Source organism: Euprymna scolopes, chromosome 15, assembly GCF_053919585.1.
Source record: "Euprymna scolopes isolate OS-2025 chromosome 15, ASM5391958v1, whole genome shotgun sequence".
NCBI classification, from domain to species: Eukaryota; Metazoa; Mollusca; class Cephalopoda; order Sepiida; family Sepiolidae; genus Euprymna; species Euprymna scolopes.
The window spans coordinates 82,722,276-82,794,364 of record NC_136496.1 but is presented as its reverse complement, the minus strand read 5'-3'; positions in this window follow the sequence as shown (position 1 = coordinate 82,794,364).

The following is a 72,089-nucleotide window of genomic DNA, read 5'->3' as shown; positions in this document are numbered from 1 at the left end:
CACAGAATACAATTGCGAATTACTGATGATTTCTGTCTAGTCAGGGCTGACAGAACGAGAGCATATTTCCGCGTAGATTAATAAAAAAAAGTTCCGATCGAAATTTCATGCAGATTCTCGAGTTCGAAGAAAAATTCCCGACAAATGCCTGACGAAGGTTGGAAGTTAAATAAGCCTAAACGCTGTGAAATTAATATTCAAGATTAGAACAGTAGTCTGAGTAATCCTAACACTACGAATTCTCAATTCTTATCTCAGAAGTTCAGAAACACAGTATATATATTTGGTCAAAACACTGTTAATTCACTGCCCGCATAGCAGCAGCCGTATAGCGCAATGGTTAGAAGCTCCGACTGTCATTTGGATCAGGTATCGATCCTGGTTTGAGGTAGTCGCTTGTCTAGCCGCACTGATGAGTTGTGAAACAGCGAAACAATGCTGTATATGGATGACTCTCTCTCTCTCTCTCTCTTTATATATATATATATATATATATATATATATATATATTTATATATATATATATATATATAATATTTGCATAGATTAATTTCCTAGTTGTAAATCCGATGAAATCCGTGTGATTATTAATGAGTACTCAATTGAGGGTAGGGCTGGTATATCGCCCCTTCTTTGGTCTGATAGAGTGGTCTCTTTGAATTAGGATTCCACTGAAACATGTATGCACATATGTAACCAATAATGGCTGTATAATAAACAGACTATATATATATATATATATATATATATATATATGATGAAAATAATGGAAATAGTATTCCGACAAAATAGAGAAATAAAAAGGAACAAACCCTATTATGTGTTCATCAACGTTTCGTCTTTATTTCATCCAGAGGAAGTTTCGAAATAAAGACGAAACGTTGATGAACACATAATACGGGTTGTTCCTTTTTATTTCTCTCTCTCTCTCTCTCTCTCTCTCTCTCTATATATATATATATATATATATATATATATATATATATATATATCAACAGAAATGTGTATTTTTATCGTCTTTTTTATCTCGTTTGTCTTATCTCATTCATTATTCATTGCAAAACCATATCTGTGTTTTGGCTTTCGCTAATATGAAACAAAAGCATATTTGTCTTTCGCTAAACTGAAAAAGACATGCATCTTACCCAACCGTCATATGAAGTGAATAAATTCTATTTCACATGAAAAGATTTTTAGTTCTTATTTATATGTGAATCACAGTATTTCCTCTCTGTTTAACTCACTATATTAAATATCTTAGAGAGTTGACATGCCGTATAACAAACACATCAAATTATGTAAGTGAAATTAGCATTTCCATTTTGAGTGTTTATTTGTGTACTTCTTGCTGTATTCATTTTCCCCCCCTATTTTTCTTTCGTTTTTTTTTTTTATGTCCGCGTACTTTGGCTATTACTTCTTTCTTTTTATTTATTTTCATTCTCTCCTTTTTATATTCTTTCATTTCTTTTTTTTTATTATTGTATTGAGACAACACTCTGTTTTTCATTATATTCATTTTCTTCTTTCTTTTTGTTTTTCAAATCCTGTATTTTTCATATTGGATGCTGTCTTTCATTTTTATACGACGGCGTTTCTTTTTTTCTTTTTTATTTGTATGTGTCTGTTCGTGTGTGTGTAAATCTGTGTGCGTAACTTGTGTGTTTGTAGTATACAAGTGTATTTATGTGTGTGTGTGTGTGTGTGTGTGTGTGTGTGTGTGTGTGTGTTAGAACACGTAGTAGAAGCAACAAAGGAAACATACGTTAAGCCAAGAAAGATAATAAAAAAATGCGTCTATAGATTTGACGAGCAACGTAATTCTTTATAGGTTAATGTCTACAAAGTCCGCCGAAAACATGAAACACACGACCGAAAGGAAACTCCTGTTTGAAAAAGAAACTTTGCAAAAAAAAAAAAAATCTCTGCATGTCTCAAGTGGAACAACAATATAGAATCACTTTTTCTTTTCTATTTCATCTTTTTCTATTTGATGTCTTTTGTTTGCTGAAGAGCCGTTTTTACGTCGGGTTTTACAAATCAGTTTATTCTGTAAAAAATATGCATGCTTATTAATTCTCTATTTTCATTATATCGTGTGACAAGTTCCTGTATATCTCTGTGTGTATTTCTCCTCTCCACGTGACTTACTTCATCATCATCATCATCATCATCATCATCATCATCATCATCATCATCATCATCATTGTTATATATTAAGGGCCCCGCGAAGTAGTTGCTTAGACCTAAAGGTTAGATTTCTAGTGTTTCTATGAAACTGCAAGAATCGATGGACGATCGAAGCGATATTGAAGTAACAAATATTTTCATAAGGGGAAAGAATGTTAGAAACAAGCTTGTGAAAATAAATATTTGAAACAATAACAGAAAAGAAGTTACAATAACAAACGACTTGGAAATGTACGTTAATCAAAATAAAATTATTACAATACAAATAGTTTTACGTTCAGTTAAAATAATATTTACAGAACAATGACAAAACCGCGACGTAAATAGAAACGAAGGATTTGTTATATCTGGAGTTTTGTAGATCGGAGAGGTCGTGAGGCAAGCAGCTGAATCCAAGCTACCAAAGATATTGGCTCGGAAAAAAGGTTTATCCTGCCTTCTTGAGAGTTTGGAAGAGACGCGTTTATAGAAAGATGTAGAAATCTATAGACGTTGCAAACCTCCGTGGGAAGCATGGCACATGAAAAATAAAATTATATAAAATGTAACCTGTTTTCATATTGTTTTCATGGAAGGAAGTATCTTCCTTCACAACGTTCCAACAACCAGAAGAGAAGGAAACGATAAAGGAATCTATATCGTCCGTTGTCTGCAGTAACATGTCTAATGTGTAATAAAGCACACACGCATCCACACAGTTCCAAACAACTTTGGTCTTAATAGTGCAGAACAGGAAAAGATAACTAAATATCAGGACCTAAAAAATGATCTGAAAACGACATGGTCTCTGAAAGAAATAAACATTATACCAGTTGTGACGGGAGCAACTGGCTTAATAAAAAAGAACCTTCAGAAATACTTAGAAGCAATCCGTGGAAGACCAAGCTGTAAGGAAATACAGATAGCGGCCATAAAGGGAACAGTGTCTATTCTTAAAAGAGCCCTCGCATATGAATTTAAATTGTAATAGAATCAAGTGTTAGCCCCAGGAAGGAGCCTCGTGATCTCTTCAAACTAACAAAAGTAAAATAAAAAAAGACGAACAGAAGTATGTATTTTATACAAACAGCTACAAAAAGTATATATTTTATACATACAGTAACGAGTAGATTATAAAAGACACGTATTCATGTCCATATATACACTCAGTAAACGATACTGCCGTTACATACAGACATGCCACACCAGTGGCATATCGTATAGATACACGTTACATAGAGCGCTGTACTCCATATACGTTTGGACCAAGATGTAGGTATACACACACTGTTATACTACATCACCATGACGATGGTTCAGTGGTTTACGACACGGACTGGCAACCCGGTGTGTCAGGTTCGAATCCAATGTATTCTACAGTAGCATTTTCACGGAATGATGTTGGCAATCTTCACGTAATCCGTCCCCTAAATAACTGTTGTAATTCTAGACAGAAATTTTTAATAGACACATCTCGGGGCAAAAAATACCAACAAAATGAATGATGCTCAATAACAATAAAAATCATCATTATCATTTAATGCTTGCATTGATTTTCACTCTTTCTGTTTTTCTCCCTCTCTTTATCTCTCGCTCCATCACCATTTTCCTATTTGTCCTATTGGTAGTTAATACCACGCACTGCATTCGCAACAATTCTGAGTTTTCTATATGATACTTATAAATAAATGTTCGAGCAGCACAGTCAATGGTACACACAAACACACACACACACACACACACACACACACACACACACACACATATATATATATATATATATATATATATATATATATACATATATATATATAATGTGTAACAGTTTGGGGCCCTACAGTAATGCCAATCGAGTAGGTTAATTAGTTTAATATGCAATTTACACAGCTAAGCTTGAGGTATTCTAGAATATAGTTTTAAAACAAATAAATACAAAATACATATTTGGAACAAAAGAAAGTTACAAACATCTACGGGCGATAAACAATAACAAACGTCAAAAATGACGCAATTGTCCAATATCAGAAAGAGTCAAATTTTAGGAAACTAAGAAAACAGCTTAACGGCAAATGGAAAAAGTCACCGAAAAAGTCACAGGAGTGAACGACAGATGTTCAAGCACATACCTACCAGATAATCAGAAGTGTCGGTTCTGGAAAGCGAGATATGACATCTAAATTAAAACTCCAGGAAGAGAGGATCCGGAAATGCAACTTAATCTGGCCTGTGGATAATGTTTGGACACTTTCTCAATGCTTCATGCTTTTTAAGACGGAACTAAAACTGGAACCAAAGAAATTATCTCAGTATTACTTTGCATGTATCGATATTGGAAAGGTCTTTTGGTCCAAACGAGAAGCAATTAATAAGAAGCGGCGACGGCAGCAACATGTCTAAAGGAATATGGACTGCAGTTAGCTGCTCGATTTCAAAAACTGCCTCATATTATATGCTATTGTAAATAAATATTGTATGCGTTAGACATAAAATGTTTACAGTATATGTTAAATACACACCCACACACACAACGCATTGATTATCTGGCCAGCAGCATATATGTACGTTGGCGCCATAAAAGGAAATGTGCATACGTTATACATACGTGATAAAACATACATTGATACACCGTAGACACACCGTATGTAACGTGTCATCATTTGCTGCTATCAAAATAAGAACTAGGCAATATATTACACATATATGATAGCACATACATTGATGACTACGAACCACGTACATTTATACATATATGCATAACAGAAAACTGTTGTACCTAACGCACCGGATTTTCGTAAATGTCTGCTACAGCAGGACTAAAAACTGACGTAAACCGCCGGAATATGCAGAGCGCCGATGAAAAAAAAAACGTTAGAAAACAGAAAATAACAACATTCGTCGGATACTAATTACAATTTTCAAAAAGTGGGAAAAACCAATAAAATATTACAACAACCTACAGTAAGTTTCATGAATTTATATATTTTTGTAAAATTTTGGGTAAACAAGTACAAACATTTGTTTTTACGAGATGATATTATTGCATTATACGAACCGGATAGTTTTGGTGGGGTTAGGGCTAGGGTTACGATTTAGGATTAATGTTAGGGTTAGAGTTTGGGCTACGGTTACGAGTTAGGGTTACGATTAAGGGTTAGGGTTAGGGCTAGGGTCACGATTCAGGGTTAGGGTAAGAGTAGAGTTAGGGTTACGATTTAGGGTTATGGTTAGGGTTAGGGCTAGGGTTACGATTTAGGGTTAGGTTTAGGGTTACGATTTAAAGTTAGGGTTAGGGTAAGGGTTATGATTTAAGGTTAGGCTTAGGATTACGATTTAAAGTTAGGGTTAGGATTTAGGGTTAGGGTTAGGGTTAGGGAAATGGTTATGTTTTGGATATAAAAGGCAATTTTTCCTTCGAGAATATTTTATACTAACGGTTGCGCAATCGTAGGTGGAGATATTAATGTTTTTAGCCAATTTTTCGATATTTGTCGTCTGAAAGGTCGAACTTCAAAACGATACTAGTCTTGGTAAAATGTGTCACCTCTGTCGAAAGTTTTAGGCAGACATGCAAACATGATGATGATTGCAACGTCTTGTCAGACGAGTGCCACTCCCTCAGACACTTAAAGTCCATGAGCTCAAAAATGACTTCTCTCGCCACCGGACCATTTTTATAGACAAATCCCTGAGAGAGTATCTATACACAGATGATGTTACAGAGTCTTAGCTTTGTACGACAGCTAAGTCTCTCTCTCTCGGTTCAAAATGTTGAGATCCAGCAACAAGCAAGAGCAAGATAGCCAGCAACAAGTTAAACTGCAGACCAGCTTAATGTGGGTACTGGTCTCCCGTTTTACGTATTTTTTTTTAAATCGGAGATTTGCTTCTCCTAGAAAGGTTGCCTTCACCACGGGCTTACAGGAGCCATCTCCACCCCAACACACACATACATACACACAAACACATACTAGCAGGTCATCTGACGTGACCCGATTCTAAAATACGCTTAAATGTTCATTTAGGCAATTCTCTATTGATTAATATATTGAACCTAATATATGGTAGTGAGATCAAAATCAAAAATATATATACGACTTGGGTGCCATCAGCTAGAATCAAAACCAAAACGTACAATTATCTACCCTCATTGCTTATGCTTAGCTTTTTTGAGCCATACCCATATATATATATATATATATATATATATATATATATATATATATATATATATATATATATATATATATATATATACTATAGGCATTAAAAAAAAGGAAGACTAAGTTTTTCTTTTTGGTATCCATGGATAAAAGAAGGACCAAGGGAAAACATTTAATGGAGGTTGAAAAAATTAATTAATTAACCAAAGCAAACATACATACATACATACATACATACATACATACATACATACATACATTTATATATTGGTAACTAAAACTTTTCGACCCAGACCGATTAAAAAGTTTGCCCTATCTCTGAACATTCTTTATGTAAAATTTCAAATGTTTAGACCGGAAATTGTCTGAGTAATTTTGTAGAGACCGTATAGGTCAATTTTTTTTAACTTTGACCCCTATTATGACCCTTTAACATTTATTGTTTGGGGCTCGAATCAATTTAATAAGTTAGATCCATGTCCAATGATCCTATATCTAAAATTTCAAGTGTTTAGACCCACAATTGTCGGAGGAGTTTGATAGAGTTCTCAAAGCTCAAAACGTTGAACTTTGACCCCTTAGCCAAATTTCTGACCGAAAACCGATCAGATACATTTTCCCAAAACTCAGTACCCTGTATATCAAATTTCAAGTCTGTATACTTAAAATTGACAGAATTATTGCGTAGTGAAATGTATACAAATACACACAGACACACAGGCACACAGATATACAAACACGCTCACTTTTATAGATATAGTAGCATTTCGGTCCGGTGTTGCCCGGGTGTTTGGATGTGTATGCTGAGACAAAAAAAAGCGGTCAATTTTTTTTAACTTTGACCCCTATTGTGACCCCTTAATATTTTTTCTTTTGAGCTCAAATTAAGTTATTAAGTTAGATCCATGTCCAATGAACCTATATCTATAATTTCAAGTGTTTAGACCCATAATTGGCGGAGGAGTTTGGCAGAGTTCTCAAAGGTCAAGTCGTTGAACTTTGACCTTTTAACAGCCAAATTTCTCGCCGAAAACAGAGCACATCGATTTTCCCAAATCTCAGTACCCTGTATATCAAATTTCGAGTCTGTAGACTAAAAATTGACAGAGTTATTGCGTAGGGAAATGTACACACGCAGACACGCAGATGCACAGACACACGCATAGACAGACACTTTCACCTTTATAGATATACTAGCATGGGTAACCGGCGTTGCCCGGGTATTTGGAGATGTATGTTGCGAAAAAAAAGAATTGTCAATTTTTTAAAACTCACACACTTTCACTTTTATAGATATATAGATTGATTGATAGATAGAGAGATAGATAGATGGATAGATAGATTGGGTGCAATATATAGTAATGATTTAAAAAGTATTAAAAGAAAGACTCATGCACCACTGCCCCGAATCGAAACCAAAACGTTCAGCTCACGATTTATTTTGCCTCTGCCGTCAATGTCTGGGCTAAAAATTAAAATATGAACTAATAGCTACTACGTCATGCATTCGTAATGCAGGCGTTCGACCTTCACCTGGGGAATTTTATTTTATTTTATTTTTAATTTTCACACTTTGCACCTATTTTTCCCGGCTTAAACCCAAATATAAAGTTTTGCATTGATTCAAATACCTTATATATGAAGTTTCATGTCGGTAGTCCAAAACCTCTAAGAGGAGTTTGGTAGGGAGAATTTGTTAAACAAAAATATATACGTATGCATAAATATATATGGAAACAATTATGTGTTTACTATAAACTTTTTACGCAAATATTATGCAAGTATAAATCATGTAAAATACTTGCATAAATATAATTACACGTAATAGTTAACTAAAGATGATTATCCCATTAGAAAACCAAAGCAACTAATAAGGAATTAATTAAATTGAATGTTTAAAAGAATATGTAAATTAGCTAGATCTTTTGCCAGAGAATGCAATTCCATAACCCATATATAACAAAATTGTATCTTCTTTTCAAATAAGAAGAAAACCGACTTTATATTTATACACATATATATATATAAAAACGAATTTATAGGTGTATATATATATATATATATATATATATATATATATATATAATTAGTTCTATTTTTGGAAAAATGGATTTTTAGCAGAGTGCTCTATTATAAGGAAAAATCCGAAAAGAAGAGCGTAATATTTGTGCTTTATTTACAAAAAGTTTAGATTAGATAAGTCATCCGTACTGTCGGTTTCACACCTGATAATTAGGGACCGTTTTAGATACCCATATCCAGCTCTCTTCAGCCGGTACTCATCTGTTTTATAACCGGAAATCGACTGAAGAGAGCTTGATATGAGTATCTAGAACGGTCCCTGAGTATCAGGTTTGAAACCGATGGTACCAATTACTTATCTCACGTAAACTTTCAGTAAATAATATATATATATATATATATATATATATATATATATATATATATATATATATACTGGAGTTTTATTTGTTTTGTTAGGTTTTAGGTTTTACGGCATGTAACCCCTTTGGGTTATTTTATGCCGAGTGTCTATGGGTTCAGGGGGCCTTTGTCCCCTTCTCTACCTGTTGTATGAGTGAGATCTTTTTAATTTTTTTTTTTTTTTTTTTTTTTTGATAAAGACTACTTTTTTTTAGGTATGAAAGTATGATGTGAGTATGGTATATACTGGGGGTACATCTTTCCCAGTGAATTTATACGACCCCAAATGCTAACCCGGAAATTTCTACGACTCGACGCGGTATATCCAACACATAGTTTTCCCAAATTGTCACCCATCTGTTCACTCCAGTCTTCGTGAAGACATGCAAAATGCATCTAAGAGAAGGAAAACTCTAATGTAAAATCTGCGGTCTACTCTTTATGCTCTGTCTTGGGGCAGTTATCTGCCCCGATAAAGATTAGCAGTAATACCAAAAAGTGTAGCCTTCTATGACTATAAATTAATCATCCTCTAGATTTCCGAACAACTTAGAAATATAATACATATATATGTATATATATATATATATATATATATATATGATTGTTGAGCTGGATTAAATCCGACGATATGAAATAAAATGGAGGTGGAAGGACCTGGATACTCAACGTTTCGCCCGATTTATGCGGGCTTCTTCAAGAGGGATGGTCATTGACGAGAGAGTCGGAGGATTGGGGCTATATATAATGATGGGGGAGAGCAGCGTGTTTTCCTTATGTAAATTAGATGTCATATATACATGTATATACATTTTATGAGAGAAGAACTAATTAGAGTAAACTAGTGTAGTGGATTACGTCTAAAAGATAAAATATCGTAGAGATTAAAAATTGTGTTTGGAAATATAGCGGTGATAGATTAAATAAATAAAATGACACGAGATTACGAAAGAATCGTTTTTTTTTTTTTTTTTTTTTTTTTTTTTTTTTTTTTTTTTTTTTTTTTTAAATTAGAAATAATGGAATTGGGATAAAATAGCGCAGTAACTTAAAAGATGGTATCTAAAAATAAGAATAGGAGGTGATAAAATGGAGTCTAAAAATAGATAATGATAAAATACAGTAAATAAGTAAAATAAAAATAAAATTAAGTGAAATTACGAAATTTTTTTTTTTTTTTTTTTTTTTTTCGCGTTTAACCGGTGTCTAAGTTGTTTTCTTTGATAATTATTTTCGACAGAAAGGGAGCAACGTGGAAAAAACCTTTTCTTTGCTTAATTATTTTGCTGGAATGGGAGATTATAGCTGACTCAATTAAACGTCGTGTGATCACGAGCGATCACAAAACTCCTAACGCCATTATTGGGCACAATTAGCAATTCCCATATAAGAAACTCTGGCGACCTTCTTAATAAGATAAAAAACATAGATATGAAAAATAAAACCATGAATAGTCTCGATATAGAATCTTTATACACCAATATCCCTACCAAGAAATGTCTCAACCTTCTTTCAAAACACTTAAATAAAATAAAAATTAAATTACCTTTGCCGATAGATAATATAATTAAAATTATAAGTATATGCATTGACATGACATATTTCACATTCGATGGACTCTGCTATAAACAAAAATTTGGACTGCCCATGGGTAACCCTCTAAGTGGGGTTTTGGCATGTCTATTTTTAGAATTCATCGAAACCGGACCCATGAAATATAAATTGCCCAAGGGTACCTCCTACTATAGATATATTGATGATATTTTAATTTTTCTCCCTATATCTTCCAAAATAGAGAATATCACTGATAAATTAAACAAGATTGAACCCACTATTAATTATACGTATGAAAGAGAAAATAACAACTCCATACCTTTTCTGGACATCAACATCATAAATAACAATGATCATCTAAGTTTTAAAGTCCATCGGAAAGTCACGAATAAAAATGATTACATACACTTTTACTCTCATCACGATGATAAAGTAAAAAGAGGTATTCTAATAGGATTTTTTCTTAGGGCCCTGAGAATATGTAGTGAAGAATACATCGTGGAAGAATTTGAGTATATCGAACGTACATTCATGAACTTGCAATACCCTCAACATTTTTTGGCAAATACAAAAAGAAAAGCACTAAAAATTTACCGAAACCGAGAACATTCCTTAAATAGCCAGATACACAACAGACAATTAACATTACCAACTAATAAAAACAACGACACAATATATAAGAACCTAAATAAGACAGGCATTCAAATAACAAAACTAAACTCTTTAACAATTAGGGATCTAACACGTAAAATTATAACTAACACCAACATTAACACCAAAGCCGGAATATATTCCATACCCTGCCTTGATTGTGGAAAAATATACGTAGGAGAAACTCAACGTAATTTAAATAAAAGAATATATGAACACAAAAGAGATGTAAAAAACAACAATACACTCAACGCCATATTTTGTCACATCATGGAAAACGACCACCATTTTGATTTTAACAAAGCAACTTTCCTTAAACACATACATAACAGATCCACACGACGTTTAATTGAGTCAGCTATAATCTCCCATTCCAGCAAAATAATTAAGCAAAGAAAAGGTTTTTTCCACGTTGCTCCCTTTCTGTCGAAAATAATTATCAAAGAAAACAACTTAGACACCGGTTAAACGCGAAAAAAAAAAAAAAAAAAAAAAAAAAAAATTTCGTAATTTCACTTAATTTTATTTTTATTTTACTTATTTACTGTATTTTATCATTATCTATTTTTAGACTCCATTTTATCACCTCCTATTCTTATTTTTAGATACCATCTTTTAAGTTACTGCGCTATTTTATCCCAATTCCATTATTTCTAATTTAAAAAAAAAAAAAAAAAAAAAAAAAAAAAAAAAAAAAAAAAAAAACGATTCTTTCGTAATCTCGTGTCATTTTATTTATTTAATCTATCACCGCTATATTTCCAAACACAATTTTTAATCTCTACGATATTTTATCTTTTAGACGTAATCCACTACACTAGTTTACTCTAATTAGTTCTTCTCTCATAAAATGTATATACATGTATATATGACATCTAATTTACATAAGGAAAACACGCTGCTCTCCCCCATCATTATATATAGCCCCAATCCTCCGACTCTCTCGTCAATGACCATCCCTCTTGAAGAAGCCCGCATAAATCGGGCGAAACGTTGAGTATCCAGGTCCTTCCACCTCCATTTTATTTCATATATATATATATATATATATATATATATATATATATGTGTGTGTGTGTGTGTGCGTGTGTGTGTGTGTGTCTGTGCGCACGCGCGCGCGTTTTTAAATCTTTGAATAATTAGTGCGAGAAAACACTAGTACAATTTTTCATTGTTAAAAAAGATTTTTTTAAGCGCGTGATATTTATTTAGATATGTTTACAAAGGTACCCTCAATTTCGAACAACATGTGACCTCCTTTTCATAGAGTTTCCTCAGCCTCCATTTTAGTATGAAAAATAGACATTTTTTTCTTTTTAAACAAGAGTTAACAAAGGAGGCTTGGCGGAATCCAAAAAAGACGGTTAATCCTTACTGGGTGTGAAACTGACGGTATCGAGGGTGTTCTATTTTTTTTCTAATACATGTATAAATATTTTTTTTTTCTAATACATGTATAAATATTAACGAACGGACAATACAAGTGCATACGAAATATGTGTGTCTGTGCGTGCGTCTTAATCTGTTTCCATTGCTGATTCGTCTGTAATCGAACTTGGTAAAACATTATCCGCGTGTACATATTATTCTCGAGCATGTAATATAGCTGTACTCTTAAGAGTTTACCATGGATTATTTCCCTTGCACCTTGAACTCCTAGGTACCGCTGAGTGGTGATGATTATTTTCCTCTCTTCCACATTTTTCCGCAATCTCTCTCTCTCTCTCTCTCTCTCTCTCTCTCTCTTTCTCTCTCTCTCTTTCTCTCTTTCTCTCTCTCTCTCTCCTGCAGAAGAAAACATCTTATATCAGAATACGGTGACTGCAAGTTGATTATATTTTTTTTAGTTGTACATATTTGCGACTTAGTTTTCTTTTCATGGAATAAGTTCGGTATCATTTGCATTATTTTTATATGGGAAATTCTTTATTTATTTTTCTTTTTTTTTTCACTCAGTGTCGGGAAGTATACAAGGAGCCTTCAATAAGTTTCCAGATTTTTTTGAACAAGGATTAAAAATCGTCGTAGACTCTTGAAGATTCAGTATGTTATTGCTATACATCTTATAAGATGTCTGAACAATTTTTATGATCTCAGGTTCAAATGAACAGCTACAGCAGGAATTGGAATACACTCTACAAAAGCCTGATTGTCACAGCTGATGAATTTCAAAAATGCAATCTGGACTTGAGGATACTATAAGAAGAATGATATAAATTTGGAAAAAAAATGTCACAAAAACGTATGTAATTCTTCAGACTATTTTTGGACCATCTTGCATGAATCGAACATCACTTTTTGAGTGGCATAGGAGATGCAAGAAAGCAGGGAGTCTTTAAGGGATGATGAGCGATGTGAGAGGAGTAATATGTCAGAATACCAGAGCTGATTGGACAAATAAAGAATTTCATGAATAAGGGCCGTCGTGTGTCTATAGAGATAATAAGTGCACAGTTTAATGTTAGTGTGGGAACTGTACACACACTTATTCGAGAGTAAGTGAAGATACGAAAGATTTGCGGGAAGTTTATCCCAAAGGTCCTCAGAGAAGATCAGCCTATTTGAACAAAATGGGCATCAAGATAGTTCCTCAGCCTCCCTATCGTCCAGACTTTGCTCCCTGTGACTTTTGGATATTCCCTAAACTCAAGGTAGACCTTATGAGGCAATTGAGGAAATGAAAGAGGCTTTGATGAGGATCATTAACACGCTCACAGGAGATCTATGGAGCCTTCCAGACGTTGTTGGAACGGTACAAGTGCATTACAGCCGGAGGGGATTACTTCAAAGATGACAAGAGTTTAATGTGTGTACTACCAAGAAAAGTGTCCATAGGAAAAAAAATCTGGAAACTTATTGAAAGCACCTCGTATCTACAATTTTTTTTTTAACCCTGATATATTAAAGGTTGTATGTACTGGTGGAACAGATATAAAACTATTGAATGCGACATCTTCTTAGCGCACACACACACACACACACACACAAACACACACACATATACATATATATATATATATATACACTAAAATAAATATTTTTCCTAAGATTAATATATGCTTATTTATATTTACAGATAAAAATAATGCTGAAATAGAGTATCTCATTAAAATTGCATCTAACAACACTGAGACATGCCACTAATAAATGAAGCATCAGAACTATCAGAATTTTTGCGAGGACGAATCGTGGGTCAAGATAGTCTTAGTCAATGCCAAATAGCAGGAAATCTTTCAAAACTCCTTTCTACTGTTACTAAAGTGATTGTACAATTCACAGATCTCACCCAGATCGTCCTGCGCCATCTGAAAGAACCTCGCGTCTTGTGAAAGGAAATGTTTTAAAAGGATCCTCAATGCAAAGCCTCTGACATTGCAACACAAGCTGGTTTCAGTCCTAAAACAGCCGCCAGGTATCTTCACAAGCTATTATGGTAGAGCTGCGAGAAGTAAACCTCTTCTTAGTCCTACCAATATAAAGCGCAGAAAAGATTGAGCTCGTGAGACGGTGGAGAGACATTTTTGGACCAATGTCATTTTCTCTGATGAGTCACGATTTGCATTATTTCCCGACAGTGGAAGGGTATACGTATGGAGGCTCCCTCAACAACAGTTTAACTTGAAAAGACTGCAACCAACGCTGAAACATGGAGGGTTCTCGGTTATCGTATCGGGTGCAATTTGGAGTGCTGGTGACTCACATTTGGTGGAGTGCGAAGGAAACATCAGTTCTGCTAAATATGTTTCAATATGTACCAATATTCTCAAATGGTAAAATGAATCAAGTTAACTCCCTATTTATAGACGACTGAGCTCCTTGTTACTCTGCTTGGGCGACACAACGTTGCTTGAGCCAAAATGTAATTAATAAACTTCCATGACTAAGTCAGTCCCCGGAGATGAACCCAATTGAAAATCCTTAAGGTGTATTATATCGGAACCTTCGCAAAAGAAAAAGAAGCCATCTCCTAAACCTGAACTTTAAGCATTATTGCGTCAGACATGGCAAGAAATTCCTCAAGATGATATTTGTCAACTAATCAATGCAACACCTAAATGTTTCCGTGCATTAAAAACAGCAAACAGCAAATGGAATGTCAACCAAGTGTTAGTTATTAAATTTGTGATCATTTATTTTTGATTTTGTTCTATAATTTTTTTTTAATCAACTGTTTCTATGGTGTCTATTCTTTTCTGTCATGTCTGTCTGTTATTATATAGGTTTTGTATCGTAATGTCTTCGATAAATATCGATAATCGATATAATCCAATGGAAGAAAGCACAGGGGATTTGGATCAAAGCATACCATACACAGCCTAAAATCACAAGTGAATTTGAGAAGTTTTATTACCACACAAGCGGAAAGGCTGGACACATAAAATTAACAGTAGGTTCTTTTATATGACTGAGGGCGTTCAAAATAAATGCTTCTGTTTAAAGTATAATTGTGCCGTGATACTTGAATTTTTCATTTTAAACTTAAATTTAAGTCATTATCATATATATATATATATATATATGTATATATAACTTGAGTTCTTTCAACCTTAATAGAAACCGAAACCAAAACTTATGAAGAATTCTTGATAAAATTATTTATAAAAAATATAGATTACTTAAGTGCCATCAACTATAATCGAAATTGAAACCAAAACTTATGAAGAATTCTTGGTAAAATAATTTATGACAAGAAATGGAAGTACATAACAATTAAACGACGTGGATGCAAACGTGACACAGAAAATAGCACACGCTATCATATTAATAATGGGTGACCCAAAATAAACGGACCCGAGCTCTAATTAGGCCCCGTTTCTTAGTGTTTTGTCCGAATAAAATGAAACTTTGGTCATAACTATTTTATTATATTCAAAACATCACATCAAAACACTAGGGTCTTTGGCCTTTTTTTCTCTGTTCTACAGCATATGTTCTAGATGACCTCTATTTAGCTTTTGTTTTCTTTGAGGGGGGGGTCACCCTGTATATATATTATAGCATATTACTTTATAATATTATATGTACATCTAGATATGGAATAATTTTTTTTTCAAGTTTTTGAATAATTTTGTTCGATCTGGGGATGATAATGATACTACCCGGAGTGGTAGTACCTGTTAGGATCCCAACTATGGGTTAAATAGAAACCGACTTGAAAACAACAAATATATTCTATTAAAAAATTGTTCTTCAAAATCTTTGGATTCGGCATTAAATAATCTGAAAAGGGTTGATATGCCGTAAAACAAAAACAACCAACCAACCAACCTAGTTTCTTTTCATGTTGCATATAAAACTTTGGTACTTTGTTATCCTTTCCATCTCAGCTCTGTTAAACCCAGCATCATTGGGAACACTAACTTCTACTATGTCATATGTGTATGTATCATATAAATCAGGAGTTGGCAACCTTCGGCCTGCGGGCCACAACCTGTTTGTGAGTAATTTTGTCTAGCCCGCCACCTTACTCAGGGCACGATAAAATTATAAAATATGTTTGATTTTTAAATTTTTTTTTTATATTACTGTAGTTAAATAGATGATATATAAGGTTTACTCCTCTAAAATAATCAATAATCCTATTGTATTTAATAATTGTTTCCTTCAAACCCGCGAAAATTTTATTTACATATTTGATAAAAAATTTTGTTCTCCATGGCATGGTAGTCAAAGATGTTGGACTTTCCTCTTATAATCAGCATGGCGTTTTAGCCGTCACGTTCCAAAAGGTTTCCGACCCTTGATATAAATGTATACTTAGACTTCTACACGTACGTACATGTTCGTAAAATAACCCTGTTATGTTTATTATCTGCTCGGCAAAAAAGCAAACATTTATATCTATCGATCTATCGGAAATCGAATGTGATCGATCTCCCCTAATCCGCTGATGATTGGAGGGTCTTGTTCAAGAGTAGATGCAAAGCAAAAGGTAATAGTGCCCAGGAAATTGCTACGATCAGCTGATATGCGCACACATGGTGATATTTTTTTCTATTAATATACTAATAATATAGTAGATGACACGAAAAGAGGGGGGGGAGAGTGGTTTATAGATAAAGTCAGTTCTTAGGGACACGCAAACATAGATGTGAAAGGAAAAGAAGAATAAGTGGAAAAGGAAAAAATGAATAAGAAAAAAAAATAATAAATTGAAAAAAAAGACAAAGAAGAAGAAGAAAGGGAAAAATAATGAGAAATAGCGAGAAGAATAAGGAGAAAAGAGAAAAAAAATACATAGTGGAAAAAGAAGTAAAGAAAAAAGCAGAAGCGAAATAAATGTTAAAAAAGATGTAGGTGTTGATGAAAATGGCGAAATAGTTGAAATAGAAAAGAGAAAAAGAGAAGAAATTGAAGGAAACAAGAAGAAAAAGGATATGAAGAGGAAAAAGCGGCAGAAGAAATAATGCGGAACAGAGAATGCGTAACAGAAGAAGAAAAAGAACTGGAAAATACAGAAAAGAAAAAGACGAAACAAACTGAGAGAAGAAGAAGAAGAAGAAGAAGAAGAAGAAGAAGAAGAAGAAGAAGAAGAAGAAGAAGAACTAGCAGGACCTGTACAAATTCCACAGTGAACTCATTCATATGTTATATATTGATGTTGGTATTCTATAGATGTTACGCGTAAATGGAGCCGCCCTGATATTATCGTAGCTCTTTTGCTAAAACTGCAAAAGGATTTATCTAAGCTAGCAGGGACGCCCGGCGTAACCCGGTCGTAAAGTACACTGGAATATGATATTTTTATTCTGCAGATTTCATAGATATTTTATAGAGTTAATGTTCTATCGATTTTTATATAGTATAAAGTTGCGATTTCAAAACTAAAAAAAATATATATCCATATGACATGTGTTCATCAGCTTGGATCGAAACCGAAACCAAAACTTATGAAGAAGTCTTGGTAAAATTATTTATTACAAGAAATGGACGTTCATCATCTTTAAAAGAAATCTCACCTGTCTGTTTAAATGTATGTATGTATGTATGTATGTATGTATGTATGTATGTATGTATGTTTGAATATTTTCCTAAAGTTTTTGAGAGAGGCGACAGATTTTCACGGGATTGGTATAGTTTTGAAGCTGGACCCTTCGCACTACAATTATCGAAATATTGGCTAAAAACATAAATTCCTTCACTCTCAACCGGGACTTTTCTACAGGATGGAGTCGCTTTTTTCGCCCATATTTTCGAAAGTCATGCTCGCTTTTCTGATTGACTAGCCTTAATTCAAACCTACGTCACTTCCGGTTTGGCGATGAACGCACGCAAAAGCGAAGACGTCATGTTTATTCTTTTTTTTATTTTCAACCCACACCTCCAAACACTCGGGCACCCAGGGTAGTAACAATTAAACGACAGGCATACAAGATAAATAACACACACGTTATCATATTAATATATATATATATGTGTATATATAGATGATGATGATGATGATGATGATGATGATGATGATGATGATGATGATGATGATGATGATGAAGAAGAAGAAGAAGAAGAAGAAAGAAAGAAAGAAAGAAAGAAAGAAAGAAAAAGAGAAAGTGAAGAAAAAGGTATGGAAAAAGACGAAGAAATATAAAGTATAATACAAATAAAACGAAAAAGGAGGAAAGGGGAGCAGAGGAAATCAAGAAGTTGAAACAAGAAACGAAAGAGATGTCGAAGATGGAGAAGGAAAAGTAAAAGTAGACCAAAACGAACGACCAATTTGGAAAGAAAAGAAAGAAAATGCAACAGAAGAAAAAAATTGAAAAAAAGAAGAAAAAGAATATATATATATATATATATATATATATATATATATATATATATATATATATATATTGACAAGATGTAGGCATTTTTAGAGCTCTTTAAAAAAAAACATGCCTAAATCTCGTCAATACATTTAGTTTTTTTTTTGTTGTTCTGCAATTACACGTAGATATGATGTCCCCTGCCGTTTCCTCTTGTAATATTGGCGGCAGTGTTCTATTTCTTTTTTCCGCGTTATTTTAGACATTTTTTCTTTACCCATTCGATTGTATTTGAACATTATTCGCCGATGTTCTATTTTAAACGTTATTCGCTGACGATTTAATTCTTGAAAATGAGTCAGTCGAAAGGTACTTCGAATGTCATTTTTTTTTATTCGAATAGTTTATTTACTATAAAGTGTAATAGCGTTTTATAAACTCTCTCTACTTTCCCCCATTCTTTTCTTTGTATTTGCTGTCCCCGACTTGATATAACTCCATTTATATTTTTAAAACACTAGCATATATATATATATATGTATATATATATATATATATATATCTATATATATGTATATATATATATGTATATGTATATATATATATATATATATGCACACCAATCATAGAAAACGAATAAAGAAAAGTTATAAGCGTGTATGCATTTCGTATTCTATTTTTATACATTTTCATATATATCTATATATATATATATATATATATATATATATATATATATATATATATATATAATTTGAGCTTGCTATTTTTCAAAGGTAGGTTAATCAGTGAAAAATAACGAGGTTAGTACAAGAGTGCTCAATACTAAAGTAGTGCAAGTTACGTTTTCAATTTGTTATTAGATAAGAAGTAAGTGGTTGCTACACAGTCATGGGCATGTTTCGCTACTCTAGTACTTAGTAACTAGAGACCTCTCCAGGCAACAATACTTATTTTCAAAACAAGAGAATTCCGCTTTTGAAAATAAGCGCTGTTGCCTGAAAAGGTCTCTAGTTACTAAATACTAGAAGACCGAAACATGCTCATGACGGTGTAACAATAAATTACTGCTAATATAAAGACAAACTGAATATATATATATATATATATATATATATATATATATATATATATATATATATATATATATATATATATATACCAGGTCAGCCTATTACACGTATCGTTTCTGTCGAACATGTATTGTTTTTATTTGTGTATTAATTATTTTTATTTATGTATTAAGGATTTTTTATTTATGTATTAATTATTTTTTATTCATGTATTACTTATTTTTTATTTATGTATTAATTATTTTTTTATTTATGTATTAATTATTTTTTATTTATGTATTAATTATTTTTTTTTATGTATTGATTATATTTTATTTATGTATTACTTATTTTGTAATTATTTAATAATTATTTATATTTATGTATTAATTATTTTTTATTTATGTATTAATTATTTTTTATTTATGTATTATTTTTTGTTATTTATGTATTAATTATTTTTTATTTATGTATTAATTATTTTTTAATTATGTATTAATATTTTTATTTATGTATTAATTATATTTGATTTATGTATTAATTATTTTTATTTTTGTATTAATTATTTTTTTATGTATTAATTATTTTATTTATGTATTAATTATTCTTTATTTATGTATAAATTATTTTTATTTATGTATTATTTTTGAATTTATGTATAATGTATTTTTATTTATGTATTAACTATTTTTATTTATGTATTAATTAATTTTAATTTATGTATTAACTATTTTTATTTATGTATTAATTATTTTTATTTATGTATTAATTATTTTGTATTTATTTATTAATTATTTTTATTAATGTATCAATTTTTTATTTATGTATTAATTATTTTTATTTATGTATTAATTATGTTTTATTTATTTAATAACTATTTTATTTTTTATGCAGAAATGATTTTTTATTTATGTATTAATTATTTTTTATTTATGTATTATTTATTTGTATTTATGTATCAATTATTTTTATTTATGTATTAATTATTTGTATTTATGTATCAATTATTTTTTATTTATGTAATTATTATTTTTATTTATGTATTAATTATTTTTATTTATGTATCAAGTATTATTTCTTTATGCATTAATTATTTTTATTTATGTAATATTTATTTATATTTATGTATTATTTATTTGTATTTATGTATTAATTATTTGTATTTATGTATCAATTATTTTTTTAATTATGTATTAATTATTTGTATTTATGTATAATTATTTTTATTTATGTATCAATTATTGTTTAATTATGTATTAATTATTTGTATTTATGTATTAATTATTTTTATTTATGTATTAATTATTTGTTATTAATGTATTAATTATTTTTATTTATGTATTAATTATTTTTGTTTATGTATTATTTATTTTTATTTATGTATTAATTATTTTTTATTTATGTATTAACTATTTTTATTTAAGTATGTATTATTTGTATTTTTGTATTTATAATTTTGTATTTATTTATTACTTATTTTTATTAATGTATCAATTTTTTATGTATTAATTATTTTTCATTTATGTATTAATTATTTTTTATTTATGTATTAATTATTTTTTATTTATGTATTAATTATTTTTTATTTATGTATTAATTATTTTTTTGTTTATGTATTAATTATTTTTTAATTATGTATTAATTATTTTGTATTTATGTATTAATTATTTTTTTATTTATGTATTAATTATTTTTTATTTATGTATTAATTATTTTTTATTTATGTATTAATTATTTTTATTTATGTATTTATTATTTTTATTTATGTCTTAATTACTTTTATTTATGTATTAATTATTTTTTGTTTATGTATAATTATTTTTTATTTATGTATTAATTATTTATATTTATGTATTTATTATTTTTTATTTATGTATTAATTATTTTTATTTATGTATTAATTATTTTTATTTATGTATTAATTGTTTTTTATTCATGTATTAATTAATTTTATTTAAGCAATTATTATTTGTTGTTTATATATTAATTAATGTTTATTTATGTATTAATTTTTTTTATTTGTGTATTTTTTATCTTTATTTATGTATTAATTATTTTTATTTATGTATTAATTGTTTTTATTAATGTATTAAGTATTTTTATTTATGTATTAATTATTTTTTATTTATATCTTAATTTTTTTTTATTTATGTCTTAATTATGTTTATTTATGTATTAATTTACTTTTATTTATGTATGAATTATATTTATTTATATTTTTTTTGTTCATGTATTAATTAGTTTTAATTATGTATTAATTATTGTGTATTTACGTATTAATTATTTTTTTATTTATGTATTAATTATTTATGTTTATGTATTAATGATTTTTATTTATGTATTAATGTTTTTTTATTTATGTATTAATTATTTTCATTCATGTATTAATTACTTGTTATTTATGTATTAATTAATTTTTATTTATATATTAATTATTTTTATTTTATGTATTCTTTATCTTTATTTATGTATTATTTATTTTTATTTATGTATTAATTATTTTTATTTATGTATTAATTATTTTTGATTTATTTATTAATTATTTTTATTTATGTATAAATTATTTTTATTTATGCATTAATTATTTTTATTTATGTACTAATGATGTTTTATTTATGTATGAATTATTTTTATTTACGTATAGAATATGTTTTATTTGTGTATTAAGTATTTTTATTTATGTATTAAATATTTTTATTTATCTATTAATTATTTTTATTCATATATTTATTACTGTTTATTTATGTATTAATCATTTTTAATTTTTTTATTAATTATTTTTATTTATTTAATTATGTATTAATATTTTTATTTATGTAATTATAATTTTTTTATTTAAGTATTACTTATTTTTATTTTTGTATTAATTATCTTTTTATGTATTAATCATTCTTAATTTATGTATAATTATTTTTATTTATGTATTATTTTTCTATTTATGTATTAATTATTTTTTATTTATGGATTAATATTTTTATATATGTATTAATTATTTTTTATTTATGTATTAATTATTTTTTATTTATGTATTAACTATTTTTATTTATGTATTAATATTTTGTATTTATGTATTAATTATTTTGTATTTATTTATTGATTATTTTTATTAATGTATCATTTTTTTATTTATGTATTAATTATTTTTATTCATGTTTTTATTTTGTTTTATTTATTTAATAATTGTTTTATTATTTATGCATAAATATTTTTTTTACGTATTAATTGTTTTTATTTATCTATTAATTATTTTTTATTTATGTATTAATTATTTTTTATTTATGCATTTATTATTTTTATTTATGTATTATTTATTTTCATTTATGTATTAATTATTTTTTTATTTATGTATAAATTATTTTTTATTTATGTATTAATTATTTTTATTTATGTATTAATTATTTTTTTATTTATGTATTAATTATTTGTATGTATGTATCAATTATTTTTTTTTATTTATTAATTATTTGTTATTTATGTATTAATTATTTTTATTTATGTATTAATTATTATTTATGTATTAATTATTTGTATTTATGTATTAATTATTTTTATTTATGTATTGATTATTTTTTTTTATATATTATTTTTTATGTATGTATTAATAATTTTAATTATGTATTAATTATTTTTTATTTATGTATTAATTATTTTTATTTATCTATTAATTATTTGTTATTCATGTATTAATTAATTTTTATATATATATTATTTTTTTTATTTATATATTTTTTATCTTTATTTATTTATTAATTATTTTTATTTATGTATTAATTGTTTTTATTCATGTATTAATTATTTAGTATCTATGTATTAATTATTTTTATTTATGTATTAATTATTTTTTATTTATGTAATAATTATGTTTTATTTATGTATTAATTGTTTTTATTACTGTATTAATATTTTTTATGTATTAATTATTTTTTATTTGTGTAATAATTATTTTTATTTATGTATTAATTGTTTTTATTCATGTATTAAGTATTCTTTATGTATTAATTATTTTTTATTTATGTATTAATTGTTATTATTTATGTATTAATAATTTTTTATTTAGGTTATAATTTTTTTTTATTTATGTATTAATTATATTTTATTTATGTATAATTTATGTTCATTTATGTATTAATTATTTGTATTTATGCATTAATTATGTTTTATTTATGTATTTATTATTTTTTTTATGTATTAGTAATCTTTTATTTATGTATTAATTATTTTTATTTATGTATTATTAATTTGTTATTTATGTAATAATTTTTTTAATTCATTTATTAATTATTTTTTATTTATGTATAATTTATGATCATTTATGTATTAATTATTTGTATTTATGCATTAATTATGTTTTATTTATGTATTTATTATTTTTGTTTACGTATGAAATATGTTTTATTTGTATATTCAGTATTTTTATTTATGTATTAAATATTTTTATTTATCTAATTATTATTTTTATTCATGTATTAATTATATTTATTTATGTATTAATTATTTTTTATTTATTCATTAATTATTTTTTATTTATGTAAAAAATATTTTTATAGATGTATTAATTATTTTTATTCATGTATTAATTATTTTTTATTTATGTATTAATGTTTTTTTTTTATTTATTAATTATTTTATATATGTATTACTTATTTATTTATGTATTAATTATTTTTAGTTATGTATTAATTATTTTTATTTATGTATTAATTTTTTTTTATTTATGTATTAATTAGTTTTATTCATGTATCATTGATTTTTATTTATGTATTAATTATTTTTATTTATGTATTAATCATTTTTTATTTATGTCTTAATTATTTTTATTTATGTATTAATTATTTTTTATTTATGTATTAATTATTTTTATTTATGTATTAATTGTTTTTTATTTCTGTATCAATTATTTTTTCTTTATGTATTAGTTAATTTTATCTATGTATTAATTATTTTTATTTATGTATTAATTATTTTTTTATTTATGTATTAATTATTTTTGTTTATGTATTAATTGTTTTTTTGTTTACGTATTTATTATTGTTATTTATGTATTAATTATTTTGTATTTATGTATTAATTATTTTATATTTATGTAATAATTATTTTTGTATTCATATATTATTTCTTTTTTTATTTATGTATTAATTATTTTATATTTGTGTATTAATTGTTTTTATTTATGTATTAATTGTTTTTATTTATTTTTTATTTATTTTATCATTAAGTATTAATATTTTTTTATGTATTAAGTTTTTTTATTTATGTATTAATGATTTTTTATTTATGTATTAATTATTTTTTACGTATTAATTATTTTATTTCTCTATTAATTATTCTTTATTTTTGTATTAATTATTTTTATTTATGTATTATTTTTGTATTTATGTATTAATTATTTTTATGTATGTATTAACTATTTTTATTTATGTATTAATTATGTTTTATTTATGTATTAACTATTTTTATTTATGTATTAATTATTTGTATTTATGTAATAATTAAGAGGTATACGCTGAGCAAAGAAAACCCGTATTTTTTTAAACTTTGACCCCTATTATTATCCCTTAACATTTATTTCTTAAGCTCAAATTAAGTTATTAAGTTAGATCCATGTCCAAAGAACCAATATTAAAATGTCAAGTGCTTATACCCAAAATTGTTGGACGAGATTGGTAGAGTTCTCAAAGGTCAAATCGTTGAACTTTGACATCTTAACAGCGAAATTTCTCGCCGGAAACTGATCACATCGATTTTCCCAAATGTCAGTACCCTGCATATCAAATTTCGAGTATGTAGACAAAAAATTGACAGAGTTATTGCGTAGGGAAATGTACACAGACATAGAGACACGTTCACTTTTATATATATATAGATTAATTTATTAATGGCGTGGTGAAAATTATTTCATCAGCAGAAGAAGTAAGATGCATCGTTCCCTCCGCCAGCGCGTAGGGTATCCTTGGGCAATGTTGATTACCCATTTTCGCCCCCTGATCAGGGTTACCTGTAGGCGTGTGGTAAAAAAAAACTATTTCGCTAATCGGGGTTCTGGCTATGGGCGAGCGATCAGCGGCCTAGAAAGTAACTTAAACTCAACTGCCTTCGGTCTAAGTTCTTTTCTTGAGCTAAAGGCTAAGAGTAAGGTCCCTGAGAGAAACCAGCACTGCATAGTACCAGCATAGCTCACCACCATGTGGACATGCCCTGGTGATGATGAAATGCCGACCCAGCTATGGGCTAAATAGTAACCACCCGTTACCGGCGTAGGCGGACTTTCACACACACACACACACACACACACACACACACACACACACACACACACACATATATATATATATATGTATATATATATATATATAGAGAGAGAGAGAGAGAGAGAGAGAGAGAGAGAGAAGGAGAAAGAAAGAGAGAGAGAGGTAGAGGATTGCATTTTCAGTAAGTATATTTATGTGTTTTAGTGATTATTCAATGATAATTACTTCGAATATATAAATGTTACCCGAGCTGGGTATATATTGGCAAATATGGTGTAACCGTTTTATGTAAACACCACTTACCAGGAAGGGGACTTGACTTAAATGAACAGCGAAATTGAAATATCTTCATCGATTGCGTATCTCTTTTCACGTTAGATTCTATGGGAAGTAAACATAATCTATTTAAAAAAATAAAAAAGCAATGATTGTTCAACAGAAACGATACGGATAATGGGCAGACATCGGTCGTGATCTTCTGTTAAATAGTTCATATAGGAAAACCGTTTTAAAGACGCCAGGTCTCTTTGATCTTTATGACGATGGTAATGATGGATTTCATGCAAGACGCTGAAGCCAACCAACGAGCCAGTCGTCGGGGCTCTCATCCGTGCCACTGGAACCCTTTGAGGGCAGTCAAGATAGTTGACTGGGGCTTGTGCATTCCCCTTATACTTACAATTTCTTTTTGCACATTTATCTTCTTCATCATTCACATCCAAGACCTGCATCGATGGGATAACGGGTGAGAGGGGCAGCTCATATCCTGCACGCTAGGCAGCCCTACCAAGATGGTCGCTGAGAGTTTTGGACCGGAACAATATCTTTCTTCGATCCTACCAGGGTGACTGAACAGTCTTATTTAGGAACGGTACTGCTCACCTCCAAATGGAAGAGGGGCCAGAAAAAGGTGGTTTCAACATTGCCTGTCCAATATTTTCTGGGTGGGTAATCGCATCCACCGTGATTGGTGGCACAAACCTCTCTGTCCTACTCTAACCAAGTCTGTCGACCTGTTCCACAAATCCCAAAACCTCAACATGAAATATCCCCAGAAAAAAAACACGAATAAACCTAGAACCCCTTCTTCCAACGTAGACTCCTACTACCATATCTCCTTCTCCAACATCAGGGGTCTACGTTCCAACCTTCCAGAGGTTGAAACACAATTACAGGAGACGAAACCGGACATATTCTTTCTAAGTGAAACTGGCATAGGGCCGACCACTTCCCTGGATGAGTTCATAATTAAAGGATACTCTAACTTAATATCTAATCTGACCCCCAATATCGCCATGGGAATGGAATCTTTGCCTACATTAAAGATGGCCTTCCGTATGGTAGGGATATCTCCAGAGAAGATCTTAATTTACCCAATATGTGATTCCGGGTTGCACTTGCTCACACCACCGCATTTATATTTTCCCTCTAGCGCCCCAACAACAGCGGAGTTATCTTTAAGAGTATATCTGAGAAAATTGACCACATCCTGTCTGCTCATACTTCGACTAACATTCACATTTGTGGTGACTTCAGTGTCCACAATGTGGAATGGCTGATCCACTCAAACAAGACAGATCATGAGGGAAGGTTCTGTCATGATTTCGCCATTACCTATGACCTCACTCAGATTGTTCACAAACCCACCCGTGTGCCCGATACTACCGATCAGTATGCAAGCCTTCTAAACCTTTTTCTCACAGCTTCCACTGAGCTATGTTCCTGTTCTGTTCTGTCTGCTGTGAGATCTTCCGAGCACTCGGTTATATTAGTTAAGATAAAATTGAAATGTAATAAGTCTTCAGACGTATCGCTCCACCGTGCTGTATATCGATACTCTATGGCTGACTGGGATAACTTCCTTACATTTATATCTGATCTACCTCTGCCTTCCATCTTTAAAAAGAATGTGTCCTCTAAAGTATCAGACCTGATCGAATGGTTAATTGTAGGCATAAACCGATTCATACCTTCCAAAACATTTCAACAAAGACCTAACCGCCAGCCATGGTTCTCCCCTGAATGTGCTGCTGCTATCGCGCACAGAAATCACTTTTTCCATAGCTACCAACGTAATAGATGTACTGAGACTAAAGCTGATTTCAGAACTGTCACCAACCACTGTAAAAGAGTAATAAAAAATGCAAGACAGCTATATGATCAATCCGTTAAATCAATAGTAGCTGAGTAGCGGCTTGGTTCCCACCAGTTTGGGCAAATAGCCAACAGAATCCTGAGGTCATCTCGTCAGCATCAGACAAGGCCAAACTATTTGCTAAGAACTTTGAAGCTAGTTTTACCCTATGCGATGAAGGCCATCAACTCCCCGTATTTCTCCCTATAACAGACAACATGCTATGCAACATACAAATATCTATGCGTGAGGTCGCCAAGCTAATCAAGAACCTAGATTTCAGTAAAGCAACTGGCCCTGACGGCATTCTAATTATAGTGTTGAAAAAGATTCAACCAGAACTTGCCCCCATACTTACAAAACTGTTTAAGCGTTGTCTTAAGGAGAAGTGCTTCCCAACATCCTGGAAAACTTAATCAGTGTCCTTGTATTTAATAATTCAGGTGATAAGTCATCTCTCTCTCAGTACGGACCAATAAGTCTCCTGTGTGTCATGAGTAAGTTGTTGGAATCCATATTAAATAAAGAAGTAGTCAACCACCTCAGAAGAAATAACTTTAGTGGCATGCAATATGGTTTCCGTTCTGCCATATCTACAGCAGATGTGCTAACGGTTATATCTCATAGGATTAGTGAATCTCTCGACAAAGGCTTCCTCTCTAGGCCAATTGTCTTGACATATCAAAGGCCTTCTATAAGGTATGGCATTAAGGGCTACTTAACAAGATTTCCAGCTACGGTATAACTGGAAATTTTTTCTCAATCATTAAATCATTTCTCTCTGATGGGCTCATAAGAGTAGTGGTTGATGGGCAGAAATCAGAGGCCCACACTATTAATGCTGGAGTTCCTCAGGGGTCGATCCTGGGACCAACTCTCTTCCTGATCTACATCAATGATCTCCCAAAACACATACTTAAATCATTCGTTGACATCTATGCTAATGACACGACCATCTATGGCAACACATCAAAGGCCGTAAATGACAAAGTTCTCTCTGATTCTCTCTCCTCCGATCTTGAGCGCGTGATACAGTAGGGAGAACAGGTGTCTGGTTACTTTTAATGCATCTAAAACCAAGCTCCTATCTTTACATCATCAACGCTCTGATCCCCATCTGGCATCAATTGAAATGTTTGGCTCTCGTCTTGGGGAGGCTCCATGTTTTGATGAGCTTCTGGGATTGACCTTTACTCCTAATCTGAAATGGAGCACGTACATCAAGTCTGTTGCCAAGGTTTCTGGAAAAATGGTAAGATCCTTCTACCGTCCCAGAAGATATCTCACTACTGATGCAATTCTCTATCTGTATAAAAGCCAAGTACGTCCAAGGATGGAGTACTCTTGCCACATCTGGGCAGGAGCTGCTAAAAACAGCCTATCCTGCCTTAACAGAGTACAAAATAGACTTCGTGGCTTAGTGGGGGATGCCCTTTTCTCTTCCCTGCAACTTCTCTCCTACAGAAGAGACGTTGCGAGCCTGTCTTTGTTTTATCGTTATTTCCATGACAGGTGCTCGTCTGAGCTCTTATCTCTGGTGCCCCCCTCGCCAATCTTTCACGAAAAACACCCGTTTAGCTGAAGCCACTGTCAATACTTTTCCCCATTCTTTATATGTGCCTGAATCAAAACGTAGATTCCATGAGCAAAGCTTCTTTCTTAGAAGTACACGCCTGTGGAACCGTTTCCCTGTTTCCCACCTGACTACAACTTGGACGTCTTTAAGTCTAACATAAACAAATTCCTGATGAACCACCCCCTTAAGTAAGACACTTCATCAAATTTGCATTAATAACGATTAATACGATATTATCCACATGATTACTGTACACGCAATAACCCTTATCCCCGAGTGGCTTCCTTGATAAGTGGTGACTACAAAAAAAATTGGCAGGACAGCTGAAGTTGCCCTTCTAGAGTCCCTCCTTATCTCTCGTCAGCTTCAATGGTTGGATCACGTCATCAGGATGCCCTCAAATAGACTAACTCGAAGAGATTAATTTAGTCAGCTCACTCACGGCCGACGAAAGGTCGGCTGCCCAAAGAAACGCTCCCTAAACTGCATCAAGCTCACCCTCAAGCGCTGCAATATCCTTTTAAATCTTTTGAAGATTTGGCAGCGAATAGAGACACTTGGCGCTCCACGAGTGAAGCGGGCTGCCCTTCATCAACAACGATCATGAGCAGCTACGGGACGTCGCACACTGAGACACCGACGAGCGGCGGCCACTCACCAACAAAACTCAAATAATGTCTTCCTTCTTCCAGTGCTCTATCCGTGCAGAGCAGTGTAAATCACGCATTAGACTTCAGTCATCAACGGAATCACTGTCAATTAAAGAAAATGGTAGAGAAGACGTTGTCATCCACATAGCTGGACTACCATAATTTTTTTTCTTTTAGTAATATAGGATAAATATACGGAACGCTAGGCGTTGTATGTACCGTGATAAGTTGTAGAAATTTCCAGATTACTATCTACGGCCGCGTATAACTCATGGGGAAGATACTCCCTCGAATCAAGATGGAAAGCAATGGGAAACAACCGTCTTTACTTGTCTTTCCAATATTACCATGAGTCTACAATTTAGAGAGCTTGGTCGCCGACAATGTTAATGGGTGTATATCAGGCCAAAAAGAGGAACATACCTTCTCCGTTGGTTGGTCTTCACTAACGGTGTGAAGTTGCCCGCTTGCTTGGTTTCAACATCCTTGCTATAATGCGTCCAACGGATCGTAAGAGACAATAATCTTTCGAACCAACTCTCGTTCGATGTCTAACTCGACCCATGTCTCACTAGATAACCGCGCCTGATTATCTCCCACTCTGCCATAAGGACTCAGACAGACAGCATGGGCTTGAAGTCTACATTCGTAACACTCTCCCCCTGACTAGAGAAACAAAATTAGAATCAGACGACCAGGCCTTTATGTGCTTCAAACTAAACATGCAACATAACATTAGCTGCTTGTATTTTCTCTACCACTCCCCCTCAACCGAGGACTATACTCTAATAAACTCTCTAATGGCATAGATATAGCACTCTTCCACGATACTAGCGCACCAGTACATATATCTGGTGACTTCAATGTCCACTACAGTAACTGGCTTGGGCGTAGCTGCTAACACAACATATAGCTTCTCTATATCTCATTCCCTATCATGGACGGTTACATTTCCGACACGTTTCCCAGACAAGCAAGATCAGCATGCCTCACTTCTAGAGCTATTTCTGACCACACTTCTCGATGATTGTATAACGAATGCCCACAACCCACTCGGGAATGCTGATCACGCTGTGATAATGGTAGAAATCGCCCGCAATTCTCGACCCAAAACTGAAAACCCACAGCTCAAAACAACGAAGTATTACAAAAAGGCTGACTGGAAGCCATGTGGGATCTTAATAAAAGTTTTTTTTTTATTGGGGGTTCATAAATTTTATTTTTTATTTTTATGGCGGAGGGTATCTTATATATAATTTTATTTAAGGTAGTAATGTCTACCTATCGTGAATTCTTATGCGTGCGTTATAAGCACGTGTGCTAATGCGAGGCAAGACAAAAAGAAAGAGTGGGCATTTTCTCGTGATTCTCTTATTTACCGATCGCAACGGCATCTACCATCGCGAAAAGTGAGACAATCAGACGTGAAACGCTTTCGGCTGAATGCATGTTTAAATGTGTGTAGAAAAACACGACGGTTGGAAGGAAGCGAGCAATTCAAAAACTCTCCAAGGCATCTGTGAAGCTTAAGTTTGAATTGGAAAAATAATTTGAAATAGCAAACACACTAAACGCGCAGACTGAATGGCTTCTTTTTTAGAATAATCGAACTTGTTTTATTTTGTATTCTTATTCATCTATGGAGGAATGTTTCTAAAGTGAACAGTATCATCGTTATATTACAATAAAAATATTCGTTGATGTTTACTTGTTTGTTTTGTTTGTTTTTTTGTGAAGGCGGAGCTAACAGAGATTAAAGATGTGGATATATTGAAAAAAAAACGCTTATTTAATTTGTGCATTTTCTGTGAAGATTGTAACTTTCTGTTCTTTCATAAATGAATTTAACAAGTATGTCATACGACAGATTAGATCGATCACAAACGACAATACACCTTCATAATTCGATCCTAGTTCGAAAGTAATCAGAACAATTTCCATTACTATCTTTTCGTTTGGTTTCTTCATCTCTTCCTCTTATACACACACACACACAAACACACACACACACAAACACACACGCACACACACACACACACACACACACACACACATATATATATATATATATATATATATATATATATATATATATATATATATATATATATTGTATTGAATTTAAATGATAGTGGCTGAAAGGGATATGTCAATATTCACCGATACCTAGTATCACAGTCGTGGTGTGAGCATAAATAAGTATCTTCCAACCCTTAACAAAATAAATAAATAAATAAAAGGTGTTAGTAATTAGCAATATGAAGACCGGTTTCAACATTAATATAGAAATTTATTGAAGAAGACATCACGTTTTTATGTGTGCATTTGTGCTCTGTCATCGTACTGGTGAAAATATGTTAGAGTTTGATTTTGATTTTGGAATTAAATGTCAGAGTTGTTGTTTTTTCTGGACGGAGGGAATAATGTCCTTTAAAGAAATAAGAGCAAAAATGAATTTTATTTCTTCTTAGAATATTAGGATCCAATACGGGGTAAATCCTTTCCATGCAAATATGTCCGAGTCGATTGTCCAAGTAGTAATTCTGCTCGGCTCGAAAGACGAGTAATGTTGAGCGGCAAAAACATATTGTTCCTTTTAGACGAGTCGTGTGTTTTTTGCGCCAAGTTGCTGGAACGACAGACAAAAAGAGAAAGAGGCAAAGAGGAAAAGACGTGCGAAGTCATGTTGGTGATTTTATGTCGACAAAACGGAGTCTAGTAACGGGTTGCTTACTCGTGGTACTGCATCCTGAACTGAACTGAACAGAACTCTGACTCAGCTTATCTGGATTTCGCGCGGGTCTTTTATACGCTTCTGTGTGGCTCCCAGTTAGAAAAAGATTTTTGAAAAGAGTTTTTTTCGGACGTTGATTGGATCGACAGTCGACACCCTGTCACGTAGTATTGCTTTGTAATACGTCCGGACCAAGAGACACAGTTTTACTGTTTACTTCTACAGAATTTGCATGGGTGGATATGACAAATGTACGTGTAACTGAAATGTTATTTATCCATCCATTTTAAGGTCTCTGGCGTATTGCTACAGTGGCCGTTAACGACTTGCAAGAAAGGGAGCATATATGTCTCTACTACTATATAGTATATATGGGTGTGTGTATGTGTGATTCGTTCTTTATAGACTCGATAACAGCTGGGTTGGTTTTTATGAAATTTCACACGAAGTACTTTAAGTGCATGGCAATGTTCTTAGATAGGTTTTGTATCGGAATGTCTTCGATAAGTATCAATAACCGATTACCGAAAAAATCTGATGAAAGAAGGGGCAAGAGATTTTGTCTTAATTTTAGACCTTACACAGCCTATCATCACAAGTGTATTTGGGAGGTTTTATTACAGCACAAGCCGAAAGGCTTGACATATATTTCGAACACGTCCCTGTCATATTAAAGAACCTTATGCTCATTTGATATGCTGGACTTTTCTGTTTGTGTGGTAATAAAACTGCTCAAATGTACTTGCGATATTAGGCTGTATGAGGTGTTAAGTTTAGTCATAATCGCCTTTTTATTCTTTCAAAGACATTTCGATAAAAAAAAACTTATTTACGAACACTGCCAGACACATAAAATATATATGTGTGAAATTTCAATATGGGGGGTTATATATATATATATATATATATATATATATATATATATATATATATATATAATGTTTATATACAAACTAATTTACGTTTCAAATAAATTATATATATAAATATATAATGTTTATATACCAACTAATTTGCTTTTCAAATAAATTATATATATAAATATATAATGTTTATATACCAACTAATTTGCTTTTCAAATAAATTATATAAGACGTATAGTCATGAGAATAAAATAACTATATGGAGAAAACATGATTATCACCCTCATTCGCTGACGTATTTGGAAGAAGCAGATATCTTATAATAAATATAATATTATTTGTAAGTTTTAAAAAATGGAAGAATATTTTTATGAAACACGCTTTAAGAAATGTTGTCGGTGGCGAGTTTAAAAGATTTGCAAAGAAATTAATTGGTTATTTTCCAATAATGATTAAGTTTCACATGTAAAATCGAAATTATTTTACTGCATACAATATTATGTTGATGCGAGTTAATCTACTTCACCGGGATAGGCATAAACAAAGTGAGAAATGAGACTTGTACAATATTCGAACGCGTACTTAAGAATAAGGTCTGCCTCACGCAGACGACGACTTAGATCACTTGACCAACAAGCTAATGTCATTTAGAGAAAGCTGAAAATGCACAGATAATTTTCTAGACGTACAAGCTTGTTTATCAAGTGCGTTAAGACGATGTATGTGTGTGATGTATACGTTCGATTACTACACGATTAGCGACGTGGATCGAGGCTTTTTGTCAGATATCGTTTGTCACGCACACATCTGCAATTCCAAATAACGTATTTGTTTTTTAAAGGGCAGTCTCTCTTGGAGTACACTAACCATCGACAAGTATCTACGAGTCACACATCCCAAACACAAGAAGAGTGGTGTAGGATTAAAAATGGCCTTGACTATAGGGCCGTTTGCCTGGATCATGTAGAGTAATTAATTTTGTTATGAGAAACACAAATCGCCACTTGTATGTCACACTCCCTCAATCTTGTGTTAATAATTTCTAAAATAAAAAAACATTAAAAATAAACCGTTCATGTTTTGTATTATCTCTAGTTTTCGTTTTTTTTTCCTAGATATGGAGATTTCGGTTGAAATCTAGCTAGTAAATTTGGAACTAGCAGATAGCGAATTATAATGTGGAGATGTCGTGTGACAGCCACATAAACCGTATTATATATATATAACTTCCCTCCCCATTTTTTCTCAATAAAGAACTGTCCACATATATATAAAATTGATAAAGTCCAAGCTCAATGAATTTCTTTTCAGAGCATATATAGTGTAATATAAAAGGCTTCGAAAATCGAAAGTCAAATTTCAGTTGACCTATTTTCCGTATTTTTTTCTACCTAGTCATCACATGTGACTACTTCTTCAGTTATCTTTCGCATATAATTAATGCAGGATAGTAGATGTTGTAAATTTCAATAAAAAAAATATATATTATTTTAATTCCGGAATCCACAGACCATATAAATCGTAATCAACTCACCTTTATAAATCTTTAGTTAAACATTTTAAACATTTTTCTATTAGACACATACACAACTCGTTCATAAATTACGCCCCTTTTTTGTTTATGGATTTTTTTTTTTTTAATTAAATACAAATGGCGCAGTTGATAGAGACGTTAAATTTCTACGGTTCCAGGTGAGAATTGTCTGAAGATAGCGGTTTCAATCCTACCCAAAGTCGGTCAGAGGCTTACTTGGCCAAAATGTGGTGCGACGACAACAACTACAGAAGGCAGTAATTGCAGTGAATGCAGTCAGGAGATTCAGAGTTTCTATCTCGTCGCGGTTACCACCTGACGAAGGCCAGAGCAATAGTTGACCGGAACGTCGTGGAACAACTAAGAAAAGATTAGTATAATAGTCCGCAATAAATAAAAATTAATAAATAATACTCATCTCAATGAATTCCAATTCGATAAAATATTAAAGTGGTAAAAACTATTACAAATAACATTACAATAAAAAACTGTATAGAAAAGACTATATATTATGTATCTTTGCAATATTTTCATGCTTAGTCAAATAAATATAAAAATATAAATACGGTAGTATTTCGGAGGTTTGGTGGGTTTTAAAAATCACAGTTGGCAACACTGTCCAAAAGAAATCCGAGTCAGTAATCTTCTCTTGAGCTTTGTTTAAAGAACGAATGTGCCACGTGTTATCTCTTTTGATGTAATTCTATAATCATGTTCACTAAAACCTCGTTAAGCTAGACTCTTTGTGTCCTTTTCATAGAGTAATGATCTTTATTAATAAAAACTAGTTTGGCTAGAAGGTCAGTTCTTACCAAAAGTAATTGTCATAATTACGCTAACCTTAATCCAATGCTAAACAGAAGTGTTTCTGTGAGATCAAACAGCAAACAGATAAGTTAATAAACAGACCGACACAGACCTATAATTGCAGCACTTCTTTATTTAAGGTAACTTTGTTGGGCGAGAATATTACTGCATTTACTTTTCGCTTTAGTTTTCTCGCCATGATTTTTATCAAAGCAATATAATTTGGTTATGAAAAAGAAAATGGAGCCAGCCCGACCGAACTTGTAATTAGATTTTCGGGGTTGGTCTTATCAAGATGTCGCCACTTGTCTACTGTATCGCCGCTTTTTTTTTTCGTCCTCCATTGAAAGAGATCTAACTGATACTTCTTACGTTCCGTCTGTTGGAAGTATAATTCATGCTTCGGTTTGTGTTATAAGAGTTGCTTCTCGCCAGAATATTACCGATGTTTATCATGGAGTAGATATGCGAGTATTCTGTGTTTTTGTTCTTTCAAAGTGAACCCTTCCGCCCCCATTCACACCCTCCAAACTCCCATTTTCGGGTATTTTTAATCATGAAGGCATGAAAAGGGCGTTGTTTGAAATTTAAAAGATAACACCAAGTGTAACAAGGGAAGGGGAGATAACTGTAGCTACATAAACAAACCAACGTTAATATTTTCAAAGTACATTTTGTGAATTTATGTTTTAGCTGTTATCTTGGTTATAATACATAAAGCTGCCCTCCCCACATAAAATACCTTAAATCACAATCGTGACTTCAGATACAGTATATATATATATATATATATATATATATATATATATATATATATATATATACTATAAAGTTGAATGCCTGTGTGTGTGTGTGTATGTGTGTGTGTGTGTGTGAGAAAGAGTCTGGTCACAAATAGGCGCCTATATGGTTGACTATTTTTAAAAACTGATTACATATAAAGATAGAAGATGTATCGAGACACAGGAATGGGTATGTTTGATCTGGCAGAACGGTGGTTCATTAAAATTGTGGAGTCTGCGTTCGCGCCTGGTTCACAAAGTATGGAAATAAAAAATTGAAAAATTGAAAAAAATAGTTTACAAGTGTTTTTGATATAGATGTATGTATGTTTTAACTTAAATAGGGATGGTATAATAAAATTGTTGGGTCTGCGTTCGCGCCTGCCCTCCATAGAATGGAAATAGGCACAAACTTTAATAAAGACTTTTCATATCTATCTGCGTAAGTATACTATGATAATTAATTTTCAGTTTGAAGAAATATGGTATAATACAATTATGGGGTGTTCGTTCGCACCTGACCTCCATAGAATGGAAATATGTCACAAAGTTTAACAAGGTTTTTTTAATATAGATCCACAGTATATTGTGATAAGTTTTTCAGTCTGAACTGGTATGGGATTAAAAATTATGGGGATTCTCTATTTATTTTTACTTTCATCATATTTTGCTTTGGTTTTGATACCCCTAAATTCAACCCAAATTTACAAACCTTCCTTTTCATAAGCTATCATACTGTAATAAATCAGTACATTTTCTGTAGGTTGTTTTTGAGCCCAGTCAACGACGGGTACTTTTGCTAATATATATATATATATATATATATATATATATATATATATATATATATAGATATATAGATATAGATATATATATAGATATATATTGATGTCCCTTGCGTGATTCACGCAGCGTACCTTAGGCAAGAATAATCTGGCAGCGCCCATCTCTTTCCAGGCTACGAACACATACAACACCTGGTATTTCCAAATGGTCACCTATTTTAGTAATGGCCAAGTCCAACCACACTTAACTTCAGTGACCAAAGGGGAAGTTTTGTGTAAACATGATTATGTCGTATGTATATATGTATATATATATATATATGTAGATAGATAGATAGATAGATATGTATGAATTTATCTTTATATGCATATGAAAGTATATATATTAATCTATATATATGAACATATATGCATATATATATAAAATTACAATTAAATTTACCAAAATGATCCAAGATGGTAAAACTAAAGTATATTATATATATCAAATAATTACTATTTATACAGTAATCTCAACCAGATGTAAAAGCTCGATAAAACCAAATAGAATATAGAACTTTTAATAAGAGCAAACAATTAATAAAACATGTTAAAAACACTTTGAAAAAGAGTTAAAAACATATTTAATCTGAAAAGTAAACACTTGATAAGTGGATAGTCCTTAACCCGTAATTAAATCCAAAACTAACTGTAATTGTAATAACAATCATCCTTGCCCACTCAATAATGATTGCATCCATAAAGATAATATATATTCATGCACAATTACTGAGCTCCCACGCAATCTTCCCATAACAGACACTAACATTTCGTCTTCAAGTTATCCTTCTTCCCATCCCTATAGTTACTAATCCAATATACCACTAGAGCAGCCCCTCCATCCACAATCATATAACTAGCAATTATAATAATAATAATAATAATAATAATAATAATAATAATAATAATGAGAATAATAACATTTCTCCTAACAGCCATCCTAACACTAACAACACTAATTTTCCGATCCAAAATAGTTCTCACGCAATCATTGTCCCACAATTTGCTGAACACTATGAACATAATTCAAACTATTTAACTCATACAAATCAGCAAATCAATATTAATATCAGACCTCGAGCTTTTAATAAAGTACATACATATATCGGCGCTACTTCAACATTAATTAAGAAAAGAATATCAAACCACATTTCTTCTTTTAACAACCATAATTCTAATAATAACCAAGGAACTTCTCTAACCACTTTAATTAAAACACTTAACTCTAATAATACCCCCTTCTCGATCAAATGGACTATCATAAAAAAGTTAAGTCTTATACTCCAGGCTCTAAGTCATGTCGCCTCTGCACAACCGAAGCTATAACTATAATTACTTCCCCTCAAAGTAACAATATAATAAATTCTAAAAACGAACTGATCTCTTTCTGTAAACATAAGTCCAAATTTAATTATAGTAATTTTGAAATTACATAGTTATTATTTAACCTTTCAGATAGATATATAATTTTCTTTAACTTTATCGTTTTTTTTTTACATACTTTCTTAATACTTTATAACTTATTAATCCTTTATTTTACTTCTGTATGTCTTCTTTGTTTGGCCGGTTTTTTATCTGCAATTTCCATCTTAGTCTTTAAATATTCCTATCTATTTTTATTTTTTTTATTTTTATATTTTATTATTTATTTATTATTTATTTTTTAGTTATTTATTAATTTATTTCTTTTTTCTGAAGTAATAACCTGTACATTTCAGTTGGCCTATTTTTTTGCCCTATATTCTTTCGCGCCTTTTAACATCCTTTTTGTCTGGGTCATTTTGACATTTGCTTTTCTATCTTATCACCATTTAATTTTTTTTCCTCCTCTTCTTCCCTGATCTTTCTTATTATGCCTCGGCAGTCGTGTGAAAAGCATATCGTATTTTTCTTCTATTAATATTATTGGAATTTTCCCCTTTTCTTTTCTTTGTACATATTTGTGAATTATTCCATGGATTTCGTCCTTTTGGATTATTTTGGACCATCTTCCAATTACGTGATTTCCTTGGATTTTACTTGTGCAAATGGAAACTCAATTAACTTTCTTGGAGTTATATTTTTGGATTTTACCGTCATTGGATTATTTACCTTTCACCAGTCTATCCATTCATGTGTAATCACATGTTTCTTCACCATATTGCCTCTGCTTCACTTTTTGTTATCAAGTAAGATCTTTGACTTACTTGTAGTTCCATCAAATACTTTTGTATGCAAAATCCGATCCCGCATTTTGCTAATTCCTACCCTTTGATGAGAAGGAAAGTATTTCTTCGAAACTCCGCGGATTAAGGTCTATCCACTTATCAAGTGTTTCCTTTTCAGATTAAATATGCTTTTAACTCTTTTTCAAAGTGTGTTTAATATGTTTTATTAATTGTTTGCTCTTATATATATATATATATATATATATATATATATATATATATATATATATATATATATATATAGCTTGTATTGAAACGCCTGTTCACGTTGGATTTTAAAATGTTCGGGGAGCAGTTTCGTGCTATTGCTTTCAAAAGACGGACAGTTCTATATATAAAAAAAACTCTGCTCATAAAAAAATCGCTTAGATTTAGGCATAGATAGAACAGAGAATTACTGATAGTGGCTGTAGCTAGTCAGGTGTTTGCCGTGAATGACTTATATGGGAGGATTATAGAATGAAGCTCAGTAGAGCACCTGGCATGAAAATAGCGATAGAGAAGAGAGAGAGAGAGAGAGAGAGAGAGAGAGAGAGAGAGACTCGCAACGTCTGTTCTATGAAAACGAGGCAGCAGAGATGAGAAAAGGACATTACCCACCAGATTTCGTAGTCTGTTTTGTATTCTTCCAACACAAGAAAGGGTGCGCTGGGCAGCTCCTCTCCAGATATGGTAACAATACTCCATCATAGGACATATTTGATTCTTGTACTGTTAGAAGATTTCATTAATATATCTACAGGAACAGTAGAATGATCAAACCATCTTTTCGTCGACATTGGCAACGGATTTTAAGTAGGTGTTCCATTTCATATAAGGAGTGAAGGTCAGTGGCAGAAGTTTGTCAAAACATGGTGTCTCCCCAAAACAAGAGCAATTCATTTTAATTTGGGCCAGGTTGGAATTAAAGCTATTATTAAAGATAAAAGCTTAGTTTTAGATTTATTAAAATTAACCAACCACCCTTTTCCCTGTTGCACCAAATACTCACGAAAACTCTTCGTGTGGCAGAGCGCTTCTGGGTTTGACCTTTACTCCTGATCTGAAATGGAACACGTACATCAAGTCTGTTGCTAAGGTCGCTGGAAAGATGGTGGGATCCTTCTACCGCTCAAGAAGATATCTCACTACTGATGCAATTCTCGATCTATATAAAAGCCAAGTACGTCCAAGGATGGAATACTGTTGCCATATCTGGGCAGGAGCTGCCAAAAACAGCCTATCATGCCTTGACAGAGTACAAAATAGACTTCGTGGCTTAGTGGGGGATGCCCTTTTCTCTACCCTGCAACCCCTCTCCCACAGAAGAGACGTTGCGAGCCTATCCTTGTTTTATCGTTATTTTCATGGCAGGTGCTCGTCTGAACTCCAATCCCTGGTCCCCCCCTCGCCAATCTTTCATGAAAAACACCCGTCTAGCTGAATCCACTGTGGGAAATTTCCCCCACTCTATATCTGTGCCTAAATCAGAACGCGGATTCCATGAACAAAGCTTCTTTCTTAGAACTGCACGCCTGTGGAACTCTGTTCCGTCTGCCTGCTTCCCTCCGGTCTACAACTTGGATGTCTTCAAGTCTAATGTTAACAAATTCCTAATGAACCGCCCCCTTAAGTAAACACTCCATCAAATCTCCACACTAACGTAATGTACTTGCAATAACCCTTATCCCTGAGTGGCTTCCGGGCCTTGATAAGTGGTGATCACTGTGTAAAAAAAAAAAAAGAGCGCGTATGTGTACGGTGGAAAATATCAACAGTGGCTGTATAAAAACAAAAAAGACATATGCGGATTAGGACGTGTGCGCGAGCTGGCGTCTTAAGTAAAAAGAAAAAAGGACAACAGGTGCTTGGCGGAGAAAGAAAAACAGCGTCGAAAAAAATGGACCTGTAAATACCGAAGACGAGAGTGGGCCCGCTGTGACTGGCATGCGGCCGGAGGAAAGAGAAACGCTTCCTCGTAAAATAAACATATGGCAGAGAGAGACAATTTTTTAAAGTGGCGTTGAAAGTATCGGTAATAAATTCTTTTGTTAAAAAAGAGAAAAATGCTGAGTCGGATTTTCTTTATTTGTTTCCAGTTTTATTTTTATGAATTACTAAAGTAAAAGGGTAACGGCCAGGTTACATTTATAGCACCATGTCTGTTCCGATCTTTATGTGTGACTTTACTTATTATCGTTATGTGTAATGTAACCAATGCCTTTGTTGAAGGGACTTCAACCGTGACCAGTGCCACGGTTGCTAACACACTCTTCAGCACGGCCGGGTGGGGATTTTGCCGTGGGCGTAGACATACACAGAAGTGCAATGCCAGAATTCCCTTTCTTGATCGATCTCTCTTTCTGTTCGGACAACATGGGGTGAGCACGCGTGTTTCAGTCTCTCCGTGAACGAGAGGGCGCGGCCTCTCAGCACTAGTCAAGCATAGTTAGTTTAATAATTGTAGGATATGTAAATCGTATATTGTATTGTAATATATATTTTCATAAAATAAATAGTTAATTATGTTTCATAAATATTACGATTGTGTCGTGTTGTGTGTTTTATTGAGTCTGCCATGAATGCTTCCATCAAACAACAAAGCGGTCCGGATGACGAAGAAAGAAAATTCCTATCAGAATGCCACCAGGGTGAAGCGGTCATCTTGAGAGAATAAAGGAGCCACACCCACATCTAACATCTCAGGTATGATTTTATTCTTGATGCACAGACCCTAATGACTGGCCATCTTCACATCTTCCCGAGACCGTTCCTAAGACAATTAGTGTAACACGTGAAGCCAGTCACATGTCAGTGACCGGCTGATAGTGTTATAGACTCACTTGTAACTCGTAGCAAAAAGATTAGAAATATAAATTTTCTTGTTTTCGTTTCCAGGGTCAATCGTCGAGTGATTTTCGGGAGCATTTTTCACTAGCAGATTAGTATTGCGTTTAACTTTGTGTCATACTTGGAAGTTCATAATCCTACATTGTTAACTGCAGGTGCTGTTACGAGTCATTTCTTTGGTATTTCCAGACTGATAGAATGCTACACACAAATAATTCTTTCATACGTCGAAAAGAGACAAAATCCAAAAAAAAATGTTGCGAGACAGTAAATAGCGAGTATTAACACAGGCGAAATGTAATTTTTCTGTTGGAATAACCATCTGAAAACATACAAATATCTTATTAAAAAGTTCACAGAGATGAGCCATATATAGAAGACTTTTTACTTGACTTTTCTCGCTAGAAACAAAGTGTGGTGTCAAATCTGAGATTATATTGCATCTTTTATGTCCTCGGTTAGCCGTGTGGTCGTGAATACGCTTAAATATGATATTTTAATTCATGCGAATTTGGCATTTTTATTATAGAGCCAATCCCTATAGATTATTATATTGTACCTAATATATAGATGTGATTTCAAAAGTTTGTTTAAAAATATATAACTTTAGTATCATCCGCTAGGATCGAAATCAAAAGACATAGCTCTCCAGTCTTATTCGTTACCGTCTGAAGTAAATTCATACACATACAAACTCTTCAATAAAATAACGTTCTTAAAGATATAAATGCATATTTGCGCATGCGTAATAAATAACATGCTTGGTCAACTTACAACTGCCAAGTACCAGCTTTTGTTTTTCATTTTTGACCTCTTAGTAGCTATTCTTACCGGCTAAAAACCAAACCGAATCTTTTACTATATTTTCTTATAGATCAGAACTATTTTCATTCCGGAGCATCTGTTAATGTATATAAAATGAGAAAGATAGAAAAGAAAGAGATAAAGAAAACAGATTGATACACCAAAACAGATCACGCATAGGTATGGATAAATAGATATATGGTGGCTTCCTTCTGTCTTGACAGACTATGGATAGCCACTGTAAGAGTGACTGTGCGTGGAACGTTTGTAACAAGAATTGCACTATCTCCAAGCACACCTCTCCTGAGTCGACATTGGAACTTCCACTTGTCACTGGCAAGTGGAGGTGTTGCATATTATTGCGAATTATTGCTGGTTGTACACACACCTATATTGAACTGGGTGCACACACGCAAATATTGTTGACAAGTCTTCGAAACAATAAATGTCATCAGAAATCATAACATTTAAAAGAATGTAAAACACTTAGAATTCAACTTTCTTCAGCTGACGAAATGTTCAATAATGTAAACAATAACCTGGAATGTGACTTTGATTTGACAATTTTGAAGATGTGCCAATACAAACAAATGAATGCGGGTTAAACCGTGATCATCGTCATAGATGGACTGTCAGCTGAAAATGATGTCAATGCCATAGGTTCTAGCAAGCAAGATAAGTGGAACACAGACTGTCGATAATGAACAGACATTTTTTACAGAAAGCGTTAGAAAACTTCAAAATTGGATTAAAAAAGATAAACATGATAATTTGTACTGAAACTCATCCAATATAATAATAAAAATATTAATAATAAAAACGAATTGAAAGAGAGAAAAGTTGTTAAAAATTTTAAAAAGAACAGGAATACTATTTGATTTGTATGGAACTGAACTTTATTCAATAGAAATAAATAAAAATAAACAATAAATATTTTTAAAATCAAAAAAACAATATTTTAAAAATCAAAACTGAAAAACAAACGATAAATTAGTTTAACTGAAATACGAACAATAAATTAGTTAAACTGAAATACGAACAATAAGTTAAACTGAAAAACGAACAATAAATTAGTTTAACTGAAATACGAACAATAAATTAGTTTAACTGAAAAACGAACAATAAATTGGTTTAACTGAATAACGAACAATAAATTAGTTTAACTGAATAGCGAACAATTGGTTTAACTGAATAACAAACAAAAAGTTAAAAATTAAATTCAACAAATGTTAGTATAAACAAAGTTACTACGGTAGAAATATTTCAAACATTGAATATTAAAACTTTTCAAAAATCCGCTGTAGAATTTAATTAAAAGTTTGAATAATTTTTTTCTGATATTTTTTTTACTAATATTGTCATTCTCTTTGCGACAAAAATTGTTTATAAGAGAATTCGATGAACTCCATATCACCATGTTTTTAATTTGCTGAATAGTGTGACCCTCATCACAAGAGTCGACATGAAATAATCGATTTTGATCAGCCAAAATATTTAAAGTTATGTACATGGCTAATTTTCTCTGATGAATCGAATGTAAAAAAGAATCGCATTTTGAAAGTTTGTTTTACTATATAATTATATAAGACAAAATTATTAGTTATATCATTTGGGTATAGCAGAGAACCTCTGTTAATATCCTGAAAGTAGCTGTTTAATTCTTCAACAGCCTCTCTTCCGGATATTAAATTTTTGCAGCTATTGTATTTCAGTTTTTTGAAAACTGCATGACAGCAATAACCTGCTAAGTATAATATAACAGGAAGTAATTCCTTGCATTGATTAACATCATCTTCTTTACATCTATGTTAAATTTATAAACATGTAACTCTTGCTCCCTTGCCATTTCATCCCAGTTAGTTTCTTTTAAATTTTTCAATTCAATAGTTCGAGTATTAATTGGTAAGCTCAATTTTAAAACTGACAACATTCTGAGTTTTTTTCACATTCATACACCTGACGTATCGATAAAGTATACTGATCTCCACTAAGTTGTCGATACTAGCCAAACCTTGCCTCAAGGTTATCTGTCTGAAACTTTCCTGATAATATATACATCATGTTCAGTACATTTATACAATATTTAGTCAATTCTAAAATTGCGTAAGTAGTATGGTGCAAAGCAGTATATGTTTCCTGTGTTAACCCTCCAGTTCTTCCAGGTATGTTATTCCAAGTTTCTAACCAGTCATAGAAAACATTTAGGAAACTATAATTATCACTATTTAATGTAAGTGGATTAGCATATTTATTACGAAATCGACAACCTTTATATGGTGTTTTAGCATTCACTATTGTCCACCAAATATAAAATATTTGAATGTAGTCTGCGATTTCTGCATAATTTGGCAAGCATTCCTGTTTTCCTAAGGTAAGCAAACCTTGAATAGTATATTCGTTGAAAATTTGGAAAACCAAATTAACATTTTGCCTTTCAAAGTAGTTGGAGAAAGAGCTTTTGAAGTCAACTTATAGCAATATTTCACAAGTGATTAAGATTCTAGGGCATAAAGTTTATGTTATCTAATTCATGATTTCCATCATAACAAAACTTTGGGAACATCATGCATTTACGTTCATAATTCTGGCCAAGCCAATTATTTCTAATGCATTTTAATATACGCACGGAGTCGAATAAGAGGAAAAGAGGGCTAGACGTTCTAACTGGATGGGGATATACAATTGGAAGCTTTGATGGGTTACAAAAGAAAGACATAGCTTTTTTTTATTTATTGCATTATTATCTGTCATAACAGATAATACCTTAAACCGTATATATTCTAAGTCAATTATTACACGTTTAATTATGTCAAATAAGTTCTCAGCTAGAAGACATTTAGTTGGCATAACATGTACAACATTCTTCTATTGTGAGAATACACTGCTAAGCATAAAAGCAAATGCACTTGTGGCAGGTTCATTGCTGTTGTTAGCTAAGCCAACAATATTACCACCTTTATAATCAAGATAAGGTTTGAGATGTATTTCATCAACAAGTAAAGATACTGTGATATCATTCTGCATTAGTAACTTGAACTCACTTTTAATATACATGAGAAAATTGTTATCGTGTTTTTCAATGACAGGATTCATAGAAGTTAATAAGGTTAAGCTTCGAATGGTTGAATAGCATGTTAAAATTACATTTTTAGTGTCTCTTAACAGTCTGTACCCTCTAGGGAATCAGTTATATAATAAGGAAGAAAATACCTTCATTTCACTCGAATAATTAACCTTATTCATTGTCATTATGTTAATTTGTTCATATATGAACTTAATGGCATTAAAATATTTAAATGATTCATCTTTCACTAATAGCAAAAATGATAAGATTATTTTTAATAAAGAACTTATATTAGAAGTTTTAATTTCCTGTTCTTCGATGTCCATTTTTTTTCATGTTTTCCATCAAAATCTGCAGAGTAGTTTCCTCTGTTACATGTTTAGGAATTCTATACTTCCCTATAGCACTCATTTCCACATCACTACAGAATACTACTAACAGCCAAGTCCGGTTCAATCACCATAGACATTTTTATTTTGGGGCATCTCTTTATATGGCATATAATGATGATATTGTCTTGCCTAATAGAAGTCCTATAAACGTTAATTTTTTTTCTAAATCATCAATATTATGGAAAGTTTTACGTTTCCGAAACTCTAACTCATCAGCAACACTTTCACATAATGTACGCTTAAGAGCAGAATTTTCTAAACGCATTTTCTTTGCATTGGGAGACTCTAAAAGTGGTTGATGACGATAAATAGGAGGGACAGATGATGACGATAAATAGGAGGGACAGTTTGGTAATATTCGAGGAATAAGACCATCCTTAAGATAGGGATTTTTTTAATTTAACACTAATTGTCTTTCTAGTCCTTTCATCAAATGCTGATGCCTCTCGCTGTATGTTTTCAGGTCGAAAATGAAGTTCACATACCTAAAGAAATAATTTAAAAGAAAATCGTACCATGTTTGACTTAATACAAAAAGAAAGAAAATTACATGACAAAAAAAAACGATAAAATAAAAAAATAAGGTAAATGTACAGAATTAGTCCACCCTCGAACAATCCTTTTAAATTACCACTTTTATAGGTTTTCGCGGGTGCTGAAAACCAAAATAACGTTTAAAATTTCGGCAAACTAGTAGTTTCCAAGATATAAAGAAATGTTAGTTAAAAAAGGGGGGTGGATAATTTAACCTAAAACGACCACCCACTTTATGGTCATTTTTTTTTACATGGACAACGAGCAATTTTTTTTTAAATTACATTTTCGCCTCAAACAAGGCGAAGTGCCTCTTTGATATAGGAATGAACACACCTAAACGTAAAATGAGCACTTACAGTTGACCCCCTCTCCCCCACAAAAATTCTGTTTACACTTTTTAAAAGGGGGTGCTCATTTTACGTCAAACTCTGTTCATTGTACGTTGACTCCTAACCCCTAACATAAAGGTGGCCATACTCATTTTTCTTCGCTTTTATGTGTAAAAAGAAAGCGCCATAAAAAAACGATGGTCATAAAGTGGGTGCTCATTTTACGTTAAATTTTTATAGAAAAGTGATCCCCCATTTTTAAAACTAACATTTTTTCATATCTTGGAAACTACTCGTTTGCCGTAATTTTAAACGTTATTTTCGTTTACAGCGCCTCTAGCAGTATAAGAATTTGGGGGGAATTTTTGACAACCCAAACAAAAAAAAGGGAATAACATATACAAAACTCGTAATTTCTCCGTTTAAAGTGGGTTGTTTATTTTTTTTATGGAATATGCTTCCAAAATAAACTATTAAAATTGTTTAAAAGGTAATAGACACATTATTTTTTTATTGCCGGCATTTTGTAAACACTTTTTTTAAATAAAAAATAACATTTCTATTATTTTTTAAACAATTTTAATAGTTATTTTGGAAGTATATTCTTCAAAATTCTGACACCTAGAGGGCCACAACATTTACCACAAATAATTATTAATAAGCTTTTGGGATAACAAAAACGGTCATAAACTTTTTAAAAAAGTTTAATCTATTTCACGCTGATATAAATATTGCACAGTAAAATAGTTGAACTAAAAAGATAAATGATTTTTCTTATTTAGAATTATTTAAACAAGGAATTCCGTTTTTACGATATCGCTTTTATCAAATTGTTAGGTGAAAGTACATAATATTTTCACCATACTCCTCATTTTAAATAAGTTACTAAATAATAATTTATTATTTCAGCACATAAATTACATGTAAAATTCATTTTTATATACATACTTTCATTTTTATTTTAAAATACGTTCTAAATAAATAAATAAATAAAAATAAAAAAGGCGCGTTTTTTTTTTGTTTTTTGCTTTAAATATCTCAAACATTTTAACACTCACTCTGCTATATTTAGATGGAGTAAAATCCTTTCTTTTTATTGCATTAATCCACTGGTAAATTATTTCCTTTTTTGGGGGGGAGGGGAAAACACGGTAACTTTTGGTCCATTTTCGTAGTTACCTCGGCATTTTGGGACTATACATCTCGACGGCATGTTTAAATTTATTTAACCCTCCAAAACTTTAAACCAACTTCCGGTTTAGTCATGAGAAACGTGACCAAATTTCAAAAGACCGATGTTCATGACGTCATCAGACTAAATTATAGTCGTCGCTAGGCCATCATATTACGGTAGCCACGGTTAAACGGACAGAGATGGAAAAAGATAGCGGAAGAAATCGACTGGGCCACTAGTCGTCAACAAGCCACCTGCCACTTCACGTCTCTCCATGGCATACTGTAAAAGTATTGTGGAGAGAATAAATTGTCACTTTTTTTTATATATCCAAAATTGACAGTGTCTGTTATATATATTCGCCGTGCAGTTTGCCACACGATTTATTAAATAAATAGACGGCACGGTAAAAACAATTAAAGTACAGCATAACGTAACAGAGGATCCGAATGACTGGAAACATGTCAAGATAAGCGGAGAGCACATACAGCCTCTAGAATTCCAAAATGGTCACCCATCAGGTACTAACCAGGCTCAACGTTGCTTAACTTCGGTGATCTTACGAGAACCGGTGTGCCAACGTGATTATGTCGTAGATAGATAGATAGATAGATAGATAGATAAGGTTTCCTTCAGTCTTGACAGACTATGGATACCCATAATAAGGGTGCCTGCGCGTAGAATTTATGTGGCAAGAGTTGCGCTATCTCCAACCACACCTCTCCTGAGTCGACATTGTTGAATACCAGTGGCAAGTGGAGGTTCACAACGACTGGAAACAATACCGGGATAAACGGAGACCACATACAACGCCTAGAATTCTAAAATGGTCACCCATCCGGTTCTATCCAGACTCAACGTTTCCTAACTTCGGTGAGCTGACAAGAACCGGTGCGTCAACGTGATTATGCCGTACTTACACATACATGCCGGCGTGTTAACATAATTATGCGGTAGATACATACATACATACATACATACATACATACATAAGTAGCTAGATAAATAAATATAATTCTGCATAGATATATAGTTAAATAGCTATCAAGAAAGAAATCCAGAGAATAGAAAAAAAACAATCAATCAAACCGTATACATAATGCATGAACGCAGAGAGTCGCGAGCAAATATTTCAATAAACTGGGGAAAAAATGAGTAATAATGGATGTAGGAGAGAGATGGCCTCGGGAAATTCTCTATCATGAAGTCATTGTAGTTTCACATGTTTCAATCTATCTGTCGCTTTCCTCTTTACACCCTCCTACACGCACATATATGTACATGCATGCACACAGCAATGCTTCTAATTCACAGGCTGTTTCATATTGTCTACACGAGGGACTTCTCAAAAAGCTCTCTCCGCTCAAAATGATAGCGGCTGAGATCAGCAGTTGCACTTTCGCAGATAAAGACTCGAATATAATTTTTTCACAGATACGAGCACCTGCGTCAAATTCTTGTGCTGATTCTTGAATTGGGGTGTGGGGGGTGTTATTCGCAAAGTGTTGACGGAATTAACAATTCGGCAAATGCAGCAGTAGAAATACCGTAAAGACAAAAGTTCAATAAATTCTAGAAAATACATATAAGTAAAAAAGTGTACGTGGGTTGCTCCAAAAGTAAAACGTCCTATTCTGTTTTACTCAATAAGTTGAAGAGCTACGAATGCGGGAGTGGTACCATTAAATCGAGCGATCTTTTGTATTCAAGAATTTATTTTCTACATAGTCACCATCGTTTATAATGTAGCTTTGCCAGCAATGAAAGATGGCTGTGCATGTGCCTCCAAAGTGTGCTTTCTCAAAGAAAGGTTTGTTCTAAAAGTAAATTGTCCAATTATTTTTTACTCAAGTGAAAGATCTACGAAAACGTGAAGTGATGCATTAAAACGAGCAACTTTCTGCGCTCCATAAATTATTTTTCTACATAGTCATCACCATTTTAAATGCACTTTTGCTACGAAATTTAAGGACGCATTTATGTTTGTCACACAAGTCTATGACAAAGGGTGATTTCTTAGAGTCTTACACCGTCAATATCTGCAACTAAGATATGAAAGTTTCCGATTATAAATACATAAGCTCGTTATCATAACATGAAATGTGCAATACTCTCTAATCCATTCGGGTTAAATAAATAAAAAATATTGGAGGAGTTATTTTTCGAACGCCCCTCTTGTTATAAGCGTACTCGATTTCATTTTCCTACTATCAATTCAATGTTTTTTACAGTTACTTTATCTAATTCAAATTTTCCAGAGATGGTTTTGGGTGTCCTACTTATTGTTTAGTGATCACTAGGGCTAGGACAACAGCATGTTCTTTTCATTGTTTTGACTCTCGAGTGTGTATCCGTTAATATCTTATATACGTTTATATAGAGTGATGTGGTTCTCGGTTGATTAACTTTGTCTAATGTGTCGGATATATACTCGAGTCAAAAGAATAATAAGAATATTCACTTGTCATAGCCTTAGTGATCATATAATGAATACTATTACTTAGTAAGTTTACAGTTTGTTTCTGTTCTTTTTAATATAATATCACTAAATATTTGTTTTTTTTTTATATACAAATGTTTTATCCGCTTGTCTTGTTTACGGCATATCAGCCTTTTTACTTTTACAGATGTAACATTAAGTTTCATAACCGTCAAACGCCAGGCTGTTATGTATGTATAAAAGCGTGCTGTGTCTTTACCTGTATGTATAACAAAAAAAAATGTCCAGGTGTATATAAAGTTTCGTTTGTGTCCGTGTGTGTGGATACATGTACATAGCTTTTGTCCTTGTGTCATCTCTTCATTTTAAAAACACCGGAAAATTTGGTGAATTCATTCATTTCAATTATTCTGTCGGGGTCGCAATTGCTCCGTTGTCTAACTCTTTATGCCCCACCCCCAACTTATATCAAGTGGATTACCGCATTTCTTGCCCAGCAGGTCCAAAAGCTAAAACTCAACTCCAATCTCTGGTGGTTCGAAAACTTCCGTTACGTAAACTCCCACGTTACAGAAACTGACTAATACTCACGAAATCTCGTGTTTATAATCAGAACCTACTTGTTTACCGTCAAAAATTCCAGTGTAAACTCAAAACATTCTTCTGTATTATTTTTTATTTTTTCTATTCTAACGACATTTGTCCACTATCGGAATATTTTGTTATTCCCATAACATTGTTATCAATTCGATTGTCGGTCATCAACATTTCTACCCGGGCCATCCAACGTTCACGGGTCATAATATCCGACACAAACTCTAACCAACCACATAGGTATGTTATAAACTGTTCCACATCCTCCCCTGCCTAAAAAAAAAGAAAAGAAAAAAAGCAGAATCAGCCCCAGCTGATATCACGCAAGATAACAAAAAAAAAATCGAGGGGAGAAAGAGAGAGACAGACAGACAGACAGACAGACAGACAGACAGACAGAGCAGCACGTAGACCTCCATTACAAGAATACGGAGAGTACTGAGACCTTGGGGAAAGTTTTTGCCACATAAGTTTCAGTGAAGTTCACTGGCCATTCTCAGCGAGAAATAAATGGTACGTAGATATTGCGATAACGCAAAGATTATAAAAAGAGGTGGAAATTATTAGAAATACGAAAAGACCAGACTCCATGGAACGGCGAGTAATTTCTGACAATGACCCGTGTGAAAACTTTTAGTATATTAGGAGCACTAGGGAAAATTCAGAAAAAAATTAAAAAAAAAAATGTGAGAAATTAGAATCAGAGGAATGGCTGAAAAAATACAATCAATAATAATAATGAAAACCGCTGAAATATTAAGGAAAACCCTTGAATCTGGAGACTAATACACATGAGCCACATGCACAGGTCAGACGATCTGCTGTAGAGACAAAACACGAAGCGTTACATGGAACCAAGAACAATGAAGCTGCATGACTATATATTCTCTAGCCCTTCTCTCATTGCCAACTCACTGCCCTCCCGAAAAAGAATGATGTCAAATATCTGAGAAGGCTCAAGGAGAATGGAAAGACCGAGGAGAGAGCCCTGACCAGACATCCGCTGGACAAATGCTAAGAGAACTGGTACCTTGGGGAGGCTTATTGCCACTCAAACTCTAGGGAAAACCAATGGCCACTGCTAGTAAGAAATCAATGGTAAGCGGCTGTTGCGATAATGCAAATTCACTTGCAAATGTTATCGACAGAGTTATAGAGTACAGGAAAACTAGGAAGACTGGTTGTCACTCAGCCTCCAGGGAACACCACTGTTCATTCTCAAGAAGAGATTCTTTATGACCTGTGTGAAAGCTCCTTGTGAACCAATAATAGTTCTCCAATACAGAGGAAAAAACGAACCACCTGATGTACATGGACGATCTGAAACTTTTTGCAAGGACCGAAAAGGAACTAGAGACACTAATCAACACTACCAGAATCTTCAGTCAAGATATCCAAATGGAATTTGGAATGGAAAAGTGCGCACAAGTAGTTATAAGAAAGGGAAAACTGGAAACGACAAAAGGCATGGAACTACCAAACCAAACAGAAATGAGGGCACTAGGGGAACAAGACGACTATAAATACTAAATTGACACTGTTTTTTGCGGTTTCTGTAGATGTTGGTTTTATGCCGGCTTTGAGGGGCTTGTTCATGAGCATGGCGAGCGTTTATCTTTTCTTGAATGAGTTTATTTCAGCACAGTTTTCATCAAACCAGTCTTGATTTTTCTTTTTCTTTAAACCGACTGTGACCTTGGCTGATTCATTAATGATCTTACTGATTGACAACCCTTCTTCTTCCAGGTTGAAAGAATTGGTTGGTTTATTATTATTATTGGCTCACATGGAGCTTTCACACAAGTCAAAAAACGATTGGAAACCTGTAGTGTTCTCTGGAGGCTGAGTGACAACAAGTCTCCCCAGACGTCCAGTTCTCTCCACCTCTTTCTATAGCATTTGCAAATGAATTTGTATCATCGCAACAGCCGCTTACCATTGATTTCTCGCTGGCAGTGGCAATTGGTTTATACTGGAATTTGAGTGGTACAAAGCCTCCCCAAAGTCCTAGTTCTCTTTGCGCTTGTCCAACCGAGGTCTGGCTAGCGCTCTCTCCTCGGTCTTTCAGTCCTTCTTGACCCTTCTCAGCTCTTTGGTGTCACTTTTTTATTGGGGGGAGCGGTGGTGAAACTATGGGGGGATGCTTCATGAGGGTGTAGAACTTGTAGATATGCAGCTTCGGTGTTCTTCATTCCCTGTCACGCTTATTCGTTATATTGTCTTGTATTATTCTCCGCATTCAAGGGTTTTTATTATTATTATTATTATTATTATTATTATTATTATTATTATTATTATTATTATTATTATTATTATTCGTCGGCCGATTTCTCGTATCCGAGAATTTCAGTTCCCTCTTCCCTCAGTGTTTGGATCGCAGAAGCCTTCTCAGACCAATCTGAGCATGGAATTTGCGTGGACAGAGAAGGTAAGCAATGCTTGGCAGGGGGGTGTTGTTGTTCAGCACGATTTTTTCTTACCTGCTTCTTGATCTCCACCAGTCTTCGTCTTTCTGCCTCGTATCCTTTGGAATCATGTATGATGGATTGGTGTTAACGAGCATCTCTTCCCCCCTCTCTGGCTTTCTTACTCTTTGTGTTTTCTCTCTCTGTGTCTCTATAAGAGAATAGAGAAGAGAGAGAGAGAGAGAGGTGAGTAAACGTGGAGGTAGACACGTTTACCAGAACCAAAGGTCAGCTGACCAAATTACGTATGTGTGACGTGGTTGGCTAGATCTGTGAGATTTGATTTGAGCTTTGAAGAAGACGGACGTTTTTCCGTGGTCTCCCCCTCTTAACTGGGGAGGGGGGAGACGAACGCTGACGTGTGTGAAGAAGAACCACACAAGCAGATTTCACTTTACACCTGCTGCAGGACCTCTGGGGAAAGTGAAATAAAATCTATAAAAAAACATTCATCGTCTTGGAGTGATAAATCTTCGTCAAACAGGTATCAAGTCTCCGTCCAGGATGAGAAATTTACAGATGGTTCAACAGCGAGAAACAGAGGTAGGTTCAGAAATTACATGTCACACACACGATTCCCTTTATGATAATCAAACACACAACCATTTATATTAGAGACAATCATACGCACACGGAATCTTTGATGTTATACAGTGTATACACCCAAGCGTAAAAAGTGCCCCTAAATGAAGAACTCTATATAACATATTCAAATGTAACGAAAGCTCAATTTGGTCCCCCTCAAGGATAACCTCGATGATAACGAATATATAACATTGGCGCCACAAGCACCGATCCTGAGATGTCGTTTCCCAGATGTGAAGATCAAATCCGGTGTTTTTTAGGGTGGATTTGAGTTGGTCCTTATATCGCAGTAGAGGGCAGCCGATAGGTCTTTTTCCTGTGGCTAGCTTCGAGTACAGAGTTTGTATAGCGGGTCTGTTTTCATCCATTCTGAGGATATGCCCCAACCAACGGAGTCTGTGCCTCATGGTGGTGGCATCAATACTGCAGCTGTTTGTTCTCTCAAGAACGCTTGTGTTGGTTACATAGTCATATCGTTTTATGTTCAGTATAGCTTGAAGTTTTTGTTGGTGGAATTTTTCGAGTTTAATGAAATCACTTTGGTATAAAGTCCAGGTTTCACACCCATACAGACGCGTAAGTATAACAATCGCGTGGTATACCATGAGTTTAGTTTTTATTGAGAGATGTTTATTATTGAAGATGCGCTTCGTCAGTTTACCGAAAGCTCCATAGGCGAGGCCAATTCGGATTTCTATTTCATTCTCATTTGAGCACTTTTCCGATATTATGCTACCGAGATATGGAAAGTGATCTACTTGCTCAAGAGGAGTGTCATTTATGTGAAAACTTACGTCCTGTAAGATGGTATTGGGTACTGGTTGTACTAACACTTTTGTTTTACCAATATTAACAGAGAGTCCGAAGCGATGGTAGGCTGCCGTGAATTTTTTTACGGATCTCTGGATGTCTTCCTTGGAATGGCTAAGGACCATGTTGTCATCTGCATATTGAAGCTCTGTGATCTGTTGGAATTTCACAAGGTTTAGCAGACTTGAAAAGTCCCTCCTCATAACGGTGCCTAATATCCACCCCCGGGTTATTTGGGGGAAGTTCGTGCAGCATTGCAGCAAAATATAAGGAAAAAGGGTAGGTGCAAGGACACAACCTTGTTTTAGTCCACAGATAACTGGAAACTTTTTTGTTTCCTTGTCTTGGTGCGATACATATCCTGGCATGCCTTCATGCAGTGCCTGGATGCGTTCTACAAAGTGGATTGGGCAACCAAATTGCTTGAGAACTTTTCACATTACATCTCTTGGAACGCTATCGAATGCTTTTTTCAGGTCATAAAATACAAGATAGAGGGTTTCTGTTGTTCCCTGCTTTTCTCCTGCAGCTTTCTCGCACAGAAAATCATATCTATTGTTCTCCAAGAGGCACGGAAGCCGCACTGAGATTCTAGGAGGACGGATTTCATGACTTGCGGCAAGCGATTCAGTAGTATGCGGGCAAAGATTTTTCCCATTATGAACAAAAGGGCAATCCCACGGTAATTGCCACATAATTTTCGGTCACCCTTTTTGAAGATGGTTACTCTTACTGCGTCTTTCATATTCTTTTGTACTTGATGTTCTTCCCACATCTTAAGAATGAGAGTGAATAGTCTTGTTTTCAGATGTTGTCCACCATGGTGGATAAGTGAGAAGCGGATATTATCAGATCCTGGGGCTTCATTTGCTCCATCACAATTAGAAATTCTGTAAATGATGGTGGTGCATTCATCCATAATTGCGCTGGGTACTGTGGGACCATTTTGAGAAACTCCTCATCTGCAGAAGATTCTTTATTGAGTAGAGTGGCAAAATGCTCCTTCCAACGATCCAGAATTGATTGTGGATCGTTGAGGAGTGTGGCATTGTCTGCTGCAAGGAGTGTTCCGATGGAGGATCTGATGGGGCCAAGAATTTGTTTTACACCGGCATGGAAATTTCTAAGGTCGCTGGCTTCTGCAAAACCCTCCAATTCTACAGCTTTCAGCTGCCACCATTTGTTTTCTAGTTCCTGAAAAAAGAGAAATGGGAAGAGAAACAACTCTATGGAAGATTCATAAGAATGACAAAAGAGGATAATAACGAAAACACCTGGACATGGATGCGAAAAGGATATATAAACCGAGAAACTGAATCTCTAATAACTGCAGCACAAGATAACTCGATAAAAACCAACCATATACAAGCAAGGATAGATAAAACACAAGAAAACAGCAAATGCAAACTATGTGGACAAGAGAGACGAAACAATAAACCATATAGTAATTGAATGCAGCAAATTGGCCCAAAATGGACAAAAAAGCAGGCATGACCAAGTGGGGATGGCTGTGCACTGGGAATTATGTAAACGACTGCATTTTGAGCGTACAGACAAATGGTATAAGCATAAACCCACAACAGCACTCGAAAACGAGAACCACAAAATCCTATGGGACATGCACATACAGACGGTCAACCCCATCCAAGCAAGAAGACCAGATGTAATAATTAACAAGAAAGAGAAATCCTGTCAAATCGTTTACTTTGCTGTCCCAGCTGACCACAGGGTGGGTATGAAAGAAAAGTAGAAACGAAACAAATAAACAGTGCTAGCCAGGGAGTTAAAAGGGATTTGGATGATGAAGAAAATCAAAATAGTACCGATAATAGTAGGAGCACTAGGAACAATTCCGAAAAACTTCGAAAAAAGAATGTCAGAAATTGGAATCAGAGGAATAACTACAAAAATACAACGCCTAACGATAATGAAAACGACTGAAATATTAAGGAAAACCCTAGAATGTGGGGAATAACACAAGACAATATAACAAAGAAGCGTTACAGGGAATGAAGAACGCCGAAGCTGCATATATACAAGTTCATCATGTATCCTCCTATTGTTTCATTATCGTCACCCCCCCCCAAATAGAAAAGTAATACCAAAGAGCCGAGAAGGGTCAAGGAGAATGGATAGACCGAGGAGAGAGCGCTGGCCAGACCTCCGCTGGATAAGCGCGAAGAGAACTGGGATCGTGGCGAGGCTTAGTGCCACTCAAATTCCAGTATAAATCAATGGCCACTACCAACGAGAAATCAATGGTAAACGGCTGTTGCGATGACGAAAATTTATTTACAAATGCTATCGAAGGAGGTGGAGAGATCTGGGCATCTGAGGAGACTTGTTGTCACACAGCTTTCAGAGAACACCACAGGTCTTCAAACCGATCGTTTGCTGACTTGTGTGAAAGCTCCATGTGAGCCAATAATAATAATAATAATAATAATAATAATAATAATAATAGTATCAAGTTTACTTGAGTTTGTTTTCAATGGCGTAAAATCTTATCTGTTCTAAATGTATGTATTTTCAAAAGGTATATTGAATGAATATACACCGAAAATAAGAATTAAAACAAACATGTTGTGCAATGCAGTAATGTGATAATAGGATTATTAAAGATTATCTCCATTGACTTAGAATTGACAAGTGCAAAATTATTAGATAAATAAATAAAAAGACACAGATATTTATTTACATATAAAATAAGTATGAAAATAAATATAATATTTTGGTTCCCATTTAATTCAACATTGTAGGAAAATATTAAAGTTTCTTAATAAAGTAAATATCACAATATGATATGAAGGTGCATCGTATGTACGATATCAAATTACAACTATCAAAGTATGTCGGTATTTTATATCATTAATAGCAAAAGTGCCCGTCATTGTGACTGGGTTCAAAAACAGCCTACAGAAAATGGACTCTGATTTATGAAAGTATGATAAGTTATGAAAAGGAACGATTGTAAAGAAATAGCTTCAAATTGGGGGGAGGGGTATCAAAACCAAAGCAAAATATGATGAAAGTAAAAATAAAATAGTTAAACCCCATAATTTATTATACCATACCTGTTCACATTGAAACACTTATCACAATATTCTGTGGATCTATATAAAAAAAAACCTTGTTAAACTTTGTGACATATTTCCATTCTATGGAGGTCAGGTACGAGCGAACACCCCATAATTTTATTATACCATATTTCTTCAAACCGAAACATAATTATCAAAGTATACTTTCGCAGATAGATATGAAAAGTCTTTATTAAAGTTTGTGCTTATTTCCATTCTAAAGAGGCCAGGCGCGAACGCAGACCTCACAATTTTATTATACCATCCCTATTTAAGTTAAAACATACTTATCAAAATATTCTTATGTACATCTATATCAAAAACACTTGTAAACTTTTTTTTTTTTTAATTTTTAAATTTTTTATTTCCATACTTTGTGGACCAGGCGCGAACACAGACCCCACAATTTTAATGAACCACCGTTCTGCCAGATCAAACATACCCATTCCTGTGTCTCGATACATCTTCTATCATTATATGTAATCAGTTTTTTTTTTTTTAAATAGTCAACCATATAAGCTCCTATTCGTGACCGGGCACACACACACACATTCAGCTTTATATTATAGATATAATTAATAGAATATCAAATTACTGTGTGATCGATAACTGTTTTTCAATTGTGGATTCATATCTTATCCAGTTGTACCAGGACGTGGTTCGATCATACAGAGGCGAATGTAGTAGAGTACCTCAAGAATCTGCCTTCCGTTCAGTTCTGTTCAATTATCTTCCAATCGTATCGATTGAAAATGTACGACTCTTGTGGACGATGTAAAGCTGAAGTTAGCTAGAAGCATCTTTGATGAACTTAGAAAATAATCTCCACAGAATATGCTCTTTAAGCTGCGTATTCCTTCCGACATTTATAAAATGCTGTCACCTTTCTGACTACCGTTAATTTCTGACCTGCAAGTTTACACCTCGATTATTAAACATTGTCGCTAATACAAAAACAAATACTTAATAGATTAATGAAAACTCCTTCAAACTAATACGTCATTCTATCGAGCTGTCGGATAAAGCAAGATGTGTCCTTTACCGGAATCAGGGCCTCAAATGTAACATTACCCACACTTTGTAGCCTCAGTCGAAAAGTAGACAAAGAATAGGAAAGAACTTCAACTCGCTTCTTCGTGTCTTAACAATGAAATTTATTTTCTCTTTCTCTCGCCACGCGTGATTTCTTGTTACGGATGTTACGTCATCCATATCTCTAACGTGCTCTCGAATGTCATCCACGTATCTAACATAATCGTCTTCTCTAATGTGCTCTTTCTTCTTTACAAGTGACGTAATATCGCATGCATTTGCATACGTGCGTCCGCGCTCTATTATATTAACTGCATACAGTTTCTATCTCTTATAGATGTACTTGATACGGCCTATTTTTTTAGTATACCAGCGAATCAACAAATCGTAAAAAAAAATACATTGCACCTGGAACGTGTTCAATGGTTGGTAACCAAGATCGTAAGATATGTTCTACGCTTACCTAGCATGAACGGTTTTAAAAATTAAATCCGCTCTCATTTGAGATTATGAGGACGTAAAAAGATTTGAATCTAACATACAGCATCATTAGCGAGAACTTAAATCGATCTTTAAGGGAGTTTTTCACACTAACATGTTGTTGTCTCCTTGGAACACAGCAGAAGAAAATGCATTATTGTCGCTTTCGTTTCAATGTATTCCTTGTTCGTGTTTTCATTCTTTGAGACTTTGGGGATAGTCTTCCAGGGAGAGTTACTCATGTTTAAAGTCGGCTTTGTCAAAATTAACAATAGACTAGCAGGGCACCCGGCATTGTCCGGTCATAAAATACGCTTAAATATGATATTTTCATTAATGCAGATTTCGTATTTATTATTATATTTTATTGGACCCAATATATAGTAATGATTTAAAAAGTTTTTTTTGTTTTTTTTTTAATGACTCGTGCCACCACCGAGAATCGAAACCAAAACGTTTAGCTTACAATTTATTTTTCCTCTGGCGTTAATGACTGCGCTATGAAGACATGTTTGCCGCAAGGTTTCGAGCCAAGATCAAAGTGTAGTATCCGTTCTGATGCTACTCTTAAGGTAATTTGTCTCAGTCAATGGAGGGGAAACCATTGTATACTGAGACAATTATTATTTTGGGACCCAACCAGAGTACCCCTTTTTCTTTCTTTTTGGGGAGCTGGTTTAACCCCACATAAAAACGACCTCGTGTCACATTTTGCTTTGGTGGGAAAGCAAATAAATACTAATAGAAAAGAGTGTTTTTTATATAAATATCAATACACAAAAACAATAAATCTGTAGGAGTATAGAAGATATACGAGGAGCGTACAAACAGTAATGCCTCCTATGTTTTATTCCGTCCGAATCAGAGGATGTTGTTAATTGCGTACCTATAATGACTGACTTATGATTCATGACCTGCAAGTGTTATATAGGGGTTTCATTAAAAGAGAGTCTTAGAGAAAGTTTGTCGTTGAGAGAGTGAGAGGGATGTTGTTGTAGTAAGAGATTGTTCGTTTTATGACGTTTCATATATATTAAATGTTCTTTACTTAGAAGTGTTGATATGAGAAGCTCTTAAAGTGATAGTGTTCAGACATTGTGTAGACATGAGATGTAGATTCACATTGTGGATATGAGATGTCTATGTCACGACATTTTATAACACAGACTTATAATAACAATTCACTTTACCTTTTTGTAAGAATCACAAACACAAAGACGAGCTTTATCAAAACACATGATGGGTTTATTTCTTCACGACCGGCCGTGGTTTTCTCATCAAGAATTCAAAGCTTCACATTTTAGTTTCAAAGTGACCGTCTCGCTTCCTAGACGTTCGAATTTCAAACTCCAGACTCTCTCTGAGTTTCTCACTGACTGTCTCTCTAACTAACTAACTCTCACTTACTATATTGAGAAATCCATCCATGTATGTCCGGCCTCGTGAGCAAAATTCACGTGCCCTCACATGCGCGAGTCGCACGTTTCCCGAACATTCTGATTTTCCAATAACCTATTTTTTTTTTGTTATTTTCACAAAGGAATTCAACCTACATATCTAATTTATTTAACCCATATTTTATTATCCACATTCTTTCTAACAATTGAATAGTTTATTTATTATTTATTTCATCAGAATTAACAATTTACTGGACATTCTATTTAAACCTATTGTTTTTTAAAACTTATATCCAAGGTTCGATTTCTGCTTTCTCTCATTTTATTTTCATTTTAAGTAATCTCTCTATTTTTATACTTACATGAAAAAAGGACAGTCCTTATCATGTAACACAAGTTTTATGTCTTTGTTGCAGATATTGACGGCGTGAAACTTTAAGAATGCAACTCTTGTCACAGACGTGCGTCGGGAGCAGAGATCAGTCATTAAATTTCTGTTAAAAGTGCATTTAGAATTGTGGTGATTATGTAGAAAAATAAATCCTAGAGCACAAAGGTTGCTCATTTTAATAGTACTACTTAGGTTATCGTAGCTCTTCAACTGTTTATTCTTTTTTTTAATAGTAGGCTTACTTTTGAAAGGACTCTCGTAAAAGTAATGCCTTCTAACTGTCTTTTTATATGACTTGTTGCTTCTTGTTGTTTTCGAACAATAAAACTGATTGGTGGATGCAATGATAATACATTTGATAGGATTTAAATTCTCTATAGCTGTCCATAAACCGCAACTGCAAATTTCGATCGCTAAGGCTTAATTATTTTGACGCCATACGCAGGTATCTGCTGAGACGAATTTTGGTTTTGGTTACTTTGTTGTTTTTTGCATATCAACGATTTAATGTGGTTTTCTGGCCAATCAAACATTCAATGTCAAACGCAATAGATATTGTCGAGGAACCATTGGTTAATTGATTGATTATTTCGCTTGATGGCACTTTAATGGGTCATTTTATCCTCTACCCGTTTATTGATTTTTCCCACCTATACAAAGTTAGCTATGTGTATATATTTATATATTTCTATTACAAGATCAACTCCTAAACTCATTTATCACTAACAATAGAATTGTTCAACAACGCTGCTAGACGCAGGGGGTGTTAATATTTACTATGCTTAAGTTAATTTAGTTTCATGAAAAGGGGTAGCAAAATTGGGAAAGCACTTTGTGTACCGTTGCACACTTTGACACAAAGGGACCACACGTTTTATGCAGTCTACGTCGTAAGGAACATAGAACAAGTAATAACTCGACTCCCTTTCTTTTGTAACAACATTTATTTCCTCATTATTCTGTCACGTGTGATTTCTAGTTACGGCTGTGGCGTCTCTCGTGTGATCATCTTCTCGAACGTCATCCACGTCTCTAATATGATCGTCTTCTCGAACGTGCTCTATTCTCTTTATAGTCTTTTTTTTTACGGTTTAGTCATTTCACTCAGGGTTCGGTATTTTCATTTAGCCGTCCGTGCTGTTACGCTTCTTCACATGCTGAAAAAATAATTTTCACAAGAATTTAGAATCTTCTCCAAGGTAACATAAATAATAAATAAACAAGAATAAAAAGCTCAAGTTCACAAAAATATGAACAAATTAATCCAAATAAAATGTCCCTTTAATTTTACCTTGTTTTGCCGTCAGAAATTTATTCCTTTTCTTTTTCTTTTTTGTTCCAATTAAAAACAGGAATTCCAACGTATTTGTCTAAATATGTAAAGACAACGTTCTAATAGAAATAATGTAGACAAAAGGAGAGTGAACCTGTAAATTCAATCTTGTCCGTTTTCTCCGTTCGTCCGTTCGTCTGTCCGTACTTTTCTCAATAAGTACGCCTTTGAATTTTTTGAAATTTTGCACAAACATTAAACATGATATGAGTAAAAATGTAACAGAACGAATTTTCCGGGATAACTCTGGTTGCCGCCCTAGGGGTGCCTTTCAGGTTAAAATACCTAAAATTGACACTTTTGTGCTTATTAAAAAAAATTGATGCCTTGGATTTTTATAAAACTTTCTGAACTAACTGATTTCTATATATTTTTTTGTCTATATTTCGCGATAATTCTTGTGTGCCCCAGGGGTTCTTTTAGGGCTAATAAAAACACTCCATTTTTGAGACTATTTTACCATATTTGTCCAAAATTTTCTGTGTATGTCTATTTAGCAGTTTTGCATGGTGAACTCAAATTTAAATATGTTAAGGCCTTGGGGACATTGGGGACTAAATGGGGGGGGAGACCAATGATGGATTTAGTCATTTCTTTTTTTTTTTTTTGTATGGTGCAAAACTCATGTTTGCATATGTTAAGGCCTAAAACTGCACTGTTTGTTCATTTTCCTCAGGATTTGACGTCGCCTATGGATTTGGGGGGCTAAATGGGGCGGGGGTGCTGAACTCAGTCATTTTTTTTGCCTCGTTCACAATGCACTCACGGGGGGGCATGCATGCTTCACTTGTTTTTTAAATTGTTTGTTCAGTGACGAAATATTTTAGCTTTGTTGTTCACAATTAAAGTTTAAATGTTAACAATATGTTACATTCGTGAAAATTCAGATACGTCCAAGTATTTCATCATGGAGTGTGATGACTAAATAAAACATATAGGAAGTACGAGTTAGTATGTACCGAACGTAAATTATTGTATTCATTAACAGAATAGACTTCGGGAAAAATGTTAAACGAAAATAAATAGCTGTTAGCAAACGCATTAAAACAGAATTTACTATCAACCTGAAAATAGTTTATATTTTGGAAATTGTAGGTTTTGTTATTTCAAGATTTCTTTCATTGCTATTACTTGGCTGAATGCGAATCAAGAAAAAAATAGGGATCGATCTTTTCTAGATGACCGCTAATTTCCGGATTACGAGATAATAAAAAAACATCAGGTTTACGATACCACTAAAGACGACGTTCTAATAGAAAGAATGTAGACAAAAGGGGAGTGAAGGGTAGTTTTAGAATTGATACTATGAGAGTGAAGGGTAGTCTTAGAATTGATACTATCACCTAAAAATGGACTGTCATTTTTATTGACGAATCTGACTAAGTAAAAGCAACGAAACGTATTTTGAAATAACCAATCTTACAGTTGCAGTAGTTTGAACTTATACAGGTCAATAGAAAATTAAATTTTATGCGTTTAGTAAAAGTTAGTTATTGTGTATTTTGCTTTTTTTTCGACTGTTAACTCTACTGATTGAATGTCGGTAGTTGCTTCGATATTTCTTACTAGCTATAATTACTTATATTGACATACCTCCTAGATAAGGCTATAATGTCTTCTATCCTTGCGTTCTTAAATATTCATTTGGATAATTGAATATCTGTTATAGGGTAAGCTGAGTTACCTATTTAATAAATAATGAACTTACCCAGAGACTATAAATATAGTAACATCTAACAGGGTATAGGGTAGCCTCCAGTATCATGACGTGTACATATGTAATATACTTTTGTTAATACAAATTTTGTTAATTTATACAAATGAGTTTGTCTTGATTACTATCAACCTGCAAGGCTACAGCAGAATCATTATTTAAACACAAGTTTTATTTTAGATCTAAAGAGAGGCAATTTGTATTTTCATTACTTTCCAGTGGTTGTAGTACGTTAATAAACACAAGAGATGCTAATGCATCGGTTTGTACAGCAGTGAAATGTGTTAATACTATACACAGGTGCTTGCCGAGAGAGAAATGTTTACAAAGGAAAAAACAATTTCGTTCATATGTGTTTAGTAATTATTCCTTGCAACATCTGTGATTAATACGTAACTCATCTAATTAATTTTCTCAAGTGTCGCAAATGCCTGTCATCTTCCTACACGGCTTCGATGCGTTAATAAAATCATATATTCAACTATTGCGCTATTTGTGCATAGTATCGGTGTGCACTGCATGATATATTAGAGTCTTATATTTTTACGGAAATCACTCCAGACAAGGCATGCACTATATGATATAATAGGCTACAAATATTACTTCAATTTCTAAAATACCCAACGATAAGTGTTAGATAAATAGATCTGGGTTCAGCAAATATGAATTTGTCTCCTCTTTTGACAAAAACATCGCTCATGGAATGTGAGGACAAAAGGACAAAATAAGGGAAGCGAGAGTTACGAGTTTGCCGGAAGTAGAAAGTGGACCTTGGATTTACAATAGAACATTTGGTCTAGAAGTTTGGCATAAACCACACATTTTAAGTGAACTGGCAATAACTTGTAGAGTGATAGACAGCGTATAAAATACAGGGAAAAGCAGTAACACTAGATATAGTGAGAGAGGGTGAAAATGATAGATACAAATGACGTGAAAGATAAATTGCTCAGCTAATTATTATAATTGTTATAGATTGCTCAGCTAATTATGAATAATTAGATAAAGTTTTTGCTTGTTTTTTTTTCCCCCAAACATTAATTAATACTGAACTGACTGGTGTTTTAATATTTAATTTGTGTGTTAAATTATATACAGAAAATCTATAGAAAATACCTTCATTAATTAAGCTTTAGTATTATTATTATTATTATTATTATTATTATTATTATTATTATTATTATAATAATAATAATAATAATAATAATAATAATAATGATAATAATAATAATAATAATAATAATAATAATAATAATAATAATAATAATAATAATAATTGGAAAAGTACAACTATGTGTCCTCTATAGTATTAGACCTGACGGAATGGTTAATTGTAGGTATTGACCGCTTCATACCCTCGAAAAAGTTTCAGCAAAAAACTTACAGCCATCCATGGTTCTCTCCAGAATGTGCTGCTGCCATTGCGCACAGAAATCATATTTCCATTGTTTCCAACGTAATAGATGTATGAAAACTAAAGCCGCTTTCAGAACTGCCAGCAACCATTGTAAGAAAGTAATAAAGAATGCAAGAGAGTTGTATGCTCAATCTGTTAAGTCCAAAGTAGCTGAGCAGCGGCTAGGTTCCCACCAGTTTTGGCAAATAGCAAACAGAATCCTGAACAGAAGCGTGTGCTCTATCCCAACTATTATCAATGGACCTGAGGTAATCTCGTCAGCATCAGACAAAGCCAAACTCTTTGTCTAGAACTTTGCAGCTAATTCTACCCTTTGCGATCAAGGCTGCCAACCCCCAATATTTCCTCCTGTATCAGAAAACACGCTATGTGATATACGTATATCTGTACGTGATGTTGCCAAGCTAATCAAAAACCTTGATTCCAGTAAAGCAACTTGCCCTGACGGTATTCCAATTATAGTACTCAAAAAACTTCAACCTGAACTAGCGCCCATACTTACAAAACTGTTTAAACGTTGTCTTAAGGAGAATAGTTTCCCATCTCCCTGGGAAATTTCATCAGTATGCCCTGTATATAAGAATTCAGGTGATCGCTCATCCCCCTCTCAGTACAGGCCAATAAGTCTCATGTGCGTCATGAGTAAGTTGCTGGAATCTGTGTTAAATACAGAAGTAATCAACCATCTCAAGAAAAATAACCTTCTTAGTGACACTCAATATGGTTTCCGTTCTGCTAGATCTACAGCAGATGTGCTTACAGTTATATCTCATAGGATTAGCAAATCTCTCGACGGAGGCAACCTTTCTAGGGCAATTGCTCTTGACATATCTAAGGCCTTTGATAGGGTATGGCATAAAGGTTTACTTCATAAGATCTCTAACTATGGTATTGCTGGAAATGTCTTCTCAATTATTAAATCATTTCTTTCTGATAGGTTCATAAGAGTAGTAGTTGAGGGACAAAAATCAGAAGCTCAGAGTATTAATGCCGGTGTCCCTCAGTCATCCATCCTGGGCCCAACTCTTTTCCTGATCTATATTAATGATCTTCCAAATCACATCCTTACATCATTTGTAGACATCTATGCTGACGACACTACCATTTATGGTAGCACATCTAAGACAGTAAACGAACAAGTTCTCTACAATTCTCTCTCCTCTGATCTTGATCACGTAGTACAATGGGGTAAGGAGTGGCTGGTTACTTTTAATGCATCTAAAACCAAGCTTCTCTCTTTACATCATCAACATTCTGATCCACATCTGCCATCAATTGAAATGAATGGCTCTCGTCTTCAGGAGGCCTCAAGTTTTAACAAGCTTCTTGGCTTGACCATTACTCCTGATCTTAAATGGAAGACGTACATCAAATCTGTTGCCAAGGCCGCTGGAAAAATGGTGGGATCTTTCTATCGATCCGGTAGATATCTAACTGCTGATGCTATTCTCTATCTATATAAGAGCCAGGTACGTCCAAGGATGGAATACTGTTGCCACATCTGGGCAGGAGCTGCTAGAAAGGACTTGGCCTGCCTTGATAGAGTTCAAAATAGACTTCGTAGCATCGTAGGAGATGTCCTTTTCTCTTCCTTGCAACCTCTATCTCACAGAAGAGATGTTGCGAGTTTGTCTCTGATGTATCGTTATTTTCATGAAAAGTGTTCGACTGAGCTTCAATCTATGGTCCCCCCTCGCCAAACTTTCACAAGAAACACTCGTCTAGCTGTAAACACTATCAATAATTCCCCCCACTCTTTATTTGTGCCTAAACCTAAACGTAGATTCCATGAACAAAGCTTCTTTCTAAGAACTGCACGCCTGTGGAATTGTCTTCCGGTTTTCTGCTTTCCGGCTGACTACAATATGGCTGTCTTCAAGTCTAAGGTAAATAAGTTCTTGATGAGCCGTTCCATATAAGTTATCAAATTTACCAAATTTTCATTACTAATGATTACTATATTGTCCAATTTCTACTGTACACTCTTTAACCCTTATCCTTGAGTGGCCTCTTGGCCTTGATAATGTGGTGATGCCTATGTAAAAAAAAAACTAACTACAATAATGAAAACAGCTGAAATATTAAGAAACCCCCTTGAATGTGGAAACTAACACAGAGAAGCAGCAAGTGGAGGCCAGACAACCTGCTGCAAAAGCAAAACATGAAGCATTACATGGAACCAAAAACACTGAAACCGCACATCTATAAGTTCTCTAACCACAACCCAATCCCAAGCCTCCCATTGCCACATCACTGCCCCCCTCAAAAAGAGTGAAACCAAATAATCAAGTAGAGCCAAGGAGGAAGGAAAGAGCGAGGAACTGACCAGGCGTCCGGCGGAAAAGTGCGAAGAGAACTAGTCCCTGGGGAGGCTTATTACCACTTAGATTCCAGTGAAGACCAGTAGCCGCTGCCAGCGAGAAATCAATGGCAATCAGCTGGTGTGATGATGCAAATTTATTTGCAAATGTTATCGAAAGAGGTGGAGAGTACTGGAACCTGGGGAGACTTGTCACTCAGCTTCCAGGAAACACCACAGGCTGTTGTCAAGGAGAGATCTTTGATGACCGGTGTGAGCCGTCGCCGTCGTCAACAACAACAACAATAATAATAATAACAATAATAATAATAATAATGATAATGGTTATTATTATTATTATTATTATTATTATTATTTTATAATGTCTTTGAACAAAATTTTTATGTACTTTATTGAATGTAATTGTATCTGGGCATATAAAAATGTGTATTTTTTTAATCGTGATGATATTAAATACATTTTATTTAAAATTAAATAATCGAAAACAAATATTCAAAACAATGTTACAAATCTACTTTTTGCGTATTTTTTAATTACTCTTTTTTTATTTCTGCAGTTCAGTACAGTCAAGACAACATGAAACAGGGAGGGAATTCCAAAGTCTAGCTGTCCGAGAAAGAAGAAACTAATAGAGTAGAAGATTTTCCGGCACTCAATAGTGAAGGGATGGGATTTTGCTTCTTGCTGAGTTAGTCGGAGATATTACGAGCTATGAGTTTATCAGAGCGTATTTCATTAACATGTCTTCAAAACAGGCACGGGGATAAAAAATAAAGAACAGTTAGTCTTAAAAACATGTCTGTAGAACGGACAGAGTTTAGAGATTGGCCGATATTGTGGGCCTTATAAGATTTGACATTCTCTTTTTTCTTTCTTTTTTTTTTTTTTGACCCATGTCTAAGAACGAGAGACTAGTAGAAGATGCACCAGCCAAATAGTGGCAGCAATACTCCCTGCATGAGCGAATTGTGGTTTTGTAATGATATGGGATGCTCTATAGTGTGAGTCATTTTCTAACACGGTAGAGGGATCCCACCTTCTTTGCAGTAGCCTTGGCAATATCCTCAATGTATTTGCTCCAATTTGTCTTGCCCGTGAATGTTAGGCCGAGGAGTTTGAAAGGTAGGCTCTCATGTAGTGTTATTTTCGTGGTAATCGTTGGATGCGTTTTTTGTATTATTTAAATTGTTGTTGCATTCTTCACCGGTAAAGCAGTAGAGTTAAGGCAAGGCCATGTTGCATTGTATGCTCATTCTCTCTTCATTCACAGATGTTGGATCAGTTTTGTAGTCCCATCTCATCATAAACATTTATGATCGCTTTATTCTTTTTCTAGCATGATTGTGTGTTTTCGACTAGTAGCAGGGTGCTTCTGAACCAGAAGGGAGGGTCTAAAAAATTCCCATGTCGATCGAGGGAGGATAGATTCTTTATCTGTCTTGTCCATCGTTCTAGTTTGGTCTTTTTTCTTGGATATGGTTATTTTCTTATTTGGAGATTAAAGTAAAAGCGTTCAACTCTGTCAAGCAATAATTACTATCATCTGCGAAATCTACCCAAAACTTTGAAGCAAGGTAAACTTGAGCGATATTTCAAATAATAAGTAAAAAAAAAAAAATTTTTTAAAACGCATACTGCAACATTCAAAGCACTATGATCAAGATGTAGTATATGGTATGATATTAATTGTTACCTGTTTTGTTTTCCATCAGTTAGGGGTAAATCTTTCTAGACTGGGCCAATTTTAATGCATGCCCCAATCCAGATACATCTGTTTAGGGAACTTGATTTTTCACACATTAGAAAACCAATCTTATGCCAAATCTGCCCTCCTGTATGAATGAATGAATGAATGAATGTGTCATCCAATGCCGATAGACGCAGGTGAAACGTGAACAAATCCTGCGGAATCTTTCACGTTTTTTTTTTTCTAATGACTTAAAATACTTGATGCTTCGCAAATCAAGGGTATTTTTTATCGTGACGCCATCACTAGATGGGTTGCCTACTACGGCTTAAGAGAGGCCCATCTACCCTCGAGAGAAGGATAGACAGCGCAAGTTTCCCAACCTGGTATTTTTATCTCGCGGTACGTAAAGCGCCTCGCCTTCCCAAATGGTCATCCATCAGGTACTGGCCAGACTCAACGTTGCTTAACTTCGGTGATCTAGCGAGAACCGGTGTGTCAACGGGATTGTGCCGTATATAATAATAATAATAATAATAATAATAATAATAATAATAATAATATATGCGCTCGTGCAGAGGCAAGTAACTGGGGGCTTAGTCACTCTGTCGTTGGAGAACAGAACTAGCCTTTCTATATTCTACTACTCGTGTACAAATCGTAATGCACATAATACAACGGTTCAGCCGACGGAATTTAATCCTTTTATTTGTTAAATTGTCCGGAATATGATCAGTCAACATTGGAAATGATTTGCTGCAATTTCTAGGCATGCGAGCAAGCAAACGCAAAACAAATCGAAAACAATTGCTGAATCCTTAGAAAATGATATCCAGTCTGTAGTAGAATGGAGCAAAAATGGATGTTTACACGCAGTGCTAGCAACCAAAGTTCAATTTCCTTTACAATTCTAATATCGATGGCCATGATTGATCGAACCCTTTGCAAAATTCTAACGTCCAAATTCCTTGCCGTTACATTCATAGACAACATGAATAGTAATACATACATAGAAGATACTGACAATACTGCTGCAAAGTAGACGGGTGCCCTCTACCTAACTAGAAGACATGTCATATCTGCAACTATCCTATATCTCTACAAATC